At 35.4% G+C, this 71427-nt stretch overlaps 5 protein-coding genes and 1 pseudogene across 13 annotated transcripts in view; 1 reads left to right on the forward strand and 5 right to left on the reverse strand.

Annotated features, from left to right (window-relative positions):
* Positions 1 to 3058: 3058 nt before the first annotated feature.
* Positions 3059 to 8669, reverse strand: LOC107766685 (uncharacterized). Of its 3 annotated transcripts, none has more exons than XM_075241093.1 (5): positions 6234 to 8669; positions 5459 to 6128; positions 4606 to 4675; positions 3470 to 3721; positions 3059 to 3355 (listed from the first exon to the last, which is right to left on the reverse strand). In XM_075241093.1, the coding sequence occupies exons 1-3, from the start codon at positions 6519 to 6521 to the stop codon at positions 4656 to 4658; spliced, it is 978 nt and encodes a 325-aa protein (XP_075097194.1). In that variant the 5' UTR covers positions 6522 to 8669; the 3' UTR covers positions 3059 to 3355; positions 3470 to 3721; positions 4606 to 4655. The 3 variants fall into 3 exon arrangements, with proteins under 3 accessions (XP_075097194.1, XP_075097193.1, XP_016441000.2); XM_075241092.1 differs by having other exon boundaries at positions 3470 to 3750; positions 6234 to 8668; XM_016585514.2 differs by having other exon boundaries at positions 3470 to 4675.
* Positions 8670 to 15812: 7143 nt separating this feature from the next.
* On the reverse strand, positions 15813 to 32990 carry LOC107766684 (uncharacterized). Of its 3 annotated transcripts, XM_075241059.1 has the most exons (18): positions 32848 to 32990; positions 29904 to 30034; positions 29620 to 29798; positions 28846 to 29503; positions 28519 to 28559; positions 27994 to 28062; positions 26975 to 27075; positions 26750 to 26828; positions 26374 to 26472; positions 26185 to 26253; positions 26019 to 26068; positions 25852 to 25933; positions 24844 to 24938; positions 18612 to 19026; positions 17845 to 18514; positions 17040 to 17109; positions 16162 to 16479; positions 15813 to 16053 (listed from the first exon to the last, which is right to left on the reverse strand). In XM_075241059.1, the coding sequence occupies exons 1-16, from the start codon at positions 32988 to 32990 to the stop codon at positions 17090 to 17092; spliced, it is 2901 nt and encodes a 966-aa protein (XP_075097160.1). In that variant the 3' UTR covers positions 15813 to 16053; positions 16162 to 16479; positions 17040 to 17089. The 3 variants fall into 3 exon arrangements, with proteins under 3 accessions (XP_075097160.1, XP_075097158.1, XP_075097159.1); XM_075241057.1 differs by having other exon boundaries at positions 29620 to 30034; XM_075241058.1 differs by lacking the exon at positions 32848 to 32990 and adding an exon at positions 30315 to 30511 and having other exon boundaries at positions 29620 to 30034.
* On the reverse strand, positions 32707 to 43716 carry LOC107793547 (uncharacterized). 4 transcript variants are annotated; one of them, XM_075241060.1, is made up of 16 exons: positions 43268 to 43716; positions 43107 to 43185; positions 40557 to 41680; positions 39852 to 40272; positions 39296 to 39738; positions 39069 to 39196; positions 38691 to 38731; positions 38163 to 38231; positions 37121 to 37221; positions 36923 to 37001; positions 35060 to 35158; positions 34874 to 34942; positions 34710 to 34759; positions 34543 to 34624; positions 34278 to 34372; positions 32707 to 33361 (listed from the first exon to the last, which is right to left on the reverse strand). In XM_075241060.1, the coding sequence occupies exons 3-16, from the start codon at positions 40973 to 40975 to the stop codon at positions 33259 to 33261; spliced, it is 2199 nt and encodes a 732-aa protein (XP_075097161.1). In that variant the 5' UTR covers positions 40976 to 41680; positions 43107 to 43185; positions 43268 to 43716; the 3' UTR covers positions 32707 to 33258. The 4 variants fall into 4 exon arrangements, with proteins under 4 accessions (XP_075097161.1, XP_075097164.1, XP_075097163.1 ...); XM_075241063.1 differs by lacking the exon at positions 40557 to 41680 and having other exon boundaries at positions 39852 to 40231; positions 43107 to 43172; positions 43268 to 43713; XM_075241062.1 differs by lacking the exon at positions 40557 to 41680 and having other exon boundaries at positions 39852 to 40231; positions 43268 to 43713.
* On the forward strand, positions 43570 to 43666 carry LOC142175028 (U6 spliceosomal RNA; annotated as a pseudogene).
* A 7871-nt stretch (positions 43717 to 51587) lies between the features above and the next one.
* LOC107766682 (ATP-citrate synthase beta chain protein 2-like) lies at positions 51588 to 57640 on the reverse strand. Its single transcript, XM_016585503.2, has 17 exons — positions 57359 to 57640; positions 56178 to 56299; positions 55963 to 56065; positions 55424 to 55489; positions 55182 to 55305; positions 54785 to 54919; positions 54458 to 54518; positions 54285 to 54361; positions 53969 to 54124; positions 53739 to 53867; positions 53521 to 53653; positions 53288 to 53415; positions 53048 to 53153; positions 52889 to 52965; positions 52719 to 52789; positions 52045 to 52329; positions 51588 to 51938 (listed from the first exon to the last, which is right to left on the reverse strand). The coding sequence occupies exons 2-17, from the start codon at positions 56275 to 56277 to the stop codon at positions 51863 to 51865; spliced, it is 1827 nt and encodes a 608-aa protein (XP_016440989.2). The 5' UTR covers positions 56278 to 56299; positions 57359 to 57640; the 3' UTR covers positions 51588 to 51862.
* An 8879-nt stretch (positions 57641 to 66519) lies between these two features.
* The window catches only part of LOC107766680 (uncharacterized), a 9612-nt gene continuing 4704 nt past the window's right edge, over positions 66520 to 71427 (reverse strand). The window contains exons 3-14 of one of the 2 annotated variants that reach the window (XM_075241065.1): positions 71359 to 71407; positions 71120 to 71266; positions 70319 to 70398; positions 70122 to 70191; positions 69825 to 69915; positions 69429 to 69498; positions 69200 to 69295; positions 69007 to 69106; positions 68827 to 68913; positions 68653 to 68744; positions 68172 to 68547; positions 66520 to 67541 (exon numbers count right to left, since the gene is read on the reverse strand). In XM_075241065.1, the coding sequence (XP_075097166.1) occupies positions 68398 to 68547; positions 68653 to 68744; positions 68827 to 68913; positions 69007 to 69106; positions 69200 to 69295; positions 69429 to 69498; positions 69825 to 69915; positions 70122 to 70191; positions 70319 to 70398; positions 71120 to 71266; positions 71359 to 71407 (1032 nt within the window). In that variant the 3' untranslated portion in view covers positions 66520 to 67541; positions 68172 to 68397. Of the gene's footprint in view, positions 67542 to 68171; positions 68548 to 68652; positions 68745 to 68826; positions 68914 to 69006; positions 69107 to 69199; positions 69296 to 69428; positions 69499 to 69824; positions 69916 to 70121; positions 70195 to 70318; positions 70399 to 71119; positions 71267 to 71358; positions 71408 to 71427 lie in introns of both variants that reach the window. The other variant, XM_075241064.1, reaches the window with a different exon arrangement.

A 71427-nucleotide genomic window follows, 5' to 3' on the forward strand; every position in this document is an offset into this window, starting at 1 on the left:
TTAACTAATATATGGCATGAACTAACACATGTGGATATGGGTTGTAACAATATGTATGTTTATTATTAAATTTTACGTGATTTTAGCAGTAAAATTAAAGATGCATTATATATCTCTATCTCCAACTTTTTTTTTCCTTTTCAATCCTAAACAAAGAAACATCAGCATATCTACCATTCTTGCACCGGCCTAGCTTGAGATTTTAGAAAGCTATTGATCAAATTAATGTGATATTAAAACATTGACCAAATTTAAGGACATAAGCTTGAATGTCAATAGGCGTTTATTACAGTGGCGGATCTAGAGGGTAACGTGCGGGTTCCCGAGAACCCAGTAGCTTTTGCACGGTCGTTGTATATTGATTAAAAAATTCATTAAAATATTTATAAATATTTGATTGTGAACCCAATTGATAACTTGAGATCGTTATAGGAACCCATAAACTTCAAAGTCTGGATCCGCCTAGGCGTTTATTATATTGAATTTATCTGATAAGCGATAATTCCCAATTCAGAATAAAGAAACTTGCGTTGCTTGTTCAGATTAGGTAATTCGTTCTCTGCCTTTGTTTTTATCGCGTTTTATGCATGGGATTAGCTGCTTCAATGAGATTTTTTTATTTTGGTTGAAGGAAAAATTACCAAAAGTCTAATATTTCCTCACTCTCGGCACCACTAAAGTTTTTATTTGAAAGAAAAAAAGAAGAACATATATGCCAACTCACTTGATCTTTTAAGGTTTGTTAATTAGCTGATTACATACTTGAGGTTATCAGTTATGATATTGAAAAGTAAATATTAATTTGAGATACGAAATAAAACTTTATGACCCAATATTTCACAAATCCAAATTATGGTATAATTGATAATTAGTTAACGATTCTTACACGAATCAATCTTGAAGTATTTAACTGTAAAGACTAGTTTAGCAGACTTATGGGTTCTCCGTTGCGGAAACAGATTGGCAGCAATTACAACTTGTGTCACCTATCGTCGGGAATCCTCATAAGACGGATGAATTCTCTTATTTTTACGGCCTAAAAATCTAGTTGATACAGAAATTAACCTTTTGGTATGTAAAACCGAGTCGTTTCTAGTCTAGTGAAAAATCTCTCTTTTTCAATACCCATAGTAATATTTATATAGGCTAGAACTAAGGGACTAATTAGCATTCCTTATAGGTGGACCCAAAAATAGCAATTTTCCAACAAATCCAAACTTCCTGTGAAAACAAGAAACTTGGAACTTGATTAGTGTCAGATTTTTCCAAATTTTTGGAATGGTTCCATATTATTGGATTCAAGTGAAGTGGTCTTAACATTAGTTCCAATTTTGATGATCTCAGGCCTCTAACAAATGCCTAGAAAATTGGCTTCATCTGCAGCTATTCTTTTTTTTTGGGGGGAAGGGGGGGGGGGGGGTTACATCTGCCGCTATAGTACAACTTTCCAATTTTATCCGATGTCCCCGAAGAATATAACTATTATATAACTTTCCAATTTTAATGGATTTTTCCGAAGGGTTGAATTTGACCTTTCTGGAATTCTTGGATACGTAAGCAATAATTTATTGTTCATGCCCAAACTGTTACATTTTACCTTTTTAGGTAGTCAATCTCTTCGATGAAGTTTGTCCTGCTCAGAGTTGACCTGTAACGATTCAGGTTCAACTATTAATGTATTACACTAATTGTTTTGGTTTAACTTTTGGATCCTCAACACTTTAATTTGACCGCTTGGGCTTTAATCCAAAATGTGCTTCAAAAATTGAATTCTCTCATTTCCTATTACAATGGGAATGTAAGGTTTTTCTATAAATCTGTTTCAATCTGAAATTTTAATATTTGTCATTGTAAGAATTCAAGTTAACCAATTTCCCAAGATTATTCGTTTAGTTTCCGGTGTAGGAAATTAATAGCTGCTCGTTACCACGGGATGTGGATTTAAAATCACTCGGTTAATTATCCAATAATAAACGATATATAAACTAACAATGCAAAAATATTGTAAAAATAGCATGGGCTAGCCAGTTTTCGGACTTGTCATTCAAAAATAGCCAATGTTCCAAGTCATTGCAAAACAGACACTATTTTGCTGCAACAGAGACCGGTCCAGCATATTATACTGAAGTTCGGTGCATCTGTGTATGAACTTCCAACATATTATGCTGGAACTCCAACACGCGAAAAGTTCCAGCATAATATACTGGAGATTCGAGCACCTATGTATAAACTTCCAGCTTATTATACTGGACCAATATACTTTGCTGGAACTCCATTATATTATGCTGGAGTTCCAGTGTACTTATGTCGGAACTCCAATAATATGCTGGAACTCCAGTATAATATACTGGAGTATTTTCCGAATTTTGAACAATATTTTCGTTCAGATTCATCTTTACATAAAAAGTGGCTAAATTTCGATTACTTTTGAAAGTGTGACTATTTTTAAATGATCGCTTATAAATCTCGCTATTTTTTTGAATTTCTCCCAAAAATATTTCGCCACTGTTATAGTGGTTAATCTGTTGTAACACATTACTACCTTATTTTTGAGGTTACAAACTCATGCATAAGGACGGATAGCCGAAAAATTATATTGTATATATAAAGCAAAATCTATTGTGTACCTCTATTTATTATATTTTGAATCCCCTTGACATAGCGCAAAAGCATAACTCAGTGATCAAAGGGTTCAAAACTTTTGTAAGGTCACTGATTCTATTCCCACTAGCCATAGTATCTTTAAATTTTAACTTTTTTCTCTTTTAAATTCTTTTGTGGAAATCCTGCCTCCCAACTGCTCATGCATAAGATAGACAATAACCAGTAATTAGCTTTTAAATGACCTAATACCTAATAGTATATAAAATTTTGCAGAGTCAATGTATTTAAGTTAAACCCTAATTATCATATGGGGTTATTTCAAAAAGATAATTCAATCCAAAAAGAGCACCTCACAGGGAATGGACAGCTATAGGAATAACAATGAATGTATTCATTTCTTTCATATATAGGAGTCGTCTCTTATAACAAAATTACAAAAATGCTTAGAAACCACTTGGGAGTAGAAAATACTAGTCAAAAACATGAAGAATACAACAACAACAACAACAACAAAACCTAGTAAGTTTCCACAAGTGAGATCTAAGGAGAGTAGGACAGGCAGAGAGTCTATTTCCGATAGACCTTCGACTAGAGAGTAGATGAGAGTCTAAAACATGAAGAATGATCACAACAAATGGCTAATAAAACACTTCTTAGGGAGCAGGCAACTTTCTGGCTAATGTTATTTAGATAGTCTTCAATCTTCACTTGGTACAGAGCTTCAAATTTCAATTTCTTATCAAATGTGGGCCTGATATTCAAAAACGACACGTTTCAATCGTCTACAGACTAAAATTCGGTCTAATGTAGAATAATAGTTAATGAAAGTGCACCGCAAAATGGCATTTGAACTTGGCCAACTTACCCGATAAGACCAATAGAACGCGCCAGCACGAACAATCCTCTTAACTTAGGATCGGACAACAGAAGCAGCTTGTGAGCTCTGACTGACCAACTTTCATGTGACAGCCATAAAACCTTGAAGAGTTAGCAAAATGCATCTGCTAGCAATCTGACGATGAACCTGAAGCACAAGCGCTTTCTGTATTTACTGCTCCTTATGGCTGTTACGTCCTGCAGTGCTGCTTGCTGTCTGGGCTTGAATAACATACTCCCTCTGCAGATCGTTAAGTTTCTTCACCAATTCTTGGAAAGACAGGCGACAACCACATGAGTTGGACGAAACAGTAAAGTTGCATACCAGGTCAGTTGAGAAGATTGAAATCCCTTTGTCGAAAATTATAGTGCGAAAATAAGGTAAAATAGTTGCACAAGGAAAGCTTTAGTGCAGCAGCAAAGGTGAGTCAAAATTGCTTTAAGTCGTAGGTACTTATTAGTCACTTGTAAATGAAATGCACAGAACCCCATCACGGGAAAATATCAAAGTTCTTTCATGATTGTCTTATATGCATCTGAGAATGAAGTTTCTGGCAAAAGCTGCAGCTGTTTGCAGTAATATAGGACTTCAGATTCTACGATATGAAAACAAAATATAACAAACAACAAATACTGAAAAATCTTCACCCTATAAGGAAAATAGTGGACAATCAGGCAATACAAATTTAAAATGCAACTCAATTTGTACTACGTGTGAAACTTAGTTATTAGGATGTGTATTGGCTACTGAACATGTATATTTGAGTTTCATGCAATCCGTTTTTATAGGCAATCGGAGATGTTCCTAGCACATAGGCAAAATGGATCTTCTCTTCACTTCTGTTTGGTCCACAAGATAGCAAAGCATTCATCAGATCAGATGTTGTCATTGTCTTAATCTTCCATATACTCTCCGTCTTTAATAGTATAGGTTCTTGAAAATAAAATAATTACCACTGATATAGCTATAGTGATGTTTCAAGAAGAACTTTAGTCGTCAATCCAGGGGAATAACCTAAAGTTCTAGCAAACTTGCAGCACAACCGAAGCATACACAATGCTCCATCTTAGAAGTTAACATGAACAAATAATGAATTAAAAATGAGACTAACTAGACAGGCTTACCCATTGGCTCAGAGATCAAAATATTAGCTTTCTCCGGTAACTCTACATCTTCAACCTTTCCTTTGATTACCTAAACATCCATAGATGAAACATAAACAAAAAAACATAAGACGCACTACCAAGATGCTGTATGAATATGTTGGATAGCATTGGAAAAGACACCGGAAAAAACCAAGAGAACAATCAATAATTCAACACCTCCTCAATCCCATACTAAGTGGAGTCAGCTTAAACAAGTAAAAGAACACTTGCTGTAATTCTTTCATTCAGTAATGGATTTCCAGCAATCCGTTTTCTGGCATATTCGGCCATTTCAGAAGCTTCTATGGCATAAACATGCTTTGCCATGGTTGATATCGTTCATCAAAAAGCACAAGATGCATTGGTACAAACAGATCACCTGAGCTGCAAATAATGACTATGTTGCTCGGACTCTTCGAAAATGTCGCTGGATGTGTGTTGGATCCTCCACAAGTAATGCATTTTTGGAGGATCCGACACGGGTGCGGCAATGGTACAAACAGATCACCTGAGCTGCAAATAATGACAAAATGCCACTACCAGCACCAACATCAACCACTATGCGACCCTCTAGAAAAATAGCCAGTAAGATCTAGTCTTCAAGCGTTGATTAGAAAGATGAGTGTCAGAAACCTCATGTAATTAACAACACAAATACTGGTTTAGAGTAGGCTTAGACATCATCCATATGATAGGACCAAGGGGCCAGAATTTAGCCATTGCGGTACCACGCCATAAGCATAAACTTGATTCCAAAAATTCTATGATCAAGTTTGGAGTAACTGATAGACTTGTCTTTGACAATTTAACCTGTAAAAGGAATTTCACGCACCTTCTCCAATATGTTCACCAATTGTTAAGTCCTCCCACAAGATTTCGTAATCCGGGCAGTCAGTATCTATGTCCACCTTATTAACATTACTACTGCTGGTGCTTCCGCAGCTACTAGTACTGCTTGTGCTGTTGACATCAAATGAAGTAAACCAGGATCCCGAAGCTTCATTGGTGGTTGTCCAGTTAGTATCAATAAACTGATTGTCTGGTTCTAATGCATTATAACTGTTAATGTAATTAAACTCATTTTCATGGTTATTGTTTAGCCAAGCCCGTACAAGTCTCGTACTCTCTGTCTCTGACACATCTCGATTGTTGCCTTTCCATGGCCATGGTAAGCTCTTCTTCGCCATCCACGCCTCTGCCTTCAAGGTGATAGCCTTACAAATCCCTTGTTTTCCCTCACTCTCATCCCCAGAATAGCTTGAGAGTTTCCCCGGAGAATGTTCCTCTTTTGCAAGAATAGAGAATAATCCAATGGGAGAAGGGTGAAAATCTCCCAAACGCGTACTCGCTCCAATGGAATTTGCATCCTCCCTATGATCTGAGAGAGCAGCACCAGAAAATGCATGGCTAAAGTAATGACTATCTCCCCTTCCACCTTCATAAAGCACGCTGCTCTCTCCTGTCTTAATTTTTGACTTAACCTTGTCGCTCACCTTTGAGGCCTGTTATGAGATATCGTCATATTATCATATGCCTACCCTTGTATACAGACAGTAAAGAGAACAAAAAGAAAACCAGGCAACTATCCAAACAAAGTGAGTACTAACCAAATTAGAAATTTTGGAGGCAATGGTAACTTGCAGGGGCTGCTGGGGATCAAGTCCATGTTTGGAAGAAGCAAGGGTTCTGGCTCTAAATCTTGCATCAGGTTCCAATTGCCTCACTTCCATCGATGCAAACCCTGTTTCCTGGAAATCCCTCACATTACTCGCTACAGAAATAACACCGACAAAAGTACCTTCATCATCATAAAAAGGGCTAGTCGTAACCATGATTACAAATCTATCTCCTTGCTTATTCTTAACTGGAAACTGTCCAGTCCAACTCTCACCCATTTTTACCGCTAGGTCTATAATGTTAGCAGCATCACCATAATCCTGAGCATCAGCTAAGAGCTCAATGGTATCTTGTCCAAGAGCTTCTTCAGCAGAATAACCATATAGTCGTTCAGCAGATTGATTCCTGTGCAACAATGGCTCAAATTACACTCCTAAATTAATAACATTGAAAAACATGACAAACACCAATCAAGGTCCATCAATGGCTCAACTTACACTCCTATGTTACATTGAACAAACGTGACAAACAGCAATCATAGTCTAACTAAAAAGCAAACTCAGCTAATTAAAGACACAAACTCAATCTCTCCCAGCCACTTCTTTTCTCTCCCAATCCAAATGAATAAAAGAAAAATGAAAAGGCAAAAGATACGAAATCTACTTCAATTACTCACCAGTAATTTATACGATAGTTGACATCAAATACATGCAATGTGTTGGGATCGAAATAACATGGTGCATGCGGAAACTAACAATAACAAGCTTGGTGGACGATAAATCAGATGACAAAAGAAAAATATACTAAACTAAGCATAATAGTTTATAATGATTTGGTTAATTGATCTACATATGATAAAACTAATATAAAAGAAGAAAAACTATCGAGAGAAAAATCTCCCCCTAAACAAAACTCTTTAATGACTACATTGTGGATATTTTTGTTGTCCTCTTGTGAGAAGTAGAGATCCTTAATTTATAGATGTGCAAAACTTGTCTTCCAAGAAAAGGATAAGACATATTAAGGAGATCTAATCCTTTTAGGAGTCTTTTTCCATTCCTTCAAGAAAGAGAGTCCTAATAGATTAGAAATTCAGGGCAAATCCTAACAATCTCCCCTTGGCTTGAATTTTCTTGACAAGGTTGATTCACGTTCTTCACATAATCTTCATCACTGCTGCTTGTCATGATTAAAAATCGGTAAAGGTTGAAAATCTTGGTATTGATTAAAAGAAGCTCAAGTATGGGTTAAAAGGAACCCACGTGTTAAGAATAAACATGGGGTAAAAGAAGCTCATGCATTAAAAAGAAGCGTGAGTTAAAACTGACATTGGAACTCATGCGTTACAAGTAGGCATGACTTAAAACTGGCATTGGTTAAAAGTGCCAAAATATGGGTTAAAAGGAGAGATGTAGCCGCACGCGTTTTGAATACAATTGTGATTGTAAATTTATCTCCACATGTAGTATGTTGAATAAATCTTCATTATCGTCCTGTCTAAACACGCATTGAATTTGTCTTCAACCTCGTTCAACCGTTGACTCTGAATCATTGGCTCTGATATCACTTGTTGAGATCGAAATAACATGGTGCATGCGAAAACTAACAATAACAAGCTTGGTGGACGATAAATCAGACGACAAAAGAAAAATATACTAAACTAAGCATAATAATTTATAATGGTTTGGTTAATTGATCTACATATGATAAAACTAATATAAAAGAAAGAAAAACTATCGAGAGAAAAATCTCCCGCTAAACAAGATACTTAATTTATACATGTGCAAAACTTGTCTTCCAAGAAAAGATGACATATTAAGGAGATCTAATCCTTTTAGGAGTCTTTTTCCATTCCTTCAAGAAAGAAAGTCCTAATAGATTAGAAATTCAGGCAAATCCTAACACAATGTTTGTCCCATTGAATCTAATATATTCAAATAGTGTCTATCAGTAAACTTCACTGCAGCATGGCCATCAGTACTACTCTCTCTTTCCAATGGTGACAAATGCCTGAAATAAGTTGACCTGTGATCGTACAACTCTAACGAGGCAGCGGCAGCACCACCATCAAAACCACCACCAGCCCTACAACGAGGCGGCTGTTGTGACCTGTAATCGTAAGTAATCATGAGCTTAGACATCTCCTGCTTCAATTGAGCATGATCTGCCTCCAGTTCTTGGATCTTCTTTAGCAGTTCCTCAGCTGGTGAAGTTGGTCCTTGAGCTGATACTGTTGTACTATCCATTTCAATCCAATATTCCAAGATCGATCAAACCCCACTTCAGATTCAACCAGTTTGATTTTCTTTCTGAGAAAAACTAATCGGATGTATCAATGACTAATTTATTGTTAGGTATTAGCCTTATCTGAGAAGAACTGGGAATAGAAATTAGGAAAGTAGAGCTCATATTAGGTCTTTTTCGAGGAGCCACGTGGCATGATACAGGTGGCATGTTATAATCAAATTTGGACGTATATATAGATTACATTTACATTTACATTTACAACTAAAATAAATAAGAAGGAACGGTGGAGATTAGATATTTGGAGACTTTAAACATGGGTCAATAATTTTACTATATAATTAAAAATGATCACTGTACACTGAGGTCTCCCGGAAACAGTCTCTCTGCCCCTCGTGGTAGAGGTAAGGTCTGCGTACATATTACCCTCCCCAGACCCCACTTGTGAGATTACACTGACTTCTTCTGCTGCAACCAAATACCATTGAGGTGAACAATGAGCAATATATTATGAATTTTGTATTCATGTATAAAAAAAAAATCTTGATTAATTACTAGACAACACAGATAGCTTGACTACCGGTTCGTCAATACATTTCCGAAGACGAGTTGTGGATTAATTACTAACTAGTTGTATTTACAACTTTATTAGATTAGATATCTGAAATTCGAACCGATTCACTCAATTTTGGATTTTAGATATTTGGATTGGATTTCGAATTATATTTATTAAAATTTTAGATATTCGAATCGGATTCGGATTGGTATAATTTTAACCCGATCCGATCCAATCCGAAATTATTAAGGCATGTAGAAATACTAAACTTTAATTTCGGATAGTTAGTAGTTCTTTTACATCTTTCTCCTAGTTATTACCTTTACAATTGCTGGATTTAGCTATATTGGCACCATAGTACCCTCATAATTGCAGAAACATCAATTTTTTTGCTGTATTGCCTCTTTTACAAAAGAAATATCCGCATGAGTTTGCAACTTTGAGACATAACAACTCGAACATCTAGAGAAATATTTTCTTAGGATGCAATGCTGATAAAAGAGATGAAAAACAAAGAGATGTTTGTATTAGCACAGAACATAGAAGAAGCAGATAAGGCAGATGCATTATCCGATTAGATTAGCAATAACCTTAATAATACGTATAATCCGATCCAGAATCCGAAATATTGATACGATCCAAACTTTAAAATCCAATCCGATCTGATATTAATTCGGTTCGAATTCGAATTGCATTTTGTAGAATCCAAAATCCGAATTCGAAATATGCGAAATTCGATCTGATCCATGCACAACCCTATTTCCAACGACCTTCTCTCTCTTTCTCTTCTCTGGTCTATGCAGATTCTTCTTCTATCCTTCCTGTAACCTCCATGCTTTTCGCCTTCTTCTTCGAGAATTCATCAATTGAGTTATCATTGTAGAGTTGTATGTTAATTGTAATTTCATTTGACATTGTATTCGGTATAACCCAAACTGATTGCAATCAATAAAAGTTTCAGTTGTCGAATTGTCTTTATAATTTCTCGAATTTGTTCATTACAATTCTAAGCCATAACAAATTGGTATCAGAGCACATTCCTGGCCAAGATGACAGTCCCAAAAACAAGATCAATCCACTGAAGAAGGTGTTAAGAAAGTGAAAACACAATTACAAAATTACATAGCTGATCTAGCAAGAAGTTTGAGTCTCATGACTCGAAATTGGATGAATTGGGTAGGAAGCTTGACATGTTGATGGAGAGGCTTCTTCCTAATACGGATGGTATTCTGGGCAATGCACCCAGGAATAATCTTCAACTGGGAACTTTTGGAAGTCGATCACACAGAGGAGAGCACTTTGATACAGTAGCAGGAAGAACTCAGAACAATCAACGCTCTAGATTTGAGTTTTCTTTCTTTGAATATATTGATCCCTGCGCGTGGTTGAGAAAAGGGGAGAGATACTTTCAGTATATATATAGATTCTTGATCCAGAAGAAAAATTGGAGATTGCAGTTTTATATCTTACTGGTAAGGCAGAATCTTGGTTCTTTTCCCAGAGGCGGCTCAACCCTAAAACCACTAAAGCAGTGGCTTTAGGCCCCAAAAAGTTAAGACTCCAAAATTAATCATATATATAATATAAATAATTATATATATATTTATTGTAGTAAAAATAAATTTTTGCAATCATATGTTTTCAATTTTTATCAATCATTACGTCTATATTTCAAAGTTTATACTATGTACATTTTAAAATATATAATGTAATTATGGTTGAAAATAGTAGGCAATTATATTTGTAGCTACTTTCTATCTTAATTTTGTCTAATGCATTTGAACTTGAATCATTCTTGTTTATAACTTTAGTGTTGTAAGATTTAATTTTTTCAATTCTCTGAATGTCTTTTTAAATATTTTCAAGCTCAAGCTAACTAGATTATTAAACGATTAGATTAGAAAATATGCTACCTTATTGTAGCTTGATTCCTCCTAAAAACTTGGTCAAACACATCAAATTTCTTAAAAATATACGTTTTGGAGGGGGAGGGGGGAGGTTGGAGAAGCTTGATTAAACAATATATTAATCTTGAATATCTTTTAAATCATAATAATCTATGAAATTGATGATTTTATCAATTTTTGGAATTAAAAGTGAGATAAAAATTGTACAAGTAAATCATGATACTCTAATTTTTTAAATGTTTCTATTGCTTATAGAATAATTTTAATATTTTCTCTAATTGTTCCATCGGTTGAAAAAAGTTTGTAAACTAAAATCAATGAGATATAACTTAAGATTAACAATGTCTCATGAGAATTACACGTACTAACCATATTATTAAGTGAAAAAATTAATTACCCAAATATAATTAACTTTCTTGAATTTCATGAAGCTATAGGAATAAATATCAAATTAATATATAAAAATTTTACTAAAAGAATTAAGGCCTCTTTTAAGTTTTAGCTTTAGGCCACATATTAGATTGAGCTTTCACTGTTTTTTCCTACCACATAAGCAAATGAACAGTTAGATGTAGGGTGTACTTGGACCGGGTTATACATCAGCATATCTACCATTCTTGCACCGGCCTAGCTTGAGATTTTACAAAGCTATTAATCCAATTAATGTGATATTAAAACATTGACCAAATTTAAGGACATAGACATGAATGCCAACAAGCTTTTGTTATATTGAATTTATTCAATAATTTTTAATTCAGAATAAGAAAACTCGATTTTCTCGCTAAAAGTAGGTAATTCGTTCTCTATCTTTATTTGTATCGCATTTTATGCATGAGATTAGCAGCTTCGATAAGATTTTGTATTTTGATCGGAGGAAAAATTACCAAACGTCTAACATTCTCTCACGCTCGGGGCCACTATAGTTTTTTTAGCTAAAAAGAAGAACATATATGCCAACTCGCTTGATCTTTTAAAGTTTGTTAATTAGCTAATTACGTATTAAGATTATCAGTTATGATATTGAAAAGTAAATATCAATTTGAGATACGAAATGAAACTTTTATAACCCAAAAATACCTCAAATCTAAATTATAATATATCATTTAAAAAGTCAACGCTGCTTACACGAAGCCACTGCCATAGTCGGCAGCAGATCTGCAGCAATCACGACTTGTCTCACCGATCGTCGGAAATCCTCACAGATGAACTCCCTTGTTTTCAAAGCCTAAATATCCCTTCGGTGCAAAGATTGATCGATTGATATGTAAAACTCAAGTCGTTGCTAGTGAAAATCTCTCTTTTCAACAACCATAATGGTGTTTTTTATAGACTAGAACTAGGGCTTTAGGAGGACTAGCTAATGGGTAACGAGTTAATTAGCACCCCTTATGAATGGATCCGAAAATAATAATTTTCCAGCAAATCCAAACTTCCTGTTAAAACAAGAAACATGGAACTTGATTAATGTAAGATTTTTCCAGAATCTCCAAGAAGAACATATATGCCAACTCGCTTGATCTTTTAAAGTTTGTTATTAGCTAATTACGTATTAAGATTATCAGTTATGATATTGAAAAGTAAATATCAATTTGAGATACGAAATGAAACTTTTATAACCCAAAAATACCTCAAATCTAAATTATAATATATCATTTAAAAAGTCAACGCTGCTTACACGAAGCCACTGCCATAGTCGGCAGCAGATCTGCAGCAATCACGACTTGTCTCACCGATCGTCGGAAATCCTCACAGATGAACTCCCTTGTTTTCAAAGCCTAAATATCCCTTCGGTGCAAAGATTGATCGATTGATATGTAAAACTCAAGTCGTTGCTAGTGAAAATCTCTCTTTTCAACAACCATAATGGTGTTTTTTATAGACTAGAACTAGGGCTTTAGGAGGACTAGCTAATGGGTAACGAGTTAATTAGCACCCCTTATGAATGGATCCGAAAATAATAATTTTCCAGCAAATCCAAACTTCCTGTTAAAACAAGAAACATGGAACTTGATTAATGTAAGATTTTTCCAGAATCTCCAAGAAGAACATATATGCCAACTCGCTTGATCTTTTAAAGTTTGTTATTAGCTAATTACGTATTAAGATTATCAGTTATGATATTGAAAAGTAAATATCAATTTGAGATACGAAATGAAACTTTTATAACCCAAAAATACCTCAAATCTAAATTATAATATATCATTTAAAAAGTCAACGCTGCTTACACGAAGCCACTGCCATAGTCGGCAGCAGATCTGCAGCAATCACGACTTGTCTCACCGATCGTCGGAAATCCTCACAGATGAACTCCCTTGTTTTCAAAGCCTAAATATCCCTTCGGTGCAAAGATTGATCGATTGATATGTAAAACTCAAGTCGTTGCTAGTGAAAATCTCTCTTTTCAACACCCATAATGGTGTTTTTTATAGACTAGAACTAGGGCTTTAGGAGGACTAGCTAATGGGTAACAAGTTAATTAGCACCCCTTATGAATGGATCCGAAAATAGTAATTTTCCAGCAAATCCAAACTTCCTGTTAAAACAAGAAACATGGAACTTGATTAATGTAAGATTTTTCCAGAATCTCCAAGAAAAACATATATGCCAACTCGCTTGATCTTTTAAAGTTTGTTAATTAGCTAATTACGTATTAAGATTATCAGTTATGATATTGAAAAGTAAATATCAATTTGAGATACGAAATGAAACTTTTATAACCCAAAAATACCTCAAATCTAAATTATAATATATCATTTAAAAAGTCAACGCTGCTTACACGAAGCCACTGACATAGTCGGCAGCAGATCTGCAGCAATCACGGCTTGTCTCACCGGTCGTCGGATATCCTCACAGATGAACTCCCTTGTTTTCAAAGCCTAAATATCCCTTCGGTGCAAAGATTGATCGATTGATATGTAAAACTCAAGTCGTTGCTAGTGAAAATCTCTCTTTTCAACACCCATAATGGTGTTTTTTATAGACTAGAACTAGGGCTTTAGGAGGACTAGCTAATGGGTAACGAGTTAATTAGCACCCCTTATGAATGGATCCGAAAATAGTAATTTTCCAGCAAATCCAAACTTCCTATTAAAACAAGAAACATGGAACTTGATTAATGTAAGTTTTTTCCAGAATTTTTGGAATGGTTGCATATTATAGGATTCAAGTGAAGTGATGTAATGCACTTTCTATAGCAAACACCAGTGGCGGAGGCAGAATCTCCACGAAGGAGATTCAAAAAACTTATTTTGTAGCTAGTAGGAATTGAACTCATAATCTTATGTAGATTTTGAATCCCCTTGACCACTAAACTACACTTTTGGATTATGTTAAGGGGATTCAAAACTTAATATATAGAGGTAAAAAACAGATTTTGCCTTATATATACAGTGTAATTTTTCGGCGAAGGGGGTTCGGGTGAACCCCCTTGCGCTCCCCTAAATCCACCCCTGGCAAACACATGCCTTATTGCCTTAGAGAAGTCGAAGTGGTCTTATTTTCAGCTATTCTTTTTTGGTAACATCGTCAGCTATTGTACAACTTTCCAATTTTATCGGATGTCCCTGAATGACATAGCTATTATACAACTTTCCAATTTTATCGGATGTTCTCAAACGGTTGAATTTGACCTCTCAGGAATTCTTGGATACGTATGCAATAATTTATTGTTCGTGGGAGATTGTTACATTTTACCTTTTTAGGTATTCAACCTCCTCGATGAAGTTTGCCCCACCAAAACTTGACTTGTAACGATTCAGGTTCAACTGTCAATATATTACATTATTTACCACTCAGGCTTTAATCCAAAATGTGCTTCAACAATTGAATTCTTGATCTTGATTTTGATGACGTCTAACTTTTCCATTCTATTATAATGTGAAATTTGTTTAAAGCAGAGCAGAGAATATAGGTTCAAATGACTTGTTAGGATTGTCTTTAACAAATTTTTTAGAAGAAAAAAAAATTGTGTATGTATAATTGTTTTATAAATGAGTTTGTTTTAAGACAAATGAGTGGTGTTAATAGCCCTTTCCTCTTGATTTATTTAACCTCTATTACTCTTGTATTATATAGTGTTAACTCTATCATTGCCTATTATAATAGCAATCTATATTGATCCTAACAGCTGCTCGTTGCCATTGATTTATTTAAAACCATTCGGTTAATTACCAATAATAACTCACATAAACTAAAAATGAAAAAAAAAAAATTGCCACGATTAGAGTAGTTGATTTTTTTTTGGTTTCCCACCCGGTGTCCGGTACCCACATTGGGGCCCGACTAAATCCAGATTCGCGCCGGAAAATCCTACATTGGGGGATAAAGCGCTTCCTAACAAAAGACGATTCCATACCCAGGGGCTCGAACCCGAGACCTCTGTTAAAGATGAAGGAGTACTTACCACTCCACCACAACCCTTGTCGGTAGAGTAGTTAATCTGTTATAACACGTTACTACCTTATTTTTGGGGTTACAAACTCATGCATAAGATAGAAGAGTAACAAGTTATTAGCATTTAAATGGCCTGATATCGAATGGTATATAAAATAATAGTCTGTGTATTTAATTTAAACTCTAATTATCATATGGGGTTATTCCAAAAATCTATTCAATCTCAATTAACAACAAGCTTAACTTGTAAGTCTTTTGAAACAATTTGTGCAACAAGCACATAACAAGATAATTCATTCCAAAAAGAGCACATCACAAGGAATGGACCTATGTTGAGGGAATGAACTTATGTTGCGGGGACTCTCCAAAACAGTTACCGCACCTGCGTCGCATCCTCCAAAAATAGTGGATCCGACATGCACCCATCGATATTTTCGGATAGTCCGAGCAACATAGGAATGAACAAGCTATAGGAATAACAAAAAGTGTATCATTTCTTTCATATATAGGAGTTGTCTCTTATTACAAACTTACAAAAATGCTTAGAAACCATTGGGAGTACAAAATATTTGTCTAAAACATGAAGAATGATCACAACAAATGGCTAATAAAACACTTTTTAGGGAGCAAGCAACTTTCTGGCTGTTGTTATTTAGAGTCTTCAGTCTTCACTTGGTACAGTGTTTCAATCTCTTCTGATCAAATGTGTGCCTGGAATTCAAATATGGCATGTTTCAATCGTATAGAGACTAGAAATTCGGTCTAATGTAGAAGAACAGTTAATGGAAGTGCACCACAAAATGGCATTTGAATCATTACCCAATTTACCCGATAAGACAATAGAACGTGCCAGCACGAACATCCCTCTGAACTTTGGATCGGACAACACAAGCAACTTGTGAGCTCTGGCTGACCAACTTTCATGTGACAGCCATAAAACCTTGAAGAGTTAGCAAAATGATTCTGCTAGCAATCTGACGATCAACCTGAAGCACAAGCGCCTTTTGTATTTACTATTCCTTATGGCTGCTACGTCCTGCATTGCTACTTGCTGTCTGGGCTTGAATAACATACCCCCTCTGCAGATCGTTAAGTTTCTCCACCAATTCTTGGAAAGACGGGCGACACTGTGGTTCACTGAGTTGAACGAAACAGTAAAGTTGCATACCAGGTCAGTTGAGAAGATGGGGAAAATTAAAGAGATTCAAAGCCAAAAGTTGCCAGGGCTAGCGTGGAAAATAGTGGACAATCAGGCAGTACAAATTTAAAATGCAACTCAATGTGTACTATGTGTGAAAGTTATTAGGATGTGTATTGGCTACTGAACATGTATATATGTGTTTTATGCTCTCAGTTTTTATAGGCAATCGGAAATGTTCCCAGCACATAGGCAAATGGATCTTCTCTTCACTTCTGTTTGGTCCACAGATAGCAAAGCATTCATCAGATCAGATGTTTCCATTGTCTTAATCTTCCATATACTCTCCGTCTTTAATAGTATAGGTTCTTGAAAATCAAATAATTGACAATGATATAGCTGTAGTGATGTTTCAAGAAGAACTTTAGTCGTCAATCCAGGGGAATAACCTAAAGTTCTAGCAAACTTGCAGCACGACCGAAGTATACACAATGCTTCATCGTAGAAGTTAACATGATCAAATAATAAATTAAAAATGAGACTAACTAGACAGGCTTACCCATTGGCTCAGAGATCAAAATATAAGCTTTGTCAAGTAACTCTACATCTTCAACATTTCCTTTGATTACCTAAACATCCACAGATGAAACGTTAACAAAAAAACATAAGAAGCACTACCAAGATACCATATGAATATGTCGGATAGCATTGGAGAAGGCACAGGAACAAAACAAGAGAACAATCAATAAATCAACAACACCTCAATCCCATACTAAGTGGAGTCAGCTTAAACAAGTAAAAGAACACTTGCTGTATTTCTGTCATTCAGTGATGGACTTCCAACAATCAGTTTTCTGGCATATTCGGCGATTTCAGAAGCTTCTATGGTATAAACATGCTTTGCACCAGCCTATGAGGTTTTTTGGGTGTGGAGAGGTGGGAAAAAGAAAAGATATAGAGTAGAGATATCAGCATAAATGGCTGTGCTATGGTTGATATCGTTCATTGACAAGCACAAGATGCATTGGTACAAACAGATCACCTGAGCTGCAAATAATGACAAAATGCCACTACCAGCACCAACATCAACCACTATGCGACCCTCTAGAAAAATAGCCAGTAAGATCTAGTCTTCAAGCGTTGATTAGAAAGATGAGTGTCAGAAATCATGAAATTAACAACACAAATACTGGTTTAGAGTAGGCTTAGACATCATCCATATGATAGGACCAAGAGGCCAGAATTTAGCCATTGCGGTACCACGCCATAAGCATAAACTTGATTCCAAAAATTCTATGATCAAGTTTGGAGTAACTGATAGACTTGTCTTTGACAATTTAACCTGTAAAAGGAATTTCACGCACCTTCTCCAATATGTTCTCCAATTGTTAAGTCCTCCCACAAGATTTCGTAATCCGGGCAGTCAGTATCCATGTCCACCTTATTAACATCACTACTGCTGGTGCTTCCGCAGCTACTAGTACTGCTTGTGCTGTTGACATCAAATGAAGTAGACCAGGATCCCGAAGCTTCATTGGTGGTTGTCCAGTTAGTATCAATAAACTGATTGTCTGGTTCTAATGCATTATAACTGTTAATGTAATTAAACTCATTTTCATGGTTATTGTTTAGCCAAGCCCGTACAAGTCTCGTACTCTCTGTCTCTGACACATCTCGATTGTTGCCTTTCCATGGCCATGGTAAGCTCTTCTTCGCCATCCATGCCTCTGCCTTAAAGGTGATAGCCTTACAAATCCCTTGTTTTCCCCCACTCTCATCCCCAGAATAGCTTGAGAGTTTCCCCGGAGAATGTTCCTCTTTTGCAAGAATAGAGAATAATCCAAAGGGAGAAGTGTGAACATCTTCCAAACGCGTACGCGCTCCAATGGAATTTGCATCCTCCCAGTGATCTGAGAGAGCAGCCCCAGAAAATGCACGGCTCAAGTAATGACTATCTCCACTTTCACCTTCATGATGCACGCTGCTCTCTCCTGTCCTTATTTTTGACTTAACCTTGTTGCTCACCTTTGAGGCCTGTTATGAGATTTCGTCATATGCCTACCCTAGTATACAGACAGTAAAGAGAACTAAAAGAAAACCAGGCAACTATCCAAACAAAGTGAGTACTAACCAAATTAGAAATTTTGGAGGCAATGGTAACTTGCAGGGGCTGCTGGGGATCAGGTCCAAGTTTGGAAGAAGCAAGGGTTCTGGCTCTAAATCTTGCATCAGATTCCAACTGCTTCACTTCCATCGATGCAAACCCTGTTTCTTGGAAATCCCTAGCATTACTCGATACAGAAATAACACCGACAAAAGTACCATCATCATCATAAAAAGGGCTAGTCGTAACAATGATTACGAATCTATCTCCTTGCTTATTCTTAACTGGAAACTGTCCAGTCCAACTCTCACCCCTTTTTACCGCTAGGTCTATAATGTTAGCAGCATCACCATAATCCTGAGCATCAGCTAAGAGCTCAATGGTATCTTGTCCAAGAGCTTCTTCAGCAGAATAACCATATAGCCGTTCAGCAGATCGATTCCTGTGCAACAATGGCTCAAATTACACTCCTAAATTAATAACATTGAAAAACATGACAAACACCAATCAAGGTCTAACAATGGCTTAACTTACACTCCTATGTTACATTGAACAAACGTGACAAACAGCAATCATGGTCTAACTAAAAAGCAAACTCAGCTAATTACAGACACAGACACAAACACAATCTCTCCCAGCAACTTCTTTTCTCTCCCAATCCAAATGAACAAAAGAAAAATGAAAAGGCAAAAGATACGAAGTCTACTTCAATTACTCACCAGTAATTTATACGATAGTTGACATCAAATATATGCAATGCTTGTCCCATTGACTGTAATATATTCAAATAGTGTCTATCAGTAAACTTCACTGCAGCATGGCCACCGCCATTACTGCTGTTACCCTCGCCTTTACTACTACTCTCTCTTCCCAATGGTGACAAATGGCAGAAATACGTTGGCCCTCTCTTCCAAACAGCGACAGAACCATCATCAAAACCACCACCAGCCCTACAACGAGGCGGCTGTTGTGGGGAGATAGAATGGGACCTTTGTCTCTGTGAACTGGGATCATCAGAAATCGTGAGCTTAGACATCTCCTGCTTTAATCGAGCATGCCCTGCCTCAGCTGGTGATGTTGGTCCTTGAGCTGATGCTGTTGTATTATCCATTTCAACCCAATATTCCAAGATCTATCAAACCCCACTTCAGATTCAACCAGTTTGATTTTCCTTCCTCCAATGCTCTGAGAAAAAAACAATAGGATGTATCTATGACTAATTTACTGACACCCCACTATATATCTGTGTCTATGTAGCAATATACAACTGAAAATTTTGAAGTGCATTTCTTGCTGAAATGGAGAAAATGGTCGCCTTTTAAGTTCAAGAAGCCACTTTTTTCGGCCCCTGACAGCTAGCTTTCTCATATCATTTCCGTTAAATAATGACTGTCAAAGGTTAATGACGCAACAGATCCAAGTGCTGTTGAACTCTACATTAGTGATTCATTCTATATAACCTGGGCAAATGCCATAGTTTTCCAGAATTCACGGAATGGACCCGTATAAGATTCGGTAAAGTGATGTCACGTGCCCCAAATGCAGTTTCTAGCAAAATGGCCTTTGAAAAGGTGAAAAGGTCTTAACATCAGTTCCAATTTTGATCATCTCAGGCCTCTCATGGTTCACATACATTGGAGGTCAAACCAATGACCAGAAAATTGGCCTCATCTGCAGCTATTGTACAACGAGCCTTGATATCTGAATTATTTGCATTTAGGCATCAGAATCCAGTCTAATCCTACCTCAACTTCCCTCTTCTTATGCTGACTAAACTTGCAATACATACGTTCAATCTTACTTCTATGTATCCAAAAACTCTTACTCTAGAGTGCTTCTGCATAGTTCAAACTTTTGGTTTACACTCTCGTTGTTTCATCAATTAGCAAAAAGTTGTCTTGGAAAATATTAATCATAGTTTAGAAGTGTCTTGGCAAGGTTGGAGTAGGATGGCTTACCGAGCTATTTAATGCTACACCATGAAGTAGTAGCATGCCCGACGAATGGAGAAGCACTACCTTGATTCCAATTTATTAGAACAAAGGATATATTCAAAGTAATGCGAACTATCATTTAAAAATACCATATAAATCCTTACCCATAACTACTGACCTAAAATTTCTCACAGCTTGCGCTGCTACCCATGTACACCAATTACATAAAAGGCAGTCCAAAATTTCTGCTAAAACCAGAAAATTGAATATTGACTAATTAATGTCAGATTTTTCCAGAATTTCTGGAATAGATTCAACATAGGATTCAGTAAAGTGATGTCAGTCATGCACCCCAAAATGCACATATAGCTAAATAAGCATTGGAAAGGCAAGGACTTAGCATGAGTACCAATTTTGATGATGTCATGCCTCCCTAATTTCAGCATGACTAGAAAATTAGCTTCATCTGCATTATATTTTTGGGTAACATCTGCAGGGTGCAGCTGCTATACAGCCAAAGGGTTGAATTTGTTTAGTGAAAAAAAGGGGTTGAAATTGACCTCTCTGAAATTTTTGACTTATAACGGCTCTGGCCCGACTGTTAATAGTCAGTAGGACTAGATTTACTGTTTACTTTTTCTAGCCGGTTTACATAGAATATACACAAATTACACACGATTATATAACAACAACAACAATATATCTAGTGTAATCCTACAAGTGGGGTTTGAGGAGATAGTATGTGCCCAACCCTTACTCCTATCTTGTGGAGGTAGAGAGGTTGTCTCCGAAGACCCTCGGCACAAGGAAAATGAAAAGAAGCAGTATCAAAAAGTAGTAACAACAGTGATATAATAAGATAATAATGCGAAAGAAATACCAAATAGTCATATAACTCTACGAACAAGAAAATACAAGACTAATACTAATGCAACTGGTAGTCTGGTATGGCAAAGAGATACACTTAACTACCAGCAATCTTCTATCTTAATCCTCGCCTTCCACACCTTCCTATCAAGGTTCATTCTCTCAGTAAGCTAAAGTTGCGTCATGTCCTGCCTAATCACCTCGCTCAATACTTCTTAGGCCTACCTCTACCTCTCCTTATAGAGGCATCCGCACCTCTCCTCTTCACATGCTCATACCATCTTAACCTCACTTTCGCATCTTGTCCTCCACGGCAGCCACTCCAACCTTGTCATGAATAACTTTATTCCTAATTTTATCTCTCCTTGTATGCCCACAAATCTATCTCTGCCACTTTCATCTTCTGGACATGAGAGTTCTTAACTGGCCAACACTTTACCTCATACAACAAAGTCGGTCTAACCACCACTCTATAAAACCTACATTTAAGTCTAGGCGGCACTCTCTTGTCACATAAAACGCCGGATGTGAGCCTCCATTTCATCCACCCCGCTCCAATACGATGTGTGACATCCCCGTCAATCTCCCTATTACCTTAAATTACTGAACCAAGGTGTTTGGAACTCCCTTTCTTGGGGATGACTTGAGTGTCAAGCGTCACTTCCACATCCGCTTCATGAATTTCGTCACTGAACTTGCAGTCCAAGTATTCCGTTTTGGTCTTGCTCAATTTGAAACCTTTTGACTCCAGGGTCTGTCTTCAAACCTCCAGTAACGTATTATACACAATTATATACATATACTATATATTCATTGGCTATTTTTAGTTTAAGCGCGGCTATTTAGGTTAATTATTCAACTTAACCCAAAAGATACTTTAAATTCCTAATCCTGAATGACTTTTCAGGATTGTCTTCAACATGTTTTCTGGAAAAAAGAATGTGTATATATAATTTTTTTGTAAATAAGTTTTTTTTAAAACAAATGAGTGTCTTATAGCCCTTTCCACTTGATTTATTTAACCTCTATTACTGTTTATTATATAGTTTTGACTCTATCATTTCCTATAATACGAATGTAACGTTTTTCTATCAATCTGTCTTTAAAGTTTATATTACCATAGCAAGAATTCTATTCAATGTTCCTTCCAAAATTCTTGACATGAATTAACAGTCATTCGGTTAATTACCGATAATTAACTTATATACACTTACAAGGCAAAAATATTTCGCCACTGTTAGTATAGTTAATCTGTTGTAACATGTTAATACCTTATTTTTGGGGTTACAAACTCATGCATAAGATAGACAATTACCAGTAATATAAATAGTTTTTAAATGACCTGATACTTGATATTACATAAAATTTTGCAGTCAGTGATTTTAAGTTGAATGCTAATTAATACATAATTCTATTCAAGCTTTACTTGTAAAGTCTTTTAAAACAACTTGTGCAATAAGTTTATAACAAGATTCAATCCAAAAAGAGCACCTCATAGGGAATGAACAAGCTATTAGCTGGAATAACAATGAATGCTATCATTTCTGTATTGGCGAAAACTCCTCGCTTGAAATTAATGAAAAGAGTTGTCTCTTATATAACACCAACAAAAAACTCAGGATCTAGGGAGGGTAGTGTATAGTATATATGCAGACCTTATCCCTACCTTGTAAAGATAGAGAGGTTATTTCCGATAAAGAGTTGTCTCTTATAACAATTTAAAGAAATGCTTAGCAACCACTTAGGAGTACAAATACTAGTCTACAACATGAAGAATGGCCACAACAAAAGGCAAACAAAACACTTCTATATAGAATGCTGGATAGAGAGCAGGCAACTTTCTGCCTGTTGCTATTGAGAGTTTCAGTCTTCACTTGGTGTAGAGAACATCCATAGGTGGGTGACCGTACAGAGGCTGCTTCAATCTCTTCTGATCAAAAGTGTGCCTGCTATAGTGCCATTCAAAGAGGTATATTTCAATCGTTTAGCGACTACTAAATTTCCGTTTTAGCATAGAAGAATCGTAAATGGAAGTGCAGCGCAAAATGGCATTTGAGGCTTGCTCAACTTACCCAATAAGACCAATCGAACGTGCCAGCACGAACAGCCCTCTGAACTTAGGATCTAAGAATACAAGCAGCCCATGAGCTCTGTCTGACCAACTTTTATGTGACAACCGTAAGACCTTGAAGAGTTATTAAAATGCCGATGAAACTCAAGCATAAGCGCTCTATTTGTATTTACTGTTCCTTATGGCTGCAATCTCTTGCAGTGCTACGTGCTGTCTGTGCTTGAATTACATACTCCTTCAGCAGACCGGTAAATTTCTCCATCAATTCTTGGAAAGACGGGCGAGACTGTGGTTCACTGAGTTGGACAAAACAGTAAAGTTTCATACCAGCTCAGTCAAAAAGATGAGAAAAATTAATGTGATTCGACGAAAAATGGTTGGTAGGGCTAGCGCCTACATGGTCCTAACCCCTACCCCGGAAGGGTAGAGAGGCTGTTTCCGGGTGTGTACATGCTTATACATGGATCAATCGTACATGCATTGCATAAGGGTGCATACATGCTTATCCATGTATTAAAAACCATGGTATTACTAATGTAATGGTTTGCTATGTATTAGTTATATATAGGATTATACCAAATAGGGGGTATAACTAATACATGTATTAGTTATACATAGGTTGAAAAACGCCACCAAACAACAACATACCCAGTAAAATCCCACTAATTGGATCTGGGGAGGGTAGAGTGTACGCAGACCTTACTCCTACCTGGGAAGGGTAGAGAGGTTGTTTCCGGAAGACCCTCGACTCAACAGAAGAGATAATAATATCATAAAAGAAACAAAAGAAAAGGTCTGTAACAACAAAAGAAGCCAGAAAAGTAATAACATCATCTTAAGAGACAACAAATAAGTGGTAAAAAACGCTACCAAACAAGGATTAATAATATCAAAGCTAATAGATGTATTGTTTTCCCCTAATACATCCTACCAAATGACCCCCAAGTATTTCCATGCCCAGTTGAAAGCTAGAAACAGAGTATACTGCATCTACACTGAACATGATGAGAGATTAACTGAACCTAAGCTGATTCAGCAGGAATTTGTGGGTTTTTTCCAGAAGTCACTAAGCAGCATCAGAATTACCTGGGATTGACATAAAACCTTCAATGTCCCAGACATCAATATAAACTAATATCATTGCAAGAGGCTACCCAGGTTACATATTCTCCATTAATGTCTTCTTTATTTTCTCTCAGATTGGCGAGGACGATATTGTATATGTTCCGATGTCATCTCAGCCTGGTTTGCTAAGGACGACTCATTTATAACTTCAGAATATATTTGAATGTCAATGCAGTACGCCTCAGAAGTTTTCAGCATTCCTCATAGGGCTATTTGCTTCAGCAAAACAAATTATGATGGTAGAAAGAACTAAGATGCAAACCTGTGCCAACAGCTCTCAATAATAGAAGCCCACTGCGGATGAACATCCTTTGGGATATCTAGCCGCTGATTCATGAATCCTACAGCTCCAATCACCTGCAATCAACTCCAAATAGTTGTTCTTTATATGTATTATGATGAAAAATAATCCAATTTTATCTTTTACTTATCTTATGCGTGAAGGGGGGGGGGGGTCATAGAATTCTGTCAAACCCCGTCTCTTACAGAATGGGGTGGATACACTATGGCAGCAGGGACACAGCAGGGGAATTTACAAGGTTAATACAGCATACAAATTACTGAATCAGCCAAACCAACAGATCACAAATTGGCCATGGAAGCATATCTGGAAAGTCATGATCCCTTAGCCTGCTTCACTTGGCTTTAGCAAAGGACGCTGTTTTGACCCATGAAAATCTCATCAGGAGAGGGATACGATTATGTTCAAGGTGTTTTCTTTGTGGGGAACAAGCAGAGACAGTCGGCCATCTTTTTTATACTGCAGGATAACAGACCAGTTATGGAAAATCTTTATTAATCTCAGAGGCATATCCTGGACTATGCCTAACAAGATTACTAAAGCTCTCTTGAGTTGGGATGAAGCTGGAAGTGGAGCTAGAGACAGAGATAGATGGAGGAGTGTCCCAGTATGTATTTGGTGGACAATCTGGAATGAGAGGAATGCCAGGTGTATTGAGAAGATCAAACTAAATTGTATTTTGTTTTTGGTAATCAGCATTACAGAGAAGATACTACTTCTATCGTAGGAATTCTAGTTTCTTGATAGGATTGCAGAACAGTGTATCTTTTTTTGTTTTTTTTGAATGACTGTAAATATGGTTTCAGTACAACCTATGTACTGTTTTTTTAATATACACAGCATGTTATCATCTCGAAAAGAAAAAAACGGGGGTTGGGGGGGGGGGGGGGGGGGGCTTCACCAACCTGAGCTAGATGATCGGATTTTATGGTATGTTGTGCAAGTGAGATTACAGAAAAATGACAATACCTGCATTGGGTTGAGGTTATCCCAAGGGAGTTTTCCAGTGGCGAGTTCCCATAGTATCACCCCGAAACTGTATAGATCAGACCTAAATGCACATCCAAAGAAGGATTGATATCATTAAAATATTCAGGAATCTGCCTAAAAATGCATGTATCTCATAGTTGACATACTTCTCATTTGAAGGTTCACTTCGAAGAACTTCTGGAGCCATCCATTGAGGCTGCAGGGGAATTTAGGTAGAAAATGATATAAGTCAGCAGAAGTTCAAACAACATAGGTGAATTAAAAGAGCTCTTACTACCACAGTAAGGAAGAGATTTGAGTTCAAGCTGATACCGTTCCTTTACCCGTCTTTGTTGCTAGAAACGTTTCATATTTAAGACGTGATAGACCAAAGTCCCCAACCTATTAATAGTTTCACGGTGAGATTCTCTTTTTCCACATACTAAAACCTCTTTAGTAATAGACATTAAGGAGATTGGTGAGAAAGAGAAACGATGACAGTCAGATGAACTGAAGCCAGACCTTAACAGTCCAGTTCTTGTCCACAAGAAGATTTGATGACTTCAAGTCTCGATGAACAATAGGTGGGTTATGATGATGAAGATAATTCATGCCACGAGCCTGAAAAAGGCAGCAAAAGTGAACATGAGTGTCAACCTAAAAGAATAACCCTAGTAGCTCCAAATATCTGAGATAAATATTATAATACTAACAGAAAGAATTTGATGATCAGCCACACATGAAGGAGGAAATACAAAAATGATGCTACTCATGGTAATATTTAATATAACTGGTGGTACCGGTGGAATTGTCGAGGGGCACTCAGTTTTGGCCTGATATATATATATATATATATATATATAAAGTAACTGGTCTTCCAAGTCTTATAGGAACTTACAATGTCTAAAGCCATGTGGATCCGTCGTCTCCATTCTAATTTGGATGAATACCTCTGTAGTAGCCTGAACAAACTTCCCCTGCAATAGTGGAAAAGGTGAAATGGTTTATCAGTTACACACGAAAAAATGCTGATACAGTCACAAAGAATAAAACCAAATAAATTGTCACACAGAAGGGGAAAAGAGGAACAAGTTATTCAGCATAAAGAAGGTAGACAATTTACCGTGGCAGGAACTCTGTGACAATGCAGAGGCGTTGAGGTGAAGTTACTGCACCCATGAAAAGAAGAACATTTGGATGTCGAAGACGTTTCATAAGGGACACCTACAAAAAATAAGCATAAAGCCTGTCAGAGATGCTTCTGGATTTAGCATAACCTTACTTGAATTGGAGAGGAAAAGCATTAAACTTAAGTCTCCATGCACTAGTATCAGGCAAATAACATTTTCCAATGTATACTATGAATGAGTTGTAATGTCGTAGAACTATTTTCTTTGGCCTTTAAATCTATAAAATCAGATAGCATCTGAGTTGGAAAATAAAAGGAGGAACTCCAAGTGGAAGTTGATCGAAATTAATAGAATACTATAGATAGATTCAGAACCATGGATGTCCGATTTACAATTTTGCAGACAACCAAGACTCAGCAAGAGAAGAACTGGAAGACAGATAGCTCTGAGTCTTTGTTCCTTGTTTAAGTGCATTTATTAAATAATTTACCACTTATTTATGTTTTTCTCTTGTTGAGAATTTTAATTTCAACTAGTACCTTATCATATTTGGTTAATATTTTCATGGATTCTATTGTTATAGTCTCTAATGAACTGAGAAGTGGTATTTTTGTTTTAGACAAACTTAATACTCATCATTTGCAAATTACTTTTCGCATTGATGCTGCATTAACTGGGATTGATTACAATAAGAAGTTCAAATTTTCAAGAAATCACACTGACAAAGAGCATAAAAAGCTCCATTTTAGTGATCAGTGAGTATAATCCAGCTTTGTCCTTCTCTCCAACAATTCAAAGCATATAATTTGTAGCAAAAAGTTGTTGGTACGTTTGACCTTGTTCACTGCATCTAAGACTTCATTAAAGGCTACAGCAATTTTATGGCGATTTCTAGGAAATAACTGAAAGACCAGCCATATAGCTTAAAGTTCTATGGGAAAACAAATATTTAATCAGGAAAAAAAAAGAAGCAAAAGCATTTCATGACAAATTTATGAACAAAAAGACTGACCTCCTGTTTGAAGGAATATATCACTTCATCAGAATATTCTTCCTTGGAAAATACCTTAACAGCGACATCCTGCACAGCAAAGACATCAATATGTTACAAAGAAGAACCAGCAAAGTCACACTTTCCTGGATTTTCCCTCTAGAAAAAAACAAAAAAGCTAGTAGATCCAGATTTCAATGTTGATTAGAAAGAGAGTGTGAGGAACCTCATGTAATATACAACACAAATACTGGCTTATAGAAATTTTAGACTTTGACATCATCCATATGATAGGGCCAAGAAGCCAGAATTAGCCATTGTGGTACCACGCTATAAGCATAAGCTCCCAGAGTAAATGGTAACATACAAATATATATTCGAACAAATGATATGTTTACGATGACATCTAATCAACATTGCAGTATGTTAAATAACTGACAAATAATTGCTTAGAACATAGTTTTCTCCATAAAGTTTAATAACAGAAGGGGCAAAGAACTCTTGGTAAAAAAAAATTAATAATAAGAGAAGAGGCAAAGAACATACTGATCCATACCACATCCCATGATAAACCATTCCACAAGAACCTAGAGAAACACAGATTAAAAGAAAAGTGAGAATGAAGACGTAAAGGAAAAGGCGATGGTTAAAACTATCAAATGCAGCAGCTTCGGAAAGAGATATACAAAAGGTTAAGTGCAATTGACTACAAACTTCTGATTATTGTTCAAAACAGAAGCATCTATAATGGCTGGAAAGAGAAAATGAAAGCAAAATACATCCTTGCCCGATTCCAAAGATTCTACAATCAAGTTTGGAATAACTGATAGACTTGTCTTTGACAGTTTAACCCGTAAAAGGAATTTCACGTACCTTCTCCAATATGTTCTCCAATTGTTAAGTCCTCCCACAAGATTTCATAATCAGGGCAGTCAGTATCTGTGTCGATCTTATTAACAGCACTATTGCTGGTTCTTTCGCAGCTACTAGTACTGCTTGTGCTGTTGCCATTAAATGAAGTAGACCAGGACCCCGAAGCTTCATTGGTGGTTGTCCAGTTAGTATTAATAAACTGATTGTCTGGTTTTAATGCATTATTACTGTTACTGTAATTAAACTCGTTGTCTTGGTCATTGTTTAGCCAAGGCCGTTCAGACTGTGTAGTCCTTGCCTCTGACGCTTTTCGCGCATTGGCTTTCCATGGCCACAGTAAGCTCTTCTTTGCCATCCATGCCTCTGCCTTCGAGGTGATAGTCTTATAAATACCTTGTTTTCCCTCAGTCTCATCCCCAGAGGGTTTCCCCAGGGATCGCTCCTCTTTTGCAAGATTAGAAAATAATCCAAGAGAAGAGTGAACATCTCCCCTACGCGTACTCGCTCCAGTGTAATTTGTGTCCTCCCTGCTATCTGACAAAGCAGCCTCGGAAAATGCAAGGTTAGAGTAATGACTATCTCCACTTCCACCTTCACGAAGCACGCTGCTCTCTCCTGTCTTTATTTTTGACGTAACCTTGTTGCTCATCTTTGAGGCCTGTTATGAGGTTTCGTCATGTCAGCATATGCCCATCCTTGTATACAGACAGTAAAGAGAACCAAAAGAAAGCAAAAGAAAACCAGGCAACTACCCAAAACAAAGACCGTACTAACCAAATTAGATATTTTGGAGGCACTGGCTACTTGCAGAGGCTGCTCGGAATCAAGTCCAAGTTGGGAAGAAGCAAGTTTTCTGGCTCTAAATCCTGCATCAGCATCCAACTGCTTCACTCCCATTGATTCAGGCCTTGTTTCTTGGAAAGGCCTCACATCACTTGTTACAGAAATAACACCTACGAAAGTACCATCATCGTCATAAAAAGGGGTAGTGGTAGCAATGACTAGGAATCTATCCCCTCGCTTATTCTTAACTGGAAACAGTCCAGACCAACACTCACCCCTTTTCATCACTAGATGTACAATGTTATTAGCATCAGCATAATCCTGAGCATATGCTAAGAGCTGAATGGGATCTTGTCCAAGAGCTTCTTCAGCAGAATAACCATATAGTTGTTCAGCAGTTCGATTCCTGTGCAACAATGGCTCAAATCACACTCCTATACTAATAAAATTGAGAAAATGTGACAAACACCAATCAAAGTCTAACAATGGCTCAAATTAAACTCTTATATTAATAATAACATGAACAAATGTGACAAACACCAATCATAGTCTAACTAAAAAGCAAGCTCAGATAATTACAGACACAAACTCAATCTATCCCACCCACTTATTTTCTCTCCCAATTCCGAATGAACAAAAGGAAAAATGGGAAGGCAAAAGATAGGAAGTCTATTTCAATTACTCACCAGTAAATTGTACGACGGTTGACATCAAATATATGCAATGATTGTCCCATTGACTCTAATATATTCAAATAGTGTCTATCAGTAAACTTCACAGTGGCATGTCCACCACCATTACTGCTCTCTCCCTCATCTTTACTACTACTCGCTCTTTGCAATGGTGACGAGTGCCGGAAAGATGTTGACCCCCTTTTCCAGATAGCCACAGCACCGACATCAAAGCCACCACCAGCACTAAAACGAGGAAGCTGTTGTCTCTGTGACCTTTGTCTCTGTGAACTGGGATCATCAGAAATCGTGAGCTTAGACATCTCCTGCTTTAATCGAGCATGCCCTGCCTCAGCTGGTGATGTTGGTCCTTGAGCTGATGCTGTTGTATTATCCATTTCAACCCAATATTCCAAGATCTATCAAACCCCACTTCAGATTCAACCAGTTTGATTTTCCTTCCTCCAATGCTCTGAGAAGAACCAATAGGATGTATCTATGACTAATTTTCTGACACCCAAATATATATCTGTGCCGATATAGCCATCCACAAATCAATATCTGCAAACTTGAAGTGCATTTCTTGCTGAAAATGAAGAAAAAGGTCACCCTTTGAGTTCAAGAAGCCACCTTTTCGGCCACTAACAGCCTATTCCTCAAATCATTTCCTGTAGATAGGCTGTCAAAGGTTATTGACGCAATAGATCAAAGTACTTATGTTGGTCACATACTCAGCATAATATGTCGCAACCATGAGAAGCCTTAAATGTTGAACCTACATAAGTGATTCATGCTATATAACCTGGACAAATGCCAGAGTTTTCCAGAATTCTTGGAATGGATCCACATTATAGGAATCAGTTAAGTGATGTCATGCACTTTCTATAGCAACCACATGCCTTAGAGAAGGTGAAAATGTCTTAACATTAGTTCCAATTTTGATGACCTCAGGCATCTCATGGTTGGAGGGTCAAATTAATGACTAGAAAATTGGCCTCATCTTCAGCTATTGTACAACGAGCCTAGATATCTGAATTTTAGGCACTCTAATCTCACCTCAACTTGACTCTTCTTATGCCGACTAAACTTGCAACACATACATTCAGTCTTACTTCTACTTATCCGAAAACATTTACTCTCTAGTGCTTCTCCATAGTTCAAACTTTTGGTTCACACCCTTGTTGGTTTGTCAATTAGCACAATATTGTCAGAAAATAATCGGACCTCATCTTGTATTGTATTGGCTAGCTCATCCATTGCTACGGTAAACAAATACAGGGTTCAATGCTGATCCTTGGTGTAAATCCACTGTTATGGGAAACTCCTTTGTACCTCTTATTACTGTTTTTACGTCAATGACGGCTCGTTCATACATGTCTTTTATGGCATTTATATATTTAACAAGATTTCCTTTCTTCTCCAATACCCACTAAACGAGTTAAACCAGATGAAGCGTAATAAGGAAAAATGGAGAGACTATTTTGATTAATTGATTCAACTCAAGATCTACATGCATCTGCATACGAGTAAAGAGTGCCATGAAAAATATGAAGTTTAGAAAAGCATGTGGTCCAGATAGCATCCTCACATAGGTTTGGAAATGTCTTGGTGAGATTGAGTGGGATGGCTTACCGAGCTATTTAATGCTATACTAAGAAGTGACTCGATGAGTGGAGAAGGATTTTCCTGATTTCAGTTTCTAAGAACAAAGGAGATATCCAAAGTTGTGCCAACTATCGTGGCACTAAAGAAAAAGTTCAATTTAAAATATGAAATAAACTATCTAAGCGCTTGACGCCGCTGACACAAATGGCAGTGCACAATCATCCAAAATTTCTGCTAAAACAAGAAACTTGACTAATGTCAGAGTTCTCCAGAATTTTTGGAATGGATACAATAGGTTTCAGTGAAGTGATGTCACGTACCCCCAAATGCACTTTCTAGACAATGACTAAAAATTGGCCTCATCTGCAGCTGTTATACACCCAAGGGGGTTGAATTTGACCTATCTGGATATTTCTTTTTAATAAGCTGTACATAATTTGCTGCTTGTAGACAGACGACGCGGTAAACTTTAACATTCTCTGAGTTTCTGCAATTAGCAGCGATTGTACCAGAAGACTGAATTTAAGGTTGAGGTAAGCCATTTTCCTGCACACTTTCTTGATGACTCCTGAGTCATGATATTTCCATAAATGGGGCCTTTTATAAAACTAGTAAACTACTATAAGTTATTTTTAAAGTCTGTCCACCTTAGTATAGTGGACTAAATTTTCCAATTTATCTATAGAAATGAAAGTCCGTCCAACTACTTTAAAGGAAGAATTTAGGAATAATACATTCCTCTGCATACTTATTCCAACTGTTGAAGGATGTGAGAAAAGACTGAAGAATATCACAAACACTATTTCTTTAGTGAATTCTTGAAGATAGTTAAGCAAAAAGTTGGTAGAAATATACTGGGGTAAAGAATAATACATAGCAAGTTTGATCAACTAGAGATTTATACTATGTATCAGAATACAAGATAAAAGATGTTCTCGCTCACAGATTTGGAGACAAAGCCCACAGATCCAGGTCTGTAAAACTTGCACTGAATATTGTTATCAATGGTTCCAGCAGTATCACTAATCTTAAAAGCTCCAGCTTGAATCCATCCGAAAGTAGCTTGAAGTCATTGAACAGAATCATGCTAGATTCATGTAGTCAGTCTACCAACTCGACTCCAATAAAAGGCAGCTGCTTTTTCTCTATCAGATTTCCTTGCAATAAAAGCAACCTTAACATTTTGCCTCTGAACTTAGGATCCGACAACACAAGCAGCTCGTGAGCTCTGACTGACCAACTTTTCTGTGACAGACATGAAACCTTGAAGAGTTGGTACAATGCATCTGCTAGCAATCTGACGATGAAACTCAAGCACAAGCGCACTATTTGTATTTACTGTTCCTTATGGCTGCTATCTCCTGCTACATGCTGTCTGGGCCTGAATAACATACAGCTTCTGCAGATCATTAAATTTCTCCACCAATTTTTGGGAAGACGGGCAAGACTGTGGCTCACTGGGTTTGACAAAACAATTAAGTTGCATATCAGCTAAAATCAAAAGATGAGTAAAATTAATGTGATTCAATGCAAAATGATTGCCAGGGCTAGCAGCAGAGTTACATGGTCCTAAGGGGGTTCAATTGAATCTCCTTCGTCAAAACTTTGTAGTGCGCAAATAAGGTAAAACAACTGCATAAGTGAACCATTGGAGGAGCGGTAAAGGTGGCTCAAAATTGCTTTAAGTCATAGATTTGGATTCCAGGTGTGGCATTCTTGCATTTTTTTTTTAAATCCATTTAAGAATTCCTGGATCTGCCAGAGGCCAAAGCAGATGCTTTGCCATTGCAGTGAAAATGCTGAAGTGATGGGATTGGTTTATCTAAAAATTTAGTCTGAGAATCAAATTCAAGTAATACTTATTCGTTACTTGTAAATGAAATGCACCGAACTCGAACCTCCTTTTCCTAAAATGTTCATTTTTAAACATATTAGTAAAACCTTCAATGTTCCAGACTAAACTAATATCATGCAAGAGGCTACCAGGTTATATATTGTCCTTTAATGCCTCCTTTATTTTGATTGCAAAGACGATATTGATTGTGTTCTAATGTCATCTCAGCCTGGATTGCTGAGGACGACTTCATTACAACTTCAGGACAAATTTGAATGTCAATGCAATATGCCTTAAAAAGGCAGTCCGGTGCACTAAGCTCCCGCTATGCGCGGGGTTCGGGAAGGGCCGGACCACAAGGGCCTATCGTACGCAGCCTTACCTTGCATTTATGCAACAATATGCCTTGGTAGTTCCAAATAATAATTAGAATAATTCATAATCTTAAGCATATATCTTAGACAGACAATGCATTCGTCATAAGGCTATTTGCATCAGCAGAACAAATTATGATGGCTGAAAGAACTAAGATGCAAAACCTATTCCAGCAGCTCTCGATAATAGAAGCCCACTGCGGATGAACATCCTTTGGGATATCTAGCCGCTGATTCATGAACCCTACAGCTCCAATCACCTGCAATCAACTCCAAAAAGTTGTTCTTTGTATACCACTATATGAAGTAAAATAACCCACTTCAATCTTTTACGTTTCTTTTGCGTGAAGAGCAGGGGGTTCTTCACCAACCTGAGCTAGATAACCGAATTTAATGTAATGCTGTCCAACTGAGAGGAAGCTGAAAATACCTGCACTGGGTTGAGGTTATCCCAAGGGATTTTTCCAGTGGCAAGTTCCCACAGTATCACTCCAAAACTGTATATATCAGACCTAAATGCACATCCAAAGAAGGATCGATATCAGTTAAATATTCAAGAATCTGCATAAAAACGGATATATAGCATATTTGGCATACTTCTCATCTGAATGTTCACTGCGAAGAACTTCTGGAGCCATCCATTGAGGCTGCGAGAGAATTAAGGTAGAAAGTCAGATGGTCATTTGATGTTGAACCACAGGTGAACTAAAATAGCTCATATGATACAGTAAGAAGAGAATTTCTGAGTTCAAGCTGAATACCGTTCCTTTACCCGTCTTTGTTGCTAGATATGTTTCATGCTTAAGACGTGATAGACCAAAGTCCCCAACCTATTGATATTTGCAGGGTGAGAACTTATTCAACATATTAAAACCTTTTTAGTAATAGACAAAGAGGCGGCTGGTAAGAAAGAGAAACAATGACAATCAGATGAACTGAAGTCAAACCTTAACAGTCCAGTTCTTGTCCACAAGAAGATTTGAAGACTTCAAGTCACGATGAACTATAGGTGGGTTAAGATGATGTAGATAATTCATGCCACGGGCCTGAAAAAAGCAGCAAAAAGAAACATGATAGTTAACCTAAAAGAATAATCTTGGTAGCTCCAAATATAAGTATTATAGTACTAATAGAAAGAATTTGATGATCAGCCAACACTTGAAGGACCAAGAAAAAAAGGAAAAGGATATGGGCAAATCCAGTGAAAATAATGGATGCTACTCCTGGTAATCTATACTATATTAAAAGCACGAAGCCCCTTAGCGAAATGTCGTTCGCCTTTTTTACCCTTTAAAAATTAATCTCACAATAGACAAAATAGTCATTTTGTTATTTCCTTGATATTTAATTACTTTCCTAATATTTAGAAAAAGACATTTAATTATTTTCCTAATTTTAGGACTTCAAAATCTAACTAAATTTTGTGTATGAAATCTTCCTTACTTAAACTATGGTAGTAATAAATTTGTCAAGGAAAAATAATAATACACGATAATCAAATTATTTTGTAAAATCTTCTCCTACTTTCAATTCTTTTTAGATCTAGGAGTCTGTTTTTTCCATATCTTATTTTAGCATAGAAATTGTCGATTTTTCTTTTTCTCATTTCAAAATTTCCCTCTTAAAAGACAGAAAAAAATACTTTTAAAGGCAAAAGGCAATGAAACAAGCAGGTTCTTCCATCCAAGTTTTCTGGCCAAGAGCAAGCAACATTATTCTCTTATAGCTTTCAAATGTATGAATTTTAATTCAAAGCTAAGGGAATGACACGATTTTTAAGATAAAAGCATGAATTCTCTTTGGGAATCGTTAGGTATTTTTATCTTTAAAAATAGATTTCACATTTAACAAAATTATCATTTAATTATTTTCTGATATTTAAGAATTTGAAATTAACTAAAAATTTATCGATTCCTAGTGTTTAGATTTGAAACTAAAAGTTTCGAATATTAATTTTTTTGTTTGAATTATGTAAGAACTCCTAATGTTTAACATCATAAATATTATTCTATTATAAAATAGCAAACACGTAATATTCTCACTTGAATTCAAGTTTTAGTTTAGGTTGCGATTTATTAAAAGAGTCAACTTGAACTCAAGTGAGTCAATCACTTGAATAACAAATCAAGTGAAAAACTATTAGTACTTGATTTAAAATATTGCTAGACAATTTTAAATTTACAATTTTAACTATGATGAACTTATCTCTTGAAATTTTATTTCTTTGCATAAATACAAGCTGAGGCGCTCTACATCGAAATGAATTTGTCTTTCTAATTTCTAATTATGGAGAAACAAATAAACTCTACTTGGATTAGAAAAATACATTAATTAAAAGAACTATTCTTGATCATACGAAATTTGTCCTATGTAAAGTACTACATTTATTATTTCCTTATATTTATTACTTGACCTTTTTTAATAGAATAAAAAACTATGATTTTCTAAAAAAGTACTTTGTATGTATTTATAATTTTATCCAATATAGAGTGCACTTACGGAGAGTAAAAAGTGAACGGTATTTGGTTAAAAGGATTAGTGCTTTTAAAATATGAACAAAGATGATTGATGAAGACTTCTATTATCACATTTCTTCTTTTATAGAATTAGCTAAATAAGATCAACAATTATTATCTTCAGGAACTCACACTTTCCTTTAATTAACCTTTATTTTATAATTGAAACGCAAAATTTTAATATAATATTTATGTGCATTTTTAAAACTATATACTTATTGAGATAGGATACACGCGCGTACCCAAATACTAGTATTTAATATAAGTGGGAGTGCAGAACTCATAGGAACTTACTATGTCTAAAGCCATGTGGATCCGTCGTCTCCATTCTAATTTGGATGAATTCCTCTGTAATAGCCTGAACAAACTTCCCCTGCAACAATGGAAAAGGTGAAATAGTTTATCAGTTACACACGAACAAGACCGACGCAGTCACAAGGAATAGGTGCAAAACAAATTGAACAGGTAACATGAAGAAGAAAAAAGATTTACCGTCGCAGGAACTCTGTGACAATGCAGAGGCGTTCAGGTGAAGTTACTGCACCCATGAATAGAAGAATATTTGGATGTCGAAGTAGTTTCATAAGGGACACCTTCAAAAAGAGTAGGCAAAAGGCCTGTCAGGGATGCGTCTGGATCAAGCATAATGTAACTAACCATAGTTGAATTAAAAAGGAAAAACATTAAGCTTAATTATTTCCAAGACATAGTATGGATGACTCCTTCATTATAGGACTATTTTCCTTCGGCAACTAGTCCTCTAATATAAAATCAAATAGCATTTGGGTTGGAAAATAGGAAGGAACTCCAAGAGGAAGTTGATCAAAATTAGTAGAATACAAAAGATAGATTCACAACCATGGATGTACTGATTTGGGATTCTCCAGATAAACCAAGGCATCAATACAGAAAGCTCCCAATCCTTATACCTTGATCAAGTGCATTGGGCTTTAAAAGTGACGAAGAGCATAAAGGCAGGTGGTGAAGGACTTTGATTCACTATTAGCATAACAAAATAATTTTACCACTAATATATATATATATATATATATATATATATATATATATATATATATTTTTCTCTTGTTCAGAATTTTAATTTTAACTAGTAACATAGTTGTGACAGTGAACTGGGAAAATGATATTTTGTTTTAGACACATTTAGTTCCCATCATTTGCAGATACCTCTTCGCATTGGTCATGTGCAAACTGGGATTGATTATCACTACAAAATTCAAATTTTCCAGAAATCACAGAGTCGAAGAGCAAAAAAGGCTCTACTTAGTGCTCAGTATCTTCTAGCTTGTCTTTCTCTTCAACAATCCAAAGCATAGAATTAGTGGACAATACATTGCCAGTGAGTTTAAACCTTGGTTCGCTGCATCCAAGACTTCTCTAAAGGCTACATCAATTTTATGACAACTACGAAAGGAGAGACCATCATTATGACTGCATATAGCTTAAAATTTTATGGAAAAACAATATTCACTCAGAAAAAGACAAAAGCATTTCATGATATATGAGAAAGAACGACCTCCTGTTTGAAGGAATATATCACTTCTTCAGAATATTCTTGCTTTGCAAATACTTTAACAGCAACATCCTGCACAACAACAACATCATTACGTTAGAATGGAGAACCAGCATAACAACCACCTGTGTGTTCCTTTTACAAAACATAGCTAGTAGATCTAGATTTCAAGTGTTGGTTAGAAAGAAAGTAAGAGATGCCTCATTTAAAATACTACAAAAATACATGCTTACAGCTTGATTTGATAAAAAAAATTGCTGGCTTACAGCAATTTTAAACTTTGACGCCATCCATATGATGGGACCAAGAAGCCAGAATTTAGCCCTTGTGTTTCAGGCTATAAGCATAAGCTCCCAGAATAAATGATAACTTACAAATATATATTTGAACGATATGTTATACGATGACATCTAATCAACATTGTACTATGTTTAGAAATAAATCACAAATAATTGCCAGGAAGTTTAGTGAACGGAAGAGGCAAAGAACTCCTGGAAAAAAAATAATAAAAAAAAAGGGCAAAGAACATACTGATCCATACCACAGCGCACGATAAACTTTTCCACAAGAACCTAGAAAAAAACACATAAAAGAAAAGTGAGAATGAAGAGAAAAAGAAAAAGGTGATGGTAAGAACTTCGAATATATAAGAATATCATGGCTTTAAAGCTGGTAAGGATTGCTCGTTGCAAAATAAATGTATTAGCTTAGGAAAGAGATACACAACATTTAAGTGCAATTGACTACTAACTTCTGATTATTCTGCACAACAGAAGTATCTACAGTGGCTGGAAAACAGAAAATGAAAGTAAACTACATCCTTGTCTGATACCAAAAATTCTACGATCAAGTTTGGAATAACTGATAGACTTGTTTTTGGCAATTTCACCCATAAAAGGAGTTCCGCACCTTCTCCAATCTGTTCTCTGATTGTTAAGTCCTCCCACAAGATTTCGTAATCCAGGCGACCAGTATCTACGCCCACCTTACTAAAAGCGCTACTGCTGGTGCTTCTACAGCTGCTAGCACTGCTTGTGCTGTTGACACAAAATGAAGATGAACAGGATCCAGAAGCTTCATAGGTGGTTGTCCGGTTAGTATCAATAAACTGATTGTTTGGTTTTAGTGCATTATACCTGTTACTGTGACTCAACTCATTGTCTTGGTCATTGATTAGCCAAGGCCATACAAATCGCGTAGTCTTTGCCTCTGACGCTTCTCGCTCGTTGCCTTTCCATGGCCATGACAAGATTTTCTTTGCCATCCACGCCTCTGCCTTAGAGGTGATAATAGTTGAAATTCCTTGTTTTCCCTCACTCTCATCCCCACAATCACTTGAGGCTTTCCCTGGGGAGTGCTCCTCCTTTGCAAGACTAGAGAATATCCCAACTGGAAAAGGGTGAACATCTCCCATAGGTGTGCTGCCTCCCCTTGAATTTGCATCCTCCCTGTGATCTGGGAGAGCAGCATCAGAAAATGTGTGGTCAGAATGATGACTATCTCCACTTCCACTTTCACGAAGCACGCTGCTCTCTCCTGTCTTTATTTTTGACTTAACCTTGTTGCTCACCTTTGAGGCCTATTATGAGGTTTTGACATGTCAGTTTATGCCACCACTGTATACAGAGAGTAAAGAGAACCAAAAAAAACAAAAGAAAACTAGGCAACTATCAAGACAAAGACAGTACTAACCAAATTAGATATTTTAGAGGCAATGGTAACTTGCAGAGGCTGTTGGCGATCAAGTCCAAGTTTGGAAGAAGCAAGGGTCCTGGCTCCAACTGCTCTGAATGTCGTATCAGCTTCCAACTGCTTCACTCCCATCGATGCAACCCCTGTTTCTTGAAAAAGCCTCACATCACTTGATATAGAGATAACACCGACGAAAGTACCATCATCGTCATAAAAAGGGGTATTGGTAGCAACGACTACGAATCTATCCCCTTGCTTATTCTTAGCTGGAAACTGTCTAGTCCAAATCTCACCCTTTTTCACTTGGTGAACAACGTGATCAGCATCACCATAATCCCGAGCATCTGTTAGGAGCTCAATAGGATTTCGTCCAAGAGCTTCTGCAGCAGAATAACCATATAGTTGTTCAGCAGTTCGATTCCTGTACAAAAACAGCTCAAATAACACTTCTATGTTAACAACATTGAACAAACGTGACAAGCACCAATAAGGTCTAACTAACGCCAAATAAAATGTTCCATCTATCTGTACAAAGTGTTTAGTGTTCACTGATGCAACATTTTACTAACTAACTAAAAAGCAAACTCAGATAGTTACAGACACAAGCTCAATCTCTTCCACCCACTTCTTTTCTCTCCCAAGTCCGGATGAAAAAAAAGGAAAAATGAAAAGGCAAAAGATAGGAAGTCTGTTTCAATTACTCACCAGTAAATTATAAGACAGTTGACATCAAATATATGCACTGATTGTCCCATTGACTGTAATATATTAAAGTAGTGTCTATCAGTAAACTTCACTGCAGCAGCTCTACCGTTACTGTTGTCTTCCACCCCTTTATTACTACTCTCTCTTTGTGATAGTGAAGCATGCTGGAAAGAGGTTGACCCCCTTTTCCAGACAGCCGCAGCACCACAATCAAAACCACCACCATCCATAAGACGAGGCAGCCGTTGTGGGAAGATTGAATGGGACCTTTGTCTCTGTAATCTGTGATCCTCAGAAATCATGAGCTTAGACATCTCCTGCTTCAACTGGGCATGCCCTGCCTCCAGTTCTTGGATCTTCTTTAGCAGCTCCTCAGCTGGTGATGTTGGTCCTTGAGCTGATGCTGTTGTCTTATCCATTTTAGTTCAAGATTCCAAGATTGATTAAACCCCACTTCAGACTCAGCCAGTTCGACTTTCTTCCCACAATGCTCAGAGAAGAACCAATAGGATGGATCTATGACTAATTCCACTGATACCCCACTATATATCTGTATCTATATAGCCTTTTTCTAAATAACCAACAAATCGCCAAGGGCCAGTGATGCAAGGTTTGAAACTCAATGGACAGTGGGCCTGCCCCTCTACCCTTATCCAATTAAATCCTAGGCTTTTATCCGTGACGTGCACCTAACCCACTAATCACATATTGCAATGTTACCACTAGACCAAAGCCGTGGGGGAATGTCAATATAGCCATATACAAACAAAATCTGCAAATTTGAAGTGCATTTCTTGCTGAAAATGAAGAAATGGTCGCCCTTTCAGTTCAAGAAGCCACCTTTTTCGTCTGCTAACAGCTAGCTTCCTCATATCATTTCTTTGGATAATGACTGTCAAAGGTTAATGACGCAATAGATCCAAGTACGTACATTTGCCTTGCACTGGGTGTAATATATAGCAACCATGAGGAGCCTTAAATCATGAACCTACATTAGTGATACTAAATAACCTGAACAACGTCAGCTTGCTACGTATGCCATATGGACTCCTTTATGGGTATGCAATGGCGGAGTCCATGGGCTCACAGATGGTCAGTTAAACGGCCTTTGCCGGAAAATTAACCTGTATATATTGGTCAAGTATTACTTCTCATACATATATATTAAATTTCAAACACCCGTAGCAAAATATCTGGCCACTATGGGTATGTATCCTCGCTGGATTATTCAATACGGATTTGTCTATTTTTTTTTTTTTTGGTCACTATTACTTTTTGTATGTTTTAAGAATTTAAACGAAGAACTCACATCAATATCATATCAGTTCCAATAAAAATATGTCAAGGCAAATAAAAGAACCTAGTAACATAAATGGCAGCAGCGGCAAAGACAGTTAGAATCAAGTGGTGTCATCCAACACAGCTTCGCCTAATAGTTTAATTCTGTCCGTGTATATAATTTTATTTTATTTTTGAAAAACAATGTGTATATACAGTAGGTATCATTGGGTCATTCGAAACTGCTTCACTGAAAAAATTCTCTATATAAGAAGGTAAACCTCAAAACTCTATAGTGCCACCTAAGACTTCACATTTGCAAATCCTCGCATACGGTACTGACATAAATGGCAGTCCACAATAATCCAAAACTCCTGCTAAAACAAGAAACCTGAAGCTTGACAAATGCCAGAGATTTCCAGAATTCTTGGAATGGATCCATATAAAATTTAGTAAAGTGATGTCACGTATAATGCACTTTCTAGCAAAACAGCCTTGGAAAAGGTAAAAAGGTCTTAACATGAGTTCCAAATTTGATGATCTCATGCCTCTCATGGTTCAGACTTCAGAGATAGTGGAGGGCCAAACCAATGACTAGAAAATTGGCCTCATCTGCAGCTATTGTACAACGAGCCTAGATATCTTAATTGTTTGCATTTTGGAGCCAAAATCCAGTCTAATATCACCTCAACGTCACTCTTCTTATGCCGGCTAAACTTGCAATACATACATTCAGTCTTACTTCTACTTATCGAAAAAAACTTACTATGTTGAGCGCTTATCCATAGCTCAAACTTTTGGTTTACATCCTCGCGGTTTCGTCAATTATCAGCAAATAACATATATCATGGGACCTCATCTTGTGTTGGTTAGCTCATCCATAATTAACGTAAACAAGTACGTGCTCAATGCCAATCCCTAGTGTAAACCCGTAATTATGGAGAACTCCTTTGTATCGCTTAGTATGTTCTCACGCTAGTCAAGGCTCCTGCATACATGTCTTTTATGGCATTTATATATTTAGTTATGACTTCATTTGTTCTCCAACGCTCACCAAAGGACTTAAACGAGGTGAAGTGTATTAATGACGATTATCAACAAGTGTTGACAGGAGATAATGAGATAAAAAAGAAATAGGCAATTTTGATCAATTGTTCAACTCGAACCACGAGAACAACAATTTGTTTCTACATACATCTGTGCACAACAGAAACTCAATTTAAAATACCAAAATAAATACTTATCCACAACTCCGGACCTAAAATTTCTCACCGCTTGTACTAATCCCCGCGTACGCCACTGACATAAATGGCAGTCCACAATCATCCAAAATTCCCGCTGAAACAAGAAACTTGAAGTTTGACTAATGTCAGAGTTTTCCAGAATTTTTGGAATAAATTCAATATAGGATTCAGTAAAGTGATGTCACTTACCCTCAAATGCACAAAATTGGCCTCATCTGCAGCTATTATACAACCAAAGGATTAAATCTGACCTCAGCTCGCATTTCGTAAAAAAATCAAAAAGACTAGGACACCCCCTTCTTCTTTTTTTTGAAGCAGAAATTTTTCTGTTGTACACAGACTACATGGTACTTTCACATTGTTTGAGTTTGTGCACTTATCATTTGAGGTTGAGGTAAGCCATTTTCCTGCACACTTTCTTGACTGTCTCCTGAGTTCTTTAGGGCATTTTATCAAACAACTACTAGCATTTGAAATCTGCCCGTCATTGTGTCTTTGGGACATCCCATAAAATTGGAACAATAAAGAGAAGATTAGAAATGGCCCTTCGCAAAGATGATATTATTCAAATACTTTTTAAAAATTAGTATGTCTTTGTTTGTATGTGAAAAATAAAAAATTATCCGATTACAAATAGCACAAAGTTTAGTGGGTTGTTAGCCTACATTCCCCATTATAATGGAACATGACGTTTTTCTATCAATTTGTCTTAATTTGAATTTAATTTTTTATTTTTTATTTTTTGAGAAGGGGCACGGGTTGGAGCTGTGAAAATAGCATCGGGTTCGAGTGATGAAAATAGTCTCTTGTAGAAATGCAGGGTAAGATTGCGTACAATAGATTCTTGTGGTCCCGCCCTTCTCCGAAGTGAAAATAGCCTCTTGCAAAAATACAGGATAAGGCTCGTACAATAGATTCTTATAGTCAACTCTGCGCATAACTGGAGCTTAATGCATTGCACTTCTTTTTATTGTCGGAATTTGAAATTTTTAATACATCATTGTTAGAACTCTAGTGAAGCAATCTCTCAAAAAAAATCCGCATAGGAAATCAGCAGCTGTTCGATGGCATAGGATGTGAATGTAAAATCATTTTGTTCATAATAAGTTTTTTGTTATGAATAGTTTGTACATTGGATACTACTTTGGATATTACATTGGATACTACGTTAGATGCTTCATTGGATGCCCAAGTTGTAAATAACTTAAAGATTAAATTTCCTATTTTATGTCTATCATCTTTACTTTTTATGCATATAAAAGGCCATGTAATTGCAATGAAAAATTACACCAAAGTGAAAGAAGAAAACACTTCTCCATTCTCTCTATCTCTTCTTGTTTACATTTTACTGCATTGCTTTTATTTTATAACACGTTATCAGCACGAAGCTCTAATTTTATTCTTAACTCCCGCTAAGTTGAGTCATATTTTATTAAGGTATGTATCATTATAATCATTTTATTTATGGCAGTACATATCATATGCTCATTGTTTGCAGATTACTTGTGCGTTTGGACATCTTAAATAGTTTAAGTACATTGCAGTGATAAAATAACTATTTCCTTCCGTGCTCAACTCTTAGAGGACCTCAAAGTCATCAAACTAGCTATGCACTAATGTCATACTTATAATATTCATGGACTCCCTAGATCAAAACATATCTTTAAAACATTTTGAAGAACTGTGAGAAATAAATTGACAAGCAATAATTTTATAGTTTAATTACTTTATATTTATTGGAACATATAAATAATGTTAGTCACGTTCAGTTCTATTAACACATATATATTAATAATATAAAGTGAAATGAAACAAGTATGTAATTTCTACTTTATGGCAAGAATAAAATGAAATAGTAGATTGTTAACATGATATAGCTCTATTTTCATTTCTTTTACCTTAATCGTTTTGTTTTCATTAATTGTTTATTATTATAATTATTTCTCTAACTTATTCATCTTTTATGATAGTTTTCACTATGTCAAATTTATCAAAACTTGAATTTGTGGCACTTGACATCACCGGGAGGAACTATTTATCATGGGTTCTTGATGCTGAAATTCACCTTGACGCTAAAGGTCTTGGAAATACTATTATACAAGGAAATGAAGCATCAAATCAGGATAAAGCGAAGGCCATGATTTTCCTTCGTCATCATCTACATGAAGGGTTAAAAACTGAATATTTAACCGTAAAAGATCCACTTGAATTATGGATTAATTTGAAGGATCGATATGACCACCTAAAACTTACGGTATTACCGAAAGCTCGGTATGAGTGGATACATTTAAGGTTGCAAAACTTTAAAACCGTAAGTGAGTATAATTATGCTATCTTTAAAGTAAGTTCTCTATTAAAATTATGTGGAGACACTATCACAGATGAGGACTTATTGGAAAAAACAACAATACTTTTCACGCTTCAAATGTGGTGCTACAACAACAATACCGTGAAAAAGGTTTTAAGAAATATTTTGAGTTAATCACATGCCTACTTGTGGCTGAGCAGAATAATACTCTATTAATGAAAAATCATGAAGCCCGTCCCACTGGGTCAGCTCCATTTCCGGAAGTGAATGTTGCAGCAACATATGATAAGTTTGAAAGAAAACAAAATAATTACCGTGGTCGTGGACATGGTCGTAAACGTGAACGTGACAGGGGGCGAAACAATTACTGAGAATGAAGCTATAAAAGTTGTTATGTTTATGTTTGTAACTAGTTTATTTTTCTTGAGTGTATTTTCCTAATGCATCATGTGTTGCTAGTTTCTACGTTTCTAATGTATTTCTTAATGTTTTTTTCCTGCTTGTCTTTCATATTTCTTATGATGTATTATTTGTTTTTTTTATGAAGAATATGAAAATTCTCCAGTATTCAGTTGGACTCAAGATTAATAAAGATGATATATGTCTTCTGGATAGTGCTACAACACACACTATTTTAAAAGATAAGAAATATTTTTCTTATTTGGTAATGAAAGAAGCGAATGTTAATACAATATCCGGTAGTACAAGATTAATTGAAGGTTCTGGAAGAGCCAATTTATTACTACCAGGAGGAACAAATTTGTCTATTGATGAAGCACTATATTATAGTAAATCTCAAAGAAACTTATTAAGTTTCAAAGATATTCGCCAAAATGGCTATCATGTTGAGACTACAAATGATGAAAAGATTGAATATCTTTATATTACTACAATAATGTCCGGTAAGAAATATGTGCTTGAAATGTTACCTGCTCTTTCCTCTGGCTTATACTACATAAGTATTAGCATGATTGAAACACATGTCGTAGTAAACGAGAAGTTTACTAATCAAGATAATTTTATTATTTGGCATGACCGGTTGGGTCATTCTGGTTCTAATATGATGCGTAAAATAATTGAGAATTCACATGGGCATGCAATGAAGAATCAGAAGATTCTTCAATTTAAGGAATTCTCTTGTGCTGCGTGTTCTCAAGGAAAATTAATTATTAGACAATCAACTATTAAAGTTAGGATGGAATCCCCTGCATTTCTGGAACGTATACAGGGTGATATATGTGGGCTCATTCACCCTCCATGTGGACCATTCAAATATTATATGGTTTTGGTAGATGCATCTACAAGATGGTCACATGTGTGCTTACTATCAACCAGCAATATGGCATTTGCGAGATTGTTGGCTCAAATAATAAAGCTAAGAGCACAATTTCCAGATTATGCAATTAAGACAATTCATCTTGATAATGCGGGTGAGTTTACATCCCAAGCCTTTAATGATTATTGTATTTCAACTGGGATAATAATTGAGCATCCGGTTGCTCATGTTCATACACAAAATGGTCTAGCAGAATCATTGATCAAACGCCTCTAATTAATTGCTAGACCAATGCTTATGAGAACAAAACTTCTCATTTCAGTGTGGGGTCATGCTATTTTGCACGCAACAGCACTTGTGCGGATAAGGCCCACAAGTTATCATAAAGTCTCCCCATTGCAATTGGCTTTTGGTCAGGAGCCAAATATTTCCCATCTTAGGATCTTTGGTTGTGCGATATATGTTCCAATTGCTCCACCACAACGCACAAAGATGGGTCCTCAAAGAAGGTTTGGGATATATGTTGGATATGAATCTCCTTCTATTATAAAATATCTAGAGCCGATGACTGGAGATTTATTTACGGCAAGATTTTCTGATTGCCATTTTAATGAATCAGTATATCCAACATTAGGGGGAGAAAATAAGCAGCTGAAAAAGAAGATAGATTGGAATGCATTATCACTGTTTCATTTATATCCTCGAACAAATCAATGTGAACAAGAGGTTCAAAAGATTATTCATTTACAAAATATTGCAAATCAATTGCCATATGCATTCACTAACCTACCAAGGGTGACTAAGTCACATATTTCAGCTGCTAATGCTCCAATTCGAGTTGATATCCCGGCAGAACAATTAATTAAAGCAAATGAGTCTAAGCCATGCTTGAAACGTGGTAGACCAATCGGTTCTAAAGATAAAAATCCTCGAAGAAGAAAAGGAGCAAGTGATCAAAGTGAACATAACACAGAGGTAGTGGCTCAAGAAGAGCCCCAAGACGTAACAAATGATAAGACCTTAGGGGAGGTCCAGGTACCTAAAAATAATAAAAATAAAGAGATATCAATAAGTTACGTCTCAACCGGGAAAAGATGGAATCGAAATAATATTGTTATCGATAACATTTTTGCTTATAATGTTGCTGTTGAAATAATGCAACAAGGCGAGGATCTTGAACTAAAATCTGTCAATGAATGTAGACAGTGAAATGATTGGCCAAAATGGAAAGACGCTATCCAAGCAGAGTTAACTTCACTTGAAAAACGTGAAGTCTTCGGACCCATAGTTCGAACACCTGAAGGCATAAAGCCAGTAGGGTATAAATGGATTTTTGTGCGAAAACGAAATGATAAAAATGAAGTCGTTAGATATAAAGCACGACTTGTGGCACAAGGGTTTTCCCAAAGGCCTGGAATTGATTATATGGAGACATATTCTCCTGTAGTGGATGCTATCACCTTCAGGTATTTCATAAATATGGCAGTACAAGAAAAACTTGATATGCATCTAATGGATGTTGTTACAACCTATTTGTATGGATCATTAGACAACGAAATTTTTATGAAAGTACCTGAGGGATTTAAAGTATCAGAAGCATATAAAAATATTCGAGAAACTTGTTCAATAAAGTTTCAGAAATCTTTATACGGATTGAAACAATCAGGACGTATGTGGTACAATCGCCTGAGTGAATACCTGTTGAAAGAAGGGTACAAGAATGATCCAATTTGTCCCTGTGTCTTTATAAAAAGGTCTGGATCTGAATTTGTTATAATCGCCGTGTATGTTGATGATTTAAATATCATTGGAACTCCTGAGAAGCTTCCAAAAACAGTAGACTGTTTGAAGAAAGAATTTGAAATGAAAGATCTTGGAAAGACAAAATTTTGTCTTGGTCTACAAAGTGAGTATATGAAAGATGGAATATTTGTCCATCAATCGACATACACCGAAAAGATTTTAAAGCGATTCTATATGGATAAAGCACATCCATTGAGTACCCCGATGGTTGTGAGATCACTTGATATAAAGAAAGATCCATTCCGACCTCATGAAAATGATGAAGAGCTTCTTGGTGCCGAAGTACCATATCTTAGTGCAATTGGGGCATTAATGTATCTTGCCAATAATTCCCGACCAGATATAGCTTTCTCAGTAAGCTTATTGGCAAGATTTAGTACTTCTCCAACACAAAGACACTGGAATGGTATTAAACATATATTCAGATACCTCCAAGGGACCATTGATATGGGTTTATTTTATTCAAATGAATCCAAACCATCATTGATTGGTTATGCAGATGCAGGATATTTGTCTGATCCACACAAAGGTCGATCTCAGACAGGCTATTTATTTACAAGTGGAGGTATAACCATATCATGGCGTTCGACAAAACAAACTATGGTTGCTACTTCTTCAAATCATGCAGAGATAATAGCCATTCACGAAGCAAGTCGAGAATGCGTTTGATTAAGATCTATAACTCAACACATTCAGCAAACATGTGGTCTTTCTTCGAAAGAGAATATTCCAACAATATTGTATGAAGATAATGCTGCATGCATAGCTCAATTGAAAGGAGGATATATCAAAATACATTTCACCGAAATTCTTTTTCACTCATGATCTTCATAAGAATGGTGAAATAGATGTATAACAAGTTCGTTCAAGTGATAATTTTGATGATCTGTTCACTAAGGCATTACCAACCTCAATATTTGAAAAGCTGATATATAAGATTGGAATGCTTCGTCTTCGAGACATTAAGTGATTTTTCATCAGGGGGAGTAACTATACACTGCACTCTTTTCCTTAACCAAGGTTTTGTCCCACTGGGTTTTCCTGGTAAGGTTTTTAATGAGGCAGCAAACAATGCATATTATAAATAACTATGTACATCCCAATATTTTTTTTGTAAGTATTTAATGAGACACATTATCTTACATGGACATCCAAGGGGTAGTGTTATGAATAGTTTGTACATTGGATACTACTTTGGATACTACATTGGATGTTCATGTTGTGAATAACTTAAAGATTAAATTTCTTATTTTATGTCCATCATCTTTACTTTTTATGCCTATAAAAGGCCATGAAATTGCAATGAAAAATTACACCAAAGTGAAAGAAGAAAACACTTCTCCATTCTCTCTATCTCTTCTTGTTTACATTTTACTGCATTACTTTTATTTTATAACATTTTAAACTTATTTACACCGATAATGTAAATATTATACTTTTTATTTACGCCATTAGAGTAATTTAATCATTACAGGCCGTAACAAATTGCTTGCCTTATTTTCAGTTACGAAAATTAATATTGTAATTAATTGAGTAAATTTCACGGATGATCATTCAATTTTGTGTACATTTGCAAAATTGTACAGGTTTTATAAAACTTTCATCTGAAAAGTCTATTACGCCATTTGCATTATAAATCCTCTCATTTATGTAATACCTTTTATATTATAATATACTTTTACCCAAGTATTTTACATATAATTAAAATAATAACTTACAACAACAACAACTCAGTATAATCCACCAGTGGGGTCTGGGAAGGATAGTGTGTACGCAAACTTTACCCCTACCCTGGGATAGAGAGGCCGTTTCCAAATAGACCCTCGGCATCCTTCCCTCCAAGAACTCCCCACCTTGCTCTTGGGTGACTCGAACTCACAACCTCTTGGTTGGAAGTGGAGGTTGCTTACCATCAGAGCAACCTCTCTTGTCTATAATTAAAATAACTTAATATTATTTTATTTATTATCTTTATAATATATTCGTACATTTATTTTTTTTCTTAACATTAATATATATCGTAACATTATTAAATTTGTCAATAGCATTACTGTGAACAAATCTCAAGTCAACGTTCTTAAACATGCCTAATAAAATATTTTTAATAAAAATTATAAAATCAAAGCTAACTGATTTATCAGCCAAGCCATATACGTTAATCCAATAAATAAAATACCCATGTTTAGCACACTGACACGTGAGATAACACTTCCAAATAAATAATATTAACAGAGAAAATTTTAAAAAACTTAATATTAAACGCAAATTACTGGCTATAAAAAACTATAATTTGTAAAACAGATTTGTAAAATAAATATTTTATCGTTTTTATATTTTCAAATATGTATATGTTTGAATATGATTAAACAAATTGAGTTCCATAAAAAAAATTAAATATACGAATATGTCATAAAATTAATAAATAAAATAATACAAAGTTATTTCAGTTATAAGTAAAATATCTAGGTAAAAATATATTATTTAATATACAATATAAAAGGTATTATATAAATAGGATGATTTATAATGTCAAGAGCATAATAGACTTTTCAAATAAAAGTATTATAAAATCTGGCCATGATGACTTTTGTGATAGATAGAGCAAAGTGAAATAATTTTTGTGTAACAAAAGAAAGAAAAGTGACTTTTGGACACAAAGTTGAATGACTTTTATGTAACAAAAAAAATGACTTTTGGGTAATGAATACAAAGCTGAATAACCACGCATGAAATTTACACTAATTAATTAGTATATGGCAGCGTCCAAAAGTCTGTTTAAATCTTAATTGACCAACAAGTTTAGCATTTTTTTGCCAAGCTTCTCAAGGTTATACTGGGTCGTTGTTGTTGTTGTTGTTTCTCCAAAGTTAAAAGTACTTTCTTCTTCTTTTTTAAGTCGAAGTGTTTGACCAAGCTTTTAGAATTTAAAAAAAAAAGTACTTTAAGTAGAGTTTTGAAGAAGCAGAAAAAGTAGGATCTTCCCAAAAACACTTTTTTGAAAAGCACTTTTGAGAAAAATATACTTAGAAATACTTTTAAAAGTTTAGCCATACACTAAATTGAAGTGTTTTTCAAATTAATTAGCCAAACACAAACTGCTTCTCGTGGAGAGAAAACAAATCTTGTGCAATAATATAATGACTCAATAAGCAAGGTAAAGCAATGAATGTTTTATTTCTTTTCAGATACAGGAAATGAAGCAAACTCTTCGTGTGAAACTAAAAGAGTTGTCTCTTATAACAACTTACTACAATGCTTATAGCAAGCACTTAGGAGTACAAAATACTAGCAGAAAACATGAAGAATGATCACAACAAATGGCTAACAAAACACATTTATATAAAATGCTGGATAGGAAGAAAATCGCCATTTCTGCCTGCTGCTACTGAGAGTGTCTTCACTTGGTGTAGAGAACATCTTCCCATGGGTGACGGTATAGAGGCTGCTTCAATCTCTTCTGATCAAATGTGTGCCTGAAATTCAAAAAAGGTACGTTACAATCGTGTAACGGCTAAATTTCTGTTTAACGTAGACGAATAGTTAATGGAAGTGCAGCATTTGAAGGATCAGCTAACTTACCCGATAAGACCAATAGAACGTGCCAGCACAAACAGACCATTCAGGTAACCGATCTCTACTATTTCATCGATTTCTGGTTTGGTGAACATTCCACTTCCAGCAAGGAGATCCAAGAAGAGGGAACCAATGGCGCCATCAACGTTGAGGACTAGGTTGTTTGCCTTTGAGAGTGTGTAGGTTTCTACCTGAACTGCATATTCCATGTACTTAACAGAAGGGAAATTTTCCCTCGCATAAAGTTGCAGTAGTTCCACTCTCTTATCTCTGTTGTCACCTCTCTTGATCCTATCACAGAAGAAGTAGATGCAATGCATGAGATGCATTCAAGAATCACACGAGTTTCCAGCGGCGTAGCCACCTTAGACTAAGGGGTCAGGTGACACCCCTTCGCCGAAAAATTACATTGTATAACTAGGTCAACATTTTATTTTTATGTATACGTATTATATGTTGAATCTCCTTAGCTTTTTTGCGTATTTATTTTATATATTTTGACGCCCCTTACTGAAATTCCTGGCTCCGCCACTGCGAGTGTACGACCATGAAATGCTACAATTTCACAAGACTTTCAAGTACACCATTTAGCTTCTCCAACTACCATTTCAGGGAGCAAGTCTACGATATAAACTGAATAAATACACTTAATTTCGAGAATGAATTACAAGAAATGCTACCTGTGACCGATTCCAGGCACTCTGATGCCCTTCTTCTTCATACTTTCGACGAACTCATATGGTGTAAGACCCTGCAAACAAAGCATTGCAAAAGTTTATTAATCCCGACACTCAAGATAGCAGCAGGAACTGCTTCTATTCTAATAGTAGCTTAGATCGTAAGGGCTCACCCTGTCATAAGCATCCTTAAAGTATCGGGCAGCATCATCGACAGCACCACCAAATCGGGGACCGATAGTCAACAACCCTGTTACAAAAACACATTATTCCAATTCCAACTGAATGATAAACCCATAAAGTAACTACATTAATAACAAATTATAACATACCGGAAACAAGACATGACACCAAGTCTTTTCCAGCCCTTGCAGTTACAATGGAGTTGTGAGCACCAGAGACACAGGGACCGTGGTCAGCACACAACAAAATGCAAATCTGCCAAGTCAAAGCAACCGCAAGAAAACGGATGTTTAGAAATAGAACGACGTGGGGCAAAAGACGTAGTCCAATATAAGCAAATTTTATAACTTAATCAGAGAACAATAACAATGCAATGACAACTAGCTTACCTCAATAAAACGTGCACAATAACGGGGAAGGCTGCGTTTGAACCACAACAGAGAAATGACATCACCAACACCTAATCCTTGCTCCACAATAGATGACATGGGTACACCAGCGTAGCATGGCTCTTCACCTATAGATAGAAATGGAAGACAAAATCAGCATTCGTTCTGACTCTTATTTAGCAATAAGAAGGCAAAATAATCAATAATAAAATGTAGTCAAATTCAATCCATACCTCTATCATCAGATATGGTGGAAATAATATGAGTTGGGGCCCGAACTTTCCCACTCTTAATTGCTGTGTTGAGATCCTCAGGAATTTGTGGAGGCGTTATTTCCTTTACAGGAGTTGTTTTGCCATCCGAGACCTATCAAAACGATGAGGTAAAACTATTAAAACTAATACCAAGTAGAAGAATTATTCTTGACTGTGCTCAATATCAAGAGACTCACCAGCTGTTCAAATGCTTCTTTGATTGCTCCTTCAAAAGCTTCGTATGAGGTGGGAACCACGGCTCCAGCATCTTTCAGTGCTTGATTCTTTGCTTGTGCAGACTCCATTTCACCACCGCTCTTTGCCCCCTACGAAGAGATGTCAAGCTAAGTTTAGATTTGACGTGTGAGTAGACGGACATTTTATCTGCATTTTACGAGAAACAAGGGAATAAGGTGAAATAGCTCACCGCATGTCCAAACTGTACTTCCGATTTGAAGAGTGTAGCACAAGTTCCGCTAACCCAGGCAACAACAGGCTTGTTGATTTTTCCCTGCTTCAGGGCTTCAACTAAGGAGTATTCATCTCGTCCACCAAGTTCCCCAAGTACCACAATCATTTTGATCTAAGATTTCATAAGAAAAAAAAAATCAAATTGCGAAGGGAAGGGCAAAATGGTTCAACATATAGTTGATCATGCCCTATTAAGGTTCTAGTTATACGAGGATGGTGAGGTAAAATGCTACTTGAGTCACAATTTAATGTTTAGAAACGAGCAAAATTACCTGTGGGATATTGTTGAAGCGCAAAACATGATCAGAAAGGGTAGATCCAGGAAAGACATCCCCACCAATTGCAATTCCTGCACAGACCGAAAATTTACTCATATTATATTTCTAAGTATGAATGAATATAAAAGTGTTCTGAAAAGCATAATTCAGGATTTAGAATTCCTAACCTTCATAAACTCCATCGGTCACACGGGCAATTGTGTTGTATAATTCATTAGACATACCACCCTATATATTAAGAGAAAAGTTAGTACTACGAAACCACAAAAAGTTATCTTGCTCTTTTATGATTCCACCTAGAGGAAATAACTTAACCACAGTTGAAAGCTGTGAGAAAAGACAGAAAGACATAATTGAAAATTGTTGATAGTATAGTAAAGAGATGGTATAAATCTACTGGGGGTGAAGGGGATAATGCATCGCGATTTTGACCAACTAGAGATCTCTTCTATGTATCAAAAATACAAGACGAAAGACGTGCTACAATCACTTACAGATTTGGAGACGAAGCCCACAGATCCAGGTCTGTAAAGCTTGCACTGAATAATGTTATCAATTGTTCCAGCAGTATCACCAATCTTAAAAGCTCCAGCTTGAATCCCTCCGACAGTAGCTGGACCAATAACCACCTGAAAAAAGTGCACATATTAAGTTTGATAACTTCTGAAATATGAAACTTGTCGATAGGAAGAGTTATTGCCTCCAGGAGAAAAGAACCATGATATATGAGATTAGGTAATGATTAAATAGCAATGGGTGAATTGATACTCATTCTTTTCTCGAGTATCTAACATCAGTCAAGAATAATTTAAAAAAATGTACCCGAAAAAAGAAGAAGAAAAACACCGTATGCTGATGGACACAATAGGAATGATGTAACTATTAGCATACCTTATTATTTGCCTTTGCATAGCCAATAAGCTGCTTGGTGTCCGACTCAGGAACACCTTCAGCTATAATAGCTACAACTCTGATGGTTGGCTGTTTTAGAGCAGACATGGAGGAAGCAGCAGCACTGCAATTAATGTAGAAAGCAAAGATCAGATATATGAGCACGTCTATTGTAGTTGAAGATTTTTTTCAGCAAAAAAAAAAAAAGAAAAAAAAACAGTAGGATGTTTAGTACTACCAACCTTCTGAAAGAGGCAAAGTTTATGAACACATCAGCTGTGGGATGAGCAGCACAGGCAGCTTCAACGCTGTAGAATGGGTTAGAATTGCAAATATAAGCATCAAAATTTATAAGACTCCACAACTAAAGGTCTGTAAAGAAGGCAAAGTTCATTCATATTCACTATATTATGTTCTGTTTGGTGGTTGTAGATAACGTAAAATGAAGACTACTCATTTACTGAAGTAGTTCAAACTGAGAAACTAGAGCAACAAGTCTATTGATATGTGCTTATATTGCACAAATTTCAAATGATATAAAGAGGAACGAAAAGTTGGAAAGTCACATAATCTAATTATATACTTGGAAAACTCAATTGCATGAAATTTGGAGAAACAAGCTTAAACGCATCAACATTATATTTGTACCAAAAGACTAAATACGACAACTAAATGAAAGAGGACCACATTGAATAAAAGCACAAAGTAGCATGGAAAAATAACCAATAAAAGAATCAAAGTATAGAGAAATGAAGCAAGCAAGGGTATGAATTTCACGCACGTAGAATGTACTGGAATTGCAATTTCCTCCTGACCAAAGAAGAGTTTCTGGAATCCCTCAGAACCAGGGTTGATAATTCCAGCAACAGAAGGCGTTTCTCTCCCTACAATACAAAAACAATTAATAAAAATGTGAATGAATACCTTATACAGCAAATATTGTACACGCATCTATTTTCAAGAATCATGATTAAAGAGTAAAAATGCAATACACACCACAAAGGAAATCAAAGTCAAGCATCCGTTGGATGGGAAGCTGCTTGTAGTTGTAGAACAAAGCTTGTGTAGTTTTGGAGAAAAGTTGTCCAGTCGCCATTCTGCTGATTTAATCGAGATCTCTGCAAAAGTTACAATATCAGCACAAAACATCAAAGCTTAGTTCCATCAAAGATAAAGTTTTTCATGAAAGAAGCGGCCCATGACTTTAGACAACTGCCAAAACAATGTCTCAACAGGTGAATATGGAGCTGAAAGTGAACCGCTTTAGCATACAGTGTTTGGGTTGCAATGTGTTTTCATGTATGATTAGCAAATCACAATTGATTGTCCACCCAAAATCAACATTTCTAAACCCATAAGAACAAAAATTCATACATAGAATAACAAGATGATACCTTAAGAGGTTTCTCTAAATAGACCATTAACCAACGAAAACAAACCGGGAACAGGCTACATCCGAGCATATGATGATTGAAAATCAGAACTAAGTATAAAGAATAAGAAAGTGAAACTACAGATGTACTCAAGGAAGAATACTAATTGAATAGGCAAAATCTAACAAGCAATGAGAAAGGTGATTCCAAATGATGATTTCAAAACACATGATATGCTAAAAACTCATTAAAAATCAGATCTTTAACGTGTAAACAAAACATGATATACTAAAAACTCGTAAAAAGATCAGATCTTTGACACGTAAACCCAAAGAAATGCATCTTCAGTCTCCCAAAAACACTACAACTTTAAAATGACTCTTAAAGCAGATCTTTCCTAGATCAAAATTCTATACAAACAAATCAAAGCATGTCACCTTAGAAACATCAAAAATCACACGAAACACGAGAGAGATTCAACAACTCCAGCAATTATACACTAACAGACAAAAATCCAAATCGACAATTCAACAGTAAAATGACAAAAATGCAGATCGCAACTCAATAAAATGATAAAACCCCAGATCACATAATCTAAAAAGAACAGCAAGAATCCAGATAAAGAAAGTTTTAGAAAACAAATTGCTAGTATTCAAAATGTACCAAGAATGTAAGTTCTAATTGATTAACAGGTAGTAAATTGGAAAGAAAAAAAACCCAGATCCCAATTCAATAACAACATTAAGAATTTGAAAAAGATACTATAAATGTAAAGGAAACAAATAGAAGAATTTAAAAATGTACCAAGTATAGATATTCTTGATTAAATGGAGATGAAGAATGAACTTGTTCCCCCTAAGTACAGTTGAGGTGAGTGAAATAATTAGGTGGTTGGTTGGTTGAATGGTGGAATGGAGTTAGATGAGTGTGTGTATATATATAAGGTGGCGAGGGGGGGGGGGGTATGGTTGCTGCTGCAGAGACAGAGTAGTAGGGGTGTGGGGTGGGGGTGGGGGTGGGGGTGGGGGGGTTGAGAGACGGAGCAGCCAACCTTGAAAGACAGACAAATGATTCGCGTCTGGTACTGGTAGTTACTTCAGAGCTAATTTGATTTTTCTTTTTTCCTTTTTTGAAAAAACAATTTTAGAAAAAATAATTTTTTAAATTTTTTATTTTTATTTTATTTTTTAAGCATTCAATATCCGGAGTTCAAGATAAATGGAGTAACTTGATGTTCACATCAATTAAATAAATTAATTTTAGAAGTTAAAAATTAATGTAGGAATATATGTTACTGAAATATCACTGAGTGATAAGACTTATCTTTCATTCATCATTTGGTATAAGTATCAAGTGTGAGTAAATTTTTACGAAGATTATTAGCTCTAATATTCTAAATTTATGTCTAAGTGAACTTACTAATATTTAAGTCTTATGTAACAAAAGGTTCTTTATTTCCTCAACTACTCTTTGATTAAGAATTCTTGAATTTCAAATTTATTGAAGAAAATTTATCGTCCTTGCTGTTTAGACTTCACAAATATGTATTTTTGATATATGCATTTCTCATTTATCTAAGGTGAAGTGATGTATATTTCCACTTTAATGTTAAACTATTAAGGTTAAATTTCTTAATTTAGTGTGAACACTGAATATACTTAACTACTTATCGTTCTATGATTGTTCTTTGTTGTTTTATTAAATAAAGAAGAATCACTATGAGTATGATAGATGGATGAGATCTCTTCGTCTTTAATGGCATATACTAATTTAGAAATAAAGAAATTTCTGATAAAGTAATTCTAACAACACAGAATACAAATTTATCAAATTTTAAATTATTGAATGATTAGATCGGAAAAGAAAAGAGAAAGCAGAAAAAAAATTGTTGGATGGAGGTGGGGTGGTGAGGTTGGAGGATGGATTTGGTGGAATGGAACTTGGAAGGTTGGCTTGACTCTACTAGCTTGACAAATCAAGGTGGGCTGCCCTATTATTATTATTATTATTATTATTATTATTATTATTATTATTATTATTATTATTATTATTATTATTATTATTATTATTATTATTATTATTATTATTATTATTATTATTATTATTATTATTATTATTATTATTATTATTATTATTATTATTATTATTATTATTATTATTATTATTATTATTATTATTATTATTATTATTATTATTATTATTATTATTATTATTATTATTATTATTATTATTATTATTATTATTATTATTATTATTATTATTATTATTATTATTATTATTATTATTATTATTATTATTATTATTATTATTATTATTATTATTATTATTATTATTATTATTATTATTATTATTATTATTATTATTATTATTATTATTATTATTATTATTATTATTATTATTATTATTATTATTATTATTATTATTATTATTATTATTATTATTATTATTATTATTATTATTATTATTATTATTATTATTATTATTATTATTATTATTATTATTATTATTATTATTATTATTATTATTATTATTATTATTATTATTATTATTATTATTATTATTATTATTATTATTATTATTATTATTATTATTATTATTATTATTATTATTATTATTATTATTTTTATTTTACATCTGGTGTTCGGTATTTATATTGGGGCTCGACTAAATCCGGATTCGCACCGGGAAGTTCCATGTTGGGGGATAAAACGATCCCTAATAAAGACGACTCCATAATAATAATAATAATAATATTGTTATTTTTTTTTTTTGGTTTTTTACCCAGTATCGGTATTCACATTGGAGTCCGACTAAATTCAAATTTACGCCGGAAAATCTCACATTATTGTTGTTGTTGTTGTTGTTATCTGAAGACTAATTTATACTTTAACATGTTGAATGTTTGAATTGTAAATTTGGGATTCGTCCCATGCAAATAGGTAGAAATCATACCAAAGGTTTAAGATCAGATTACTGAAGGTTGTGGTGGAGTGATAAGTATTCTATCATTCTTAATCAAAGGTATGGGGTTCAAGTTCTGAGTAGGAATCTCCTTTAGTTGGAGCTCTTTACCACAAAAGAGAGAGTTCTCACCGCGAATCTGGATAAATTAGGCCCTAATACAGATACCGAAAACCTGATGGAAAATCAAAAGAAAGGTAAGATAAAGGACCTGTTTGGCCATAGATTTTGTCAAATTTTTCCCAATTTTTTTTTGTAAATACATGTTTGTTCATAAATTTTATGCATATTTTGGCAAATTCCCAAATCCAAAACCAGGCTCAAAATTTTACTATTATATTTTTAAAAAATTGTCCCAAACTTTTATATTTTATAAAAGGGCCCACCATTTATTATTTTATAACAATACAACTTCATCTTCTCAGTCATCTGCTAGTGTATTATGTAGTTTATTATAAAAATGATAATTTCGTACCAAAATTATCTATGTTCAGGACTATGGTTTGTGATAATGATAATGAATGCTATTGATGAAGGTATTGTTGGGTATTTGTGATAGTTTTTAGAACTTGTGGGTATAAGTTATCATGTTATTTTTTTAAAAAAAGTAAAATTTGTTTTGAAAACTGATATCCAAACACATTTTCGTCTTCAAATCAAACTTTATCCAAATCAAATTTTTCAAAATTAATTTGGAAATCTATAGCCAAACGCTAGCTCTATGTTTTAGATATCTATTCTGATTGTGCATGTTTTACGTTATTCGATTTGTACGTCCTAAAACATATTCATTTTAAAATTGTTTTAAGTATTTGATTGGTACATTAATAACAATAACATATGTTGTTTTTAAAGAGATCGATTAACATCTATGGGCTAAAAAGATTTTATTTTTTTAATACAGCAAAAATATTATAAATTATGAAGAAATGTGCATTTGCATTTATTAGACATAGTGAATGTTTTCTACTTTGGAGTTAATTAGTGGGGCACTCTTTTTCAATCTTTTGGTTAGGTACAGTACCTGATTATAAACTGAAGCTCTTGGGTGTCATAATTGCTATTCTAGCTTCATAATTAATGAAAAAGAACCAAATACTGTTTATTATCTGTTGACATGTACTCCCCTGTGTCAAATTATCCGTAGTACTTCTCTATTACACGCTCCTTAAAAAAATATTAAATTGGAGAGATTTTTTATTGTTTTACCTTTATATAAGTCTTAAGATATAATCTTTGTTCATTTAATGTTTACTCATAATTGAGATATTTGTAAATCTTCAAAAACAATTAATATTAAGAGTAAAATAGAAGAAGAAAATTAATTTAGCATGAACTTCTAAAATAGCAAATAATTTTAGACAACTACTTTTAGCAAATTACGATAGATAATTTGAGACGGAGGAAGTAATGATTTCCCACATTTAGTCTAGTGACTTCCATTAAAAACAAAAAAAAAAAGGGAAATATAAAAGAAAATTTAACGGCAAATGTTCCCAAAAATCTTCCTATAGTGAATTTGGAAAAAAAAAATGATCATAAATTCTTTCGTTAAGTATGAAGCATCTCAGGCTCAAATACTAACAATATACTAATAGCTAAATATAATGACCATCACATTACAAGTCACATATAGTTATTTTTTGTTTTTTCATCTCATATTTGACAATCATTTTGGAACTCGATTAATTCAAATTTGTGTCGAAAAATCCCACTATGAAGTAATTTTTTTTTTGACAAATGTCATTTATAGTGAATGTATAAGTTATAAGTGGAATCTCTTTATTACGTTTTTATGGATATTCATTCTTGGCTGCTACCAAAATTGAATACACCAAATGGTAGGCATGGGAAAAATGATATAAAAGAGTTAGTTTGTTGGCTATGCTTAGAGTTTAATCAAAGTAAAGATAGAGAGAAAAACAAAAGGGAAGAAAATAATAACACAATAGAAAAGTAGGTACGAGAGATGAATTAAAATACGAACACCATATATGAAAAGAACAAAAAAGAGAATTTAATTTAATGGAATGGTCTTTTGACACTGATGTTCAAATGTAGTGTCACTTTCTAGTCATAATTAAATGCTGGAAAATGCAATAGAATAATGGCTACATTTTTATTTCTGTTTTTCATTCGATGTTCGATAGTGTAGTAGGGTTTCAACTCATCCAGATTCACTTCTTATAAACGTTTCCTATTAGGATTTTTTTTTTTTTTTTTTTTGTATTTTTAGAGCTTGAACCTAAAACCTTTAATTATGGATGGATGGATCCAGAGGCAGATACACATTACCGCAAGCGGTGTCACGTGACACCGCTTCGTCAGAATTTTTATTAATATGTATATATAGATAGTATGCAAAATGAAAATATTGAGTATAATTAAATCTAAAAAATCGATACCAACTTTTATTATAGTAATTTATTTATTTTTTAAAATTTTAACACCGCTTATCAAAAATCTTGCGTACGCCCTAGCGGGATCTTTTCCATTTCACCATTACCGTTGGTGGTTTGTCATAACATCATCAAGTAGCAAAAAGACATATTTCAAATGCTCCAATATTTTATTTCAAATACTATGAAAAATAAATAGTTACACTAAACCTTGCTACTACTTGCCATTGTTGAACGCCTCCACAGATAGTGTCAAGAGTCAAGACTCAAGACTTTTAGCCATCATTATATTAATTGCTAGTATTTAAATATTGGGTTAAAGAATCTAATTAATTCAATGTACTGACTTAAACTTATAGTTACATTTCAAGATTGGTTGGATACATGACTTACACTAATTAATAGTTTACTCATTATTTGTTTGTTTGAATTATGGTATCTTAATCATCGAATTCCATCAAATAAAATATCAAATCAAATTCCAAAAACAGAAAACATTTAATTAGTCGGTGCAACGAAAAAACAGGTTAAATGTAGACTAAATGATGACATAATTTCTTCTTATCTTCTATCCTAGGCTGATAGGGGATAACAAGTATTCGATGAAATAATTAAGGTGCGCGCAAAATAACTCAGGCTAAAGTATGAGACATATTAGAAATTGGAAATACGAGCAATCTTGGTTAAAATAGCATGAGCTAGCCAGTTTTTGGACTGGTCATTCAAAAATAGCCAGCTTTTGCAAATTCATTGAAAAATAACCACTATTTTGCTGTAACACGGAAAGTTCCAGCATAATATACTGGAGATTGATGCACATGTGTATGAACTTCCAGCATATTATGCTGGAACTCCAACCAGCGGAAAGTTAATATACTGGAGATTGGAGCACCAGTGCTCCAATATTCTGTATATTATGCTGGACCGGTATATTATACTGGAGTTCCAATATATTATACAAGAGTTCCAATATATTATACTGAAGTATTTTTCCGAATTTTAAACAATATTTTCGTTCAGATTTATCTTTACATAAAAGGTGGCTAAATTTCAGTTACTTTAAAATTGTAGCTATTTTTGAACGACCATTTATAAATCTTGTTATTTTTGAATTTCTCCCGCAATCTTGAAGTTGCAGGCTGCGGCACATCAGAAATAACGCAAACATAAGCAAGCAGCCACAAATGACCATATCATTTTTATTATTAATAATATCCACTTAAGTGTAGAAAAAGAATAAGTAAATAATTGTCAGTAGCCGTCAATCATTTTCTTCTTATATTATTAAAAATATGATTTTCATGTTTTTTTTTTCTTTCTACCATTGGACTACAATTTTGGCAAGCAGTAGTCCACCATTGACTAGCTGGGACAGGTGCATCTAATTGCTTGAAAATACTCTCTTAAACTTATTTAGTTGGTCTCTGTACAACAACAATAAATCCAGTAATTTCTCACAAATAGGGTCTGAAAAAGGTAAGTTGCAGTGACGGACGCACGTGATAGATGCACATGGTCGTCAAAAAATAATACTGTGTATATGTATAAATTACGATTAAAACTGCATAAATTTTGTATAAATATTTTATTTGAATCCACTTGACAACTATTATTTTACGACTAAAGTTATGTACTTCTAAGATTGAACCTGCTTGCACAAAATTCTGGATCCGCCACTGGTAAGATGTATACAAGCTTACCCCTGTCCTGGAAAGGCAGAGAGGTGGTTTCCGATAGACCCTCGGCTGAAAAACGGATGGAAAAAAATAATGACAACAAGTAGGAACAACGACGAGATAAAAATATGACCGAACCCAAGAAAGCAGTTAAACTAAAGGTGTTAATCGGGTCGGGCTGACCTGCTAACAACCCGGTTCAACCCGGGTCAGCCCGTTACTGTGCATATGCGTGCGGGTTGGGACGGGTTGGACGGGGGGCGGGCTAGTAACGTTAAGTTTTCGCCAAACAGGTACCCGAACCCGCCATAACCCGTTAAGGGCTTAACGGGTTCTTAACGGGCCTCAGCCCGGGACAGCCCGCAAACCCGCCTAATTTTTTATTTTATTTTTAAAATTAAATCTGACCGTTGCCAACGGTCAAATTTCAAAAATGACCGTTGGCCAACGGCCAAATCTGTCAAAAACAGCCAAAATTTGGTATTTTATTTATATTTTAGCCCCCCCCCCCTTTATAATTTATAAATTGCAATTGATTCCTTTTAAAAAATTATAAATATCTGTCACACCTCCCTTTTTTTCTACACCCCGGAAAGGGCATATAAGGAGTTTTTTCCAATTAAAGGACAATCGAAACGGGATTAATTATTTAAAGATTCAGAGTCGCCACTTGGGAGATTTATGGTGTCCCAAGTCACCGATTTAATCCTGAATCGAGGAAAAGTTTGACTCTGTATTACAGTCAGCGAACCATAAATCTAGGTAAGGAATTCTTTTAACCTGGGAGAAGGTGTTAGGCATTCCCGAGTTCCGTGTTTCTAGCACGGTCGCTTAACAATTTATACTTGGCCTAATTATCTGACTTATTACATGTTTTAAACTTATCGTGTATTTTTAGCTTTTATAACCGCTTTTAGCTTAATTATAGAATTGTCTTGAAACGAATCACGCGTACGTATATTCGTTTTATTTTTGTATGTAAGCAATCATGTCACGCGTACGTGTACATAATTAAATTAATAACATTTTTTATTATAAAAATGAATTTGGCCGAAGTTGCGCGTGCTTAAAACAAACTACGAACATTTGTCATTTTTGTATGATTAAATGGTAGGCGGCGCGCCTCGGACTATATGAGCTAATTTAATTTAATAACCGCCGAAAACCCATTTTTATTGAGAAGATTTGCTCGAAGTTGCGCGAACGCATACTCCGAATTGTCTTTAGAATTGTAATCATGTCACGCGAACGTGTCCACAACCACGCTAGTATTTTATTAAGATTAAGATTGTTTCGCCCGATGTTACGCGAACGTATACTCTGATTTTTTTCTTTCAAGAAATCGTAACCGTGTCACGCGGACATGTCCACAATCACGATAATATTTTAAACGGCCCTAAAGGTTTCTCTACGAATGTTTATTATTTTTATATCTACATTAATACGAGAGTCATGGGAATTCGCTGAATGGCGCGCCTCGATTTCCAAAGAATCAAGATTCATTAAATGATGGTCATAGGTTATATGATTTAAATGTGTGAATGACACGCCTCAAAACTATTCAACTAGAAGAATTAAGGAGATAATAAAAACTAATTTAAAATTAAAAACCACAACCACACCGCGAAAACAGTACCCGTGATTTAATTATGTGCCTAGAGCTTGATCACCATATTCATAAGTTGTTTGTTCTCTTCCTATACTTGAGACCAATTGTATGTATTTAAAACTTGCAAAATGGTTTACGTGTAAAGTTGAGAGAAATTTTAGCTGATATGCATACCATTTGTTTTATGAAATAATCGTCACTCCACCCAGAGCAAACTCAACTTTGTATATCCTCTACTTAAAATGCCGAAATCAGTACTCATAAACCCAATCCTCTTCTACACATTTATTTTTAGTCTAAATCCTAATTATTCTGTTAATTCGCTTATGACGATTGGGTCTTAGACGAACAAAATCAAACCAATTATTGTCCAAACCTGTGAAGACTATTTACAACTACCAAATCTATACCTTGTAATAATGTTGACATTATTTTTGTTATAAGAAATGGGCTAATTGCACTCCTAAAGCAAAATAGGCAATTTATTGTTAAGAAGAAAACTAGTTTATAAATTGATTTAATAGACAAATTCACACTACATATACCACGAATACACAACTGAATCTTTGAGAATACTCCAATACTTTAAGCATAATGGATTATATCAATTTACCTTCAACTTATGGTTATCCCAATAACTGTTATTATACAAGATTACATACAAACAAGAACACTTATCTCAACTAGAATTAAAACAAAATTCCAATGTTTGACGAAACATACTATTGTGGTTCCTTGATATTTCCATACTACCATACACTTAGCTAATAGGGCTTAAACACGAAATTTAACTAATGGCCAACATTCTACCAAGTTCCCCATAGTGTGAGCTTTTCTTATTATAGAAGAACCAGACTGCATATATTGCAAATGAAGAGGAGTTTGTCAAGAAATGACAAAAACAATGGGGTCGTCTGGTTTGAATACCGCTTATGTCAGAATAAGTTATGATAGGATCAGTTATGCTGAAATTATTTTTTATCCATTGTTTGGTATGTTGTATTAAATATAACAATTGCATAATTTGTAAGAAGAATGTATAAGTTATACTGGACCCCACCCTCTATAAGGTATAAGTTATCCCGGTGTTAATTTTAATCCTGAGATAACTTATATATGGTTTGCTAACCAAACGAAGTATTAAGGTGGTATTAAATTTTTATACCAGCACAATACCTTCTTATACCTCGTACCAAACGAATAATGTAAGCAAGATATAAAAAGAGACAGAATTTTACTAAGCAGGTGTGCTGTCTTCACTTAATTATTATCCTACAAATAAATCAACAGGATTATTAAAATTGAGTTTGGACTACCAAGTTTTAGAAAACCTTTTGGCAAAATATTTTGAGGAAAAGTTCTGTGCTTGGATTACAAAGAACATAGTTTGCAGCAGGGAGAGACTGAGGACATCTCTTGCTTTGATACAATAGTAGACCATAAATGAATCTAAGCACTGGCTAAATAACATACTCTTTTACAAGCTCTATTTGCTGATACACATTGAAGGTTGTGTCAGAATTGGAGTAGTTATTCCAAGAAATGTTTAGCCTTTCGAGATGAGAGAGTTGGATGAGGGTGCTATTGGAATCAATCATCCCCGTTGGCAGGCTGCAATTACGGTCTAGTTCAATCACTTGGCCCGACATCTCATCACATTTCATTCTATCCTATAGGCAGTAAGCTGCGCTCATATTCCATGAAGTTATTTTGGATAAGATTCTAACTATTGTAATGACAAATACTAGATGAGGGACCTACAATAAGCGTTTTGTTGAATTTTAGTAGGTAAATGCTTTGATATTTGGGGCACAGTTGAGGCACGGACGAAGAAATCTAATCAGAAAAGAGCATGGTCGTCTAGTATTTGTGGTTAATATGGTAAGAAATCTTATCCAAAAACATTATCATGGAATATGAGCACGGATTGCTGCCTATGGGAAGGAGTGAACTGCGATGAAATGTCAGGCCACATGATTGAACTTGACCTTAGTTGTAGCCTGCTTACAGGGGCCGATTGATTCCAATAGCAGCCTCTTCCAACTCTCTCATCTCAAAAGGCTAAACTTTTCTTGGAATAACTTCTCCTATTCTCACATCTCAGCAGATAGATGACTTTAATTGTATCTACTAAGAAAGTGGCAATTGCTGATACACATGTTAGAGCTGGGGGTGGATACTTCCAATCAATTGCTGGTCATGAGTCACTAGTCAGTCACCAAATAATCCCTTTGGGTTTGCCAAAACTGCACTTTGTTAACTAAACATTGGAGGCTAGAGTCCAAAGTAATCTGTGAGCTATACAGATGCATTTGCCGCCTTCGCCTGGTGTCAAGAATTTCCTGATAAGGACATGACCACATGAGCCAAATATTAGACACAGAAAATACAAATAAAGAGGAAAACAATTTACAAAAAGATAATGAATATAGAAAATTAAGTTATAGAAATGTTAGGTTAACAAGAATACGAACAGAGCAGATATTTCTAATGCCAATAAGATTCCAAAAGAATGCTATACAGTTCAAGCAAGTGCATGGTTTCATGTCATTTTATATCCATATAAGATTGTGTATCGAGAAGAACAATATTGGCATGATAAATAAACATCAGAAGTTTTAAAGATCTCATGGCATGACTAGGTCCTTATGATGACCGTTTTTAGTTGTAGCACAACCAGCCAGCTGAAAACAGTGGCGATTTTTGCATGGGATAGCATTTCAACACTAGAAAATAGACATAGTTGGCTAATACTGTATACCATTTCATGACTGAAAAGTAAAATGAATTTAATGATATATCTACAATGGTTGTTTGTAAGGGAGGTCAAATATAACATTCAGCTAAGCAAGCTAATTTAATAAAGCACTTCATAACATTTAAAAGTATTGCTGGAACCTAGATTTATTCGGCTATAGATCTACCAAAGTAGATAATGAGTAAAGTGAAGAACTCAAGGTTAAAGAGCACACCGTTAAGTCAAAGTTTCGAAGCCCTCCCCTATGATCATGTATAGGAACTGATCCTTCTCCACTCTGGTATTTGTTTCTATATTCTGTCTGAGCTATACCACCGTCATCTTTTGATTTTGACCTTTGACTTTTTCTGTACCAAAGACCATAAATTTTAATCTTGGGCCAGGTCTTCCCAAAACCTCATTGTTTTAATTTCTTCTGATGTATCAACCTCAAATACAATCTAAGTGATCTGCTTCTGGATGTTGTAACATTTAACAGTTCCAACCAGAGCAAGTGATTCAATAATGGCCTGCAGAAGTAGCTCGGGGAAATCTTCGACATGAGCAAGTCCATGATGGTTTTGCACTGAATTCAAAACCCTACCAACTATCTGAAGAGAATAAGAAGACAAAATTATGATACTGCCAAGTATTTACCCTATGCAGTTGATTCGATAGACTACAATAATTTACATGATTGGCAATAAGAGACCAACCTTTCGTGCATAGCCACCAAAGGCCACACCAGCGATCAAAGCATTTGGTGAATGTAAGGAACTCGAGGGAATTTTCTCATAATCTGAAGCCTCTGAAGAAATGTGCAAATTGATATAAAAATTTCAGTGTTATGAGGAACATGAACTTAATAAAGTGAGGTGTGGAGTTAATACCATGCATGGTTGTTGTTTGGAATAATCTCTCCTTTTTCAAACCCTCTATAGTGTGAGCATTTGTACCTCCCGCCAGTTGAAGGAAACCTATGGCGTAGGAAGAATCTTCAAGTTGCACCAGCGAGTATTTTATAGCAACAATGAGTTGTTGCAAGCAGTAGCAAACGAATTAGCGGATACCTTTAGGCTTGTTTTCAGCAGAGGCCAATTTTTGTGCAAAAGCAATTGCATCTCTCGTGGCACCTCGCCCAATATCTCCACTCATAGGTCGACCATCCAACTTCAATCATGATAATAATTGGAAATTGTGAGAAATATCTTTGGAGAGTCCTAGCTTCTAAATCAGTATAGCAATAGGACGCATGATCTGCACCTGCCATAAGTTTAAGCATTGTATGTTGGTTTCCATTACGGAGTACATAGCTTCCATCGCCGATATGGTTGAATCTCTCAAGTCTGGAAAGCTAACCTACAGGAAACCAAGATAAAAACAAATTATTAACTTACTTTTTTGAAATGGAATAATTTTTTTTTAAACTTACTAGATGATATTATTTAATTTAGCCATCAGAGATCAGAAAACGAATAACAGCTTCACATACTGCCACGAGCTTCAGATTTGCAGTTGAGTTCCCCAACCCAGTCCAGAGTTCTCTAAATACTGCAGGCACCCTATTCCAAAAATGAGAATGCAGATAAGATACAATTGCTAGCTACAAAATGATGCCGCTTTGATAATGTGACCTCGACTCTTGAAAACCATGGAAGTAGAACTTTTATCCTTAAAAACTTACGAAATAGAACCACGTCTACATTTTATTTGTGATTTTGTTGTTAAAGAATTTAGAAAACAAAAGTCAGAGTGTATTACAATTTACAACAATATATCTTGAGTAACCTATTCTACGGGTTAAGTTTGTGCTTCAATAGAATAAGTAGTGAAAGTCAAACTTGAATGATTTCGGGGAATATATTAACCAAAATATTTTTATGCTAACCTTCCACTGGTATGAATTTCTATGGCATCAACATCATCCCTTTCAAGAAGTTCAGCTGTAGCAGTAACATCTCTCACATATGTAATAGCTCCTAAATCAACAAAATAATTTTTCATGAATGCAATGGGCACGTACAAACAACAATGCTAAAATTAAAGGGAACAGAGGTAATGGTGAAAATAGTGAGCAGCAGCACGCAAAAACCATGGTGACAGAGAGAAATAGATTTTTGTTGGTTTTTTTTTTTTTTTTGGAGGGGGGGGGGATGGAGAGAATGACCAGATTAATGGAACTCACTTATTTTGTCATAAGGACAAACCGGAAGGCAACGACCACAACCGTAACAGCGCTCAGCCAAAACTCCGCCCTGCTATAGTTACAGATGTAACGATTAGAAATGAACATGAATAAACTTTAAAATGAATATAACAGGGGATGGCAACAAGGTTAAGTGTATGATAGATAAAATCAAGGGAATTGGAAATGGAAAGAACCTTTTGCAATATTGCACTAGCAGGACAGACTTTCTCACAAGGTCTTGTGCAATCCTGAGGGCAATCATCCGGATCAAATTCTGCCACAATATCATACGAAACAGGAGTATCAAATTCAATCGTCTTATTTTGGAATACTTCCGGTGATCTATGAGTAATCCTTCATGGTAAAAATACAACCTCAGGTCTTTGAGCTAATTTTCTCAGTACCATTCATTTTTGTACATAAAGGGTTGCTGTCTTCACATTTTATGAGATTGACAAATAATAGACTCAATTGAAAACGAACTTGCATTATAAGCTACTCTGTTTACTAAACTAGAGTAGTTTTAAGCTAAATTCTTCTCCTCAGGTGGTTCTTCGTTCAATTTTTGGAAAATACTTTAAAGCTCACTAAAAGAAGGACATTAGGAAGGCTGAATACGGACGACAAGTTCTTCAAAACAAGAATATCCAAAGTAAAAATATACTCAATCAAGTTAGCATTTCACAGTTTCTAATGCTTCAGAAGATTATACACTCCAATCAGAAGCCTATTATCTTTTAATAAACCGAGAAACCTTGAGGGTCAGTAGCACATGGTTCAAAACTCGGTGGATAACGGGCCTACCCCTCTAACCTTCTCCACTTAAATATCAGAGTTTTGGTGACAGCAGGTTTTTGTCTACGGCAGGGTCCCAATCAGAAGCCTATTTATACAAAACAAAAGCAAGAAATGTTTACCCCTACATCAGGTAACCAAGATTATTGAGTCTCAGAGAAGACAAATGGTGGTCGGAATCAGGGTGTGGGGAGAGTTACCAGCTTTACGGAAATGAAGATCTTCATCGTCATTAACACTGATCATTATCCAAGGCCTGCGAATGGGCACAATGGCTCTGGCTGCTTCTACTCCTTCGCTTACAGCATTCACCACCGACGCCTCAGCAGCACAGTCGATGCAATCAACTACAATCAACACACAAACTCACCAATCCAATCCTATGCAAGAAGTACTAGTGCCAAAACTATAAAGAGACAGTTAATGATTCTTTTTTCACCTCCAGCAAGAGTATAAACCAGAGAAAGGTTCCTGATGTCGACCAAATCCTACAAAAACCAATAAAGAT

The sequence above is a fragment of the Nicotiana tabacum genome, chromosome 20 (genome assembly GCF_000715075.1).
Source record: "Nicotiana tabacum cultivar K326 chromosome 20, ASM71507v2, whole genome shotgun sequence".
Lineage (NCBI taxonomy): Eukaryota > Viridiplantae > Streptophyta > Magnoliopsida > Solanales > Solanaceae > Nicotiana > Nicotiana tabacum.

Coding starts and splice junctions, on each gene's coding strand:
- LOC107766684 (XM_075241057.1), bottom strand. CDS start 32,990: ATGATTCTGTTCAATGACTTCAAGCTACTTTCGGATGGATTCAAGCTG. Junction 18,515..18,611: donor CCTCCAAAATTTCTAATTTG/GTTAGTACTCAC, acceptor ATCTCATAACAG/GCCTCAAAGGTGAGCAACAA. Junction 17,110..17,844: donor TGGAGAACATATTGGAGAAG/GTGCGTGAAATT, acceptor GTGGATGTTTAG/GTAATCAAAGGAAATGTTGA.
- LOC107766682 (XM_016585503.2), bottom strand. CDS start 56,277: ATGGCGACTGGACAACTTTTCTCCAAAACTACACAAGCTTTGTTCTAC. Junction 53,868..53,968: donor AAGTACAGTTTGGACATGCG/GTGAGCTATTTC, acceptor ATCTCTTCGTAG/GGGGCAAAGAGCGGTGGTGA. Junction 53,654..53,738: donor AAGAAGCATTTGAACAGCTG/GTGAGTCTCTTG, acceptor TCGTTTTGATAG/GTCTCGGATGGCAAAACAAC.
- LOC107766685 (XM_075241093.1), bottom strand. CDS start 6,521: ATGGGTGAGAGTTGGACTGGACAGTTTCCAGTTAAGAATAAGCAAGGA. Junction 6,129..6,233: donor CCTCCAAAATTTCTAATTTG/GTTAGTACTCAC, acceptor ATCTCATAACAG/GCCTCAAAGGTGAGCGACAA. Junction 4,676..5,458: donor TGGTGAACATATTGGAGAAG/GTGCGTGAAATT, acceptor ATGGATGTTTAG/GTAATCAAAGGAAAGGTTGA.
- LOC107793547 (XM_075241060.1), bottom strand. CDS start 40,975: ATGGATAAGACAACAGCATCAGCTCAAGGACCAACATCACCAGCTGAG. Junction 37,002..37,120: donor GTCACAGAGTTCCTGCGACG/GTAAATCTTTTT, acceptor CCATTGTTGCAG/GGGAAGTTTGTTCAGGCTAT. Junction 35,159..36,922: donor TCCACATGGCTTTAGACATA/GTAAGTTCCTAT, acceptor TGCTTTTTTCAG/GCCCGTGGCATGAATTATCT.